The sequence below is a fragment of the Nicotiana tabacum genome, chromosome 22 (assembly GCF_000715075.1).
Source record: "Nicotiana tabacum cultivar K326 chromosome 22, ASM71507v2, whole genome shotgun sequence".
In the NCBI taxonomy this organism is placed as follows: domain Eukaryota; kingdom Viridiplantae; phylum Streptophyta; class Magnoliopsida; order Solanales; family Solanaceae; genus Nicotiana; species Nicotiana tabacum.
In genome coordinates this window covers 232,974,850-233,046,938 of record NC_134101.1, presented here as the reverse complement: position 1 = coordinate 233,046,938, position 72,089 = coordinate 232,974,850, and the positions used below count along the sequence as shown (strand labels likewise).

At 36.6% G+C, this 72,089-nt stretch overlaps 4 protein-coding genes across 11 annotated transcripts in view; 2 read left to right on the top strand and 2 right to left on the bottom strand.

Moving 5' to 3' along the window:
* The window catches only part of LOC107831582 (sulfite exporter TauE/SafE family protein 3), a 4,932-nt gene extending 1,038 nt beyond the window's left edge, over positions 1-3,894 (top strand). Inside the window, exons 2-10 of the mRNA XM_016659366.2 lie at positions 1,143-1,302; positions 1,522-1,787; positions 2,027-2,140; positions 2,220-2,306; positions 2,415-2,465; positions 2,567-2,788; positions 2,907-3,000; positions 3,246-3,386; positions 3,470-3,894. Coding sequence (XP_016514852.1) covers positions 1,143-1,302; positions 1,522-1,787; positions 2,027-2,140; positions 2,220-2,306; positions 2,415-2,465; positions 2,567-2,788; positions 2,907-3,000; positions 3,246-3,386; positions 3,470-3,555 — 1,221 coding nt within the window. The 3' untranslated portion in view covers positions 3,556-3,894. The remainder of the gene's footprint in view (positions 1-1,142; positions 1,303-1,521; positions 1,788-2,026; positions 2,141-2,219; positions 2,307-2,414; positions 2,466-2,566; positions 2,789-2,906; positions 3,001-3,245; positions 3,387-3,469) is intronic.
* Positions 3,895-5,824: 1,930 nt separating this feature from the next.
* On the bottom strand, positions 5,825-6,412 carry LOC107831581 (serine/threonine-protein kinase-like protein CCR1). The gene has a single exon (XM_016659365.2). The coding sequence runs from the start codon at positions 6,410-6,412 to the stop codon at positions 5,825-5,827; it is 588 nt and encodes a 195-aa protein (XP_016514851.2).
* Positions 6,413-15,120: 8,708 nt separating this feature from the next.
* Positions 15,121-22,684, top strand: LOC107795210 (8-hydroxygeraniol oxidoreductase). Of its 4 annotated transcripts, XM_075243845.1 has the most exons (8): positions 15,128-15,317; positions 15,671-15,813; positions 16,075-16,112; positions 18,029-18,431; positions 19,570-19,809; positions 21,003-21,161; positions 21,673-21,765; positions 22,280-22,684. In XM_075243845.1, exons 1-8 carry the CDS (start codon positions 15,281-15,283, stop codon positions 22,415-22,417), a joined length of 1,251 nt encoding a protein of 416 aa, XP_075099946.1. In that variant the 5' UTR covers positions 15,128-15,280; the 3' UTR covers positions 22,418-22,684. The 4 variants fall into 4 exon arrangements, with proteins under 4 accessions (XP_075099948.1, XP_075099949.1, XP_075099946.1 ...); XM_075243847.1 differs by lacking the exon at positions 21,003-21,161 and having other exon boundaries at positions 15,121-15,317; XM_075243846.1 differs by lacking the exon at positions 22,280-22,684 and having other exon boundaries at positions 15,131-15,317; positions 21,673-22,016.
* A 154-nt stretch (positions 22,685-22,838) lies between these two features.
* Positions 22,839-35,421, bottom strand: LOC107795213 (myb-related protein 3R-1-like). 5 transcript variants are annotated; one of them, XM_016617809.2, is made up of 13 exons: positions 35,237-35,384; positions 32,454-32,645; positions 31,825-31,873; positions 30,830-30,887; positions 30,129-30,223; positions 29,690-29,793; positions 27,407-27,535; positions 25,543-27,280; positions 24,519-24,835; positions 24,289-24,403; positions 23,929-24,132; positions 23,136-23,279; positions 22,839-22,970 (listed from the first exon to the last, which is right to left on the bottom strand). In XM_016617809.2, exons 2-12 carry the CDS (start codon positions 32,561-32,563, stop codon positions 23,151-23,153), a joined length of 3,048 nt encoding a protein of 1,015 aa, XP_016473295.1. In that variant the 5' UTR covers positions 32,564-32,645; positions 35,237-35,384; the 3' UTR covers positions 22,839-22,970; positions 23,136-23,150.
* Positions 35,422-72,089: the final 36,668 nt, after the last annotated feature.

The window sequence follows — 72,089 nt, the reverse complement described above, 5'->3', positions numbered from 1 at the left end:
CTATGCGGTTTGCTTCCGTTGTCTTATTACCCAGGGGTGGATGCAGTGTACTACCTATGGGTTCAATGTTAAAAATATTAAAATTGAACCCATAAAATTTAAATTCCGGATCCGCCTCTGTTATTACCTTGTTGTTGCTATTGGCTGTTTATTGCATCCTTTTCACCGTTCTCGATACCTTCATAAAGTAGGTAAGTTCTGTGTACACATTACCTTCCCCAAGCCCCACTTGTGAAATTTCACGGGGTTTATTGTTGTATAGGCTCCTGAAGTTGAGCTAGATATTCTGACAAGGGGATTCAAGAAAATCCCAAAATGTAGTTCTCTTATGTTAATGGGATTCAGAATTTAGTATATGTATAAAAAAATTGTTTTTACCCTATATATGCAGTAACTTGGCGACGAATCATAGCATGTGGCTCCGCCACGGATAAACTATAGACAAATTATTGAGTATTGGAATGAAACTGGTTACAAATGAATTGGAACGGATATTGAATATTCATATAGACGATCTCAACTAGTTTGTGTTGAAAGGGTAGTTGTTGTTATGTTTTTAAAAATTTGGTAGCATGAGCTACGAGAGAGCCATAACCAAACATGCCGAACTGCTTACATGGCGGCATTCATTTCCCTTTTTCTTCAGCAAGCATGGAACATGCATGTCACCTTACTCAACATCAAAAAGAAAGAAAAGAAATAGAGAGTATAACTAGGATGTTCAAATAGAAATGAACAAAATTAGGAGAAGGCACATAAGGAATGAACGTAACTACAATGTCCATGCCACCGCACCCAAGGGTGTGGCCTAGTGGTCAATGAAGTGGCTTTGAGAACTTTGAGGTTTCAGGTTCAAATCACAGCGGCGGCAAAAAATACTAAGTGATTTCTTCCCATTTTGTCCAAGCCTTGGTGGTCAGAGTTACTTGGTACGTATCGCTGGTGGGAGGTAGCACGTATCTCGTGGAATTAGTCGAGGTTCGCGCAAACTAGTCCGAACATCATCGGACTAATGTCACTTTACGTTTATAAACTCCTCGAGTTCTGTTAATATTTACGGTACTGACATTTTTTGCTTTTATGCATTTGACTATGTCGTGAAATGGACATTTTTGAATATGTACTGTGTGGTGTCATTGCAGGATATGAAATTTGGATGGCAAATTGTTGTTGGTACCATTATTGGATTCTTGGGCGCAGCATTTGGTAGTGTAGGTGGTGTTGGCGGCGGCGGCATATTCGTACCCATGCTTAGTCTTATCGTCGGATTTGATCCAAAATCGTCTACAGCAATTTCAAAATGTAAGATTAGTGGCTAATTTAGACGACCTTTAGGAAATTTGTTTTCCTGACTTAAATGGATTACTGAATTGCTATACTAACCTATTACCAAATAAAGGAACTCACACAATAGCAGTAAACTGTAGTAGCAAGTCTTAATTTATGAATGTTCACTTCTGTTATGTTATGAACTGTCTTCTCCTGGTTAAGGGACTCATCAATTCTTTTCTGGTTTTTCAGGTATGATTATGGGAGCTGCGGTCTCTACTGTTTACTATAACTTAAAGCTGAGGCATCCCACAATTGACATGCCTATTATCGATTATGACTTGGCTGTTCTCATCCAGCCAATGCTTATGCTCGGCATTAGTATCGGAGTTGCTTTCAATGTGGTATTTGCTGATTGGATGGTTACAGTTCTGCTAATTGTTCTGTTCCTTCTCACATCAACCAAGGCCTTTCTAAGAGGGGTTGAGACGTGGAAGAAAGAGACTATTATTAAAAAGGTATCACCTTTATATTGTTGGAAATTTCCTTTTTTTTCTATACACTACTTTGTGTTCTTTTCTAACATGAAGAAAAAGACTTTTCCTTCATTGTTTCTTTCTTTTTCTCTCCATTCTAACACGTGGATGCAAGTATCGGAAGATGATTTATCCGGTCGGATTTCTAGCAAGACAATGTTAATTAAGTCATGTATGTGAATCGTTGGGTTTTGCTAATCATTTGTTATTTCTTACTTCAGGAGGCCGAGGCTGCGAAAAACTCAGAGACTGGTGATGAAGCAGAATACAAGCTCCTTCCCAGCGGTCCCGCCAATGGCACTGAAAAAGACGCCAAAGTTACTTCCGAACGAGAGGTGACTTTTCCTAACTGTGAAAGGATAATATTATGCTTCTCCTGATTTCATAACTCTAAAAAAAGCCATGTCATTTTAGGTTCCTTTCATGGAGAATGTTTGCTGGAAGGAATTCGGACTCCTCTGTTTTGTTTGGATTGCATTTCTAGCGCTGCAAATTGGGAAGGTTTTCATTTCTTATCTTTTTGGTGATGCTGTAATTTTGTCATTTTTTTGGTTAGTGTTAATCTATGCCGTAATATGTTAACTCACTGACCTTGTGTGTTTGAAATAGATTTACACAGCTACTTGTTCGGTGTGGTATTGGGGGGTGAATTTATTGCAGGTTTGTATTTGGTTATGTCAAAATTATGTTTGAAGCAAACTTCAAAAGATCACGAAGTGGTTCTACCAATCCCGTTATGAACTCTTGTATTTGTTCTGCAGATCCCGGTTTCTGTAGGGGTATCTTCATTTGAAGCTATTAGTCTGTACAAAGGTTGGAGAAAGATTCAATCCAAGGGAGAAGACGGCACCAATTTCCGTGTGATGCAACTGATTGTTTATTGCTTATTCGGTATACTAGCTGGTCTGGTTGGCGGACTTCTTGGTCTTGGCGGAGGATTTATCATGGGTCCGCTCTTTTTGGAGCTCGGTGTCCCTCCTCAGGTCAGTTTGTGTGCTGTTGTGCGTGACCACCTATACATCTTCCTTTTTTATTCACACCTTAACATGCAAAAATGCTACTGACCCTTCGTCGTTTTCATACTTGTGTTTCTGTTATTAGGTCTCAAGTGCCACTGCCACTTTTGCGATGATGTTCTCCTCATCAATGTCCGTGGTGGAGTATTACCTTCTAAAACGTTTCCCAGTTCCTTATGGTATGTGGCCATTCCCTTAAGTTAGCGAACTTAAAAAATAATAGATTGTTCGGTTTCATTCTTTCTTTGAGCTGAGGGTCTATCGCAAACAACTTTTCTACCTTCTCAAGGTAGGGGTAAGGTCTGCGTACACACTACCCTCCCCAGACCCCACAAGTGGAATTACTCTGGGATTATTTTTTTTTTGTTGTTGTTCGGTTTCATTCTTGTCTATGTCAAAACTGACAATTGTATGCTTCTTACAGCGCTCTACTTTGTTGCTGTGGCAACTGTTGCTGCTTTCGTTGGGCAACACGTTGTGAGGAGGTTGATTGTTGTATTAGGACGAGCGTCTCTTATCATTTTCATCCTCGCCTTCACAATTTTTGTGAGCGCAATATCGCTAGGTGACCATCTAGTTTCCCTCATTGGCCGCATTATGTCTTCTCGTTTGAATAGCTACATTACATTTGTCTCTTCGTTTTGACAGGTGGGGTCGGAATCTCAAATATGATTGGGAAGATCCAGCGCCACGAGTATATGGGATTCGAGAACCTATGCAAATACGAGGTTTAATGGTGTGAAGCAAACTGGTCCTAATACATTACTGCTTCTCTAATTTGAAGTCTTGGCCTCAAGTTTGAGGCAAATTCTTGGTTTGGTGAATGGAAACTAACAGTCACCTCAAGTTAGTTCCATTCTACATTAGCTATAGACCAACAGTAATTTTTTACTGTTAGAGATTTTGCTCTGTAGCAAAGTATGGGAGTTAAAAATAGAATTCTTTTCGTTTAGGTTTTTTTCGTCGTTTTTTCGCTCTGTAATTCTATTTTGACTTCCTCTATTTTCATGCTTGCATCAATTGAAATTCTGGAAAATCTGAACACCAGGAATAATGGAGAAGAGATTGGAATAGGTTGGTTTTTTGTTTTGGTTATAATATTGTTTTGTTCACTCTGACTTCTCAGGATCTAGTGTCAACGCGGAATACTTCGTGCATGAGCATGTAAAAAAAACTACTAAAATGGCGCGTCAACAACAATCCAGTATAATCCCACTTAGTGGGGTCTGGGGAGGATCTTATCCCTACCCTGGGTAGAGAGGCTGTTTCCAAATAGAAACCTGCCATCCTTCCTTCCAAGAACTTCTCACCTTGTTCTTGGGGAGACTCGAACTCACAACCTCTTGGTTGGAAGTGAATGTTGCTTACCATCAGAGCAACCCCTCTTGTCTAAAATGGCGAGTCACCATCTAGTAATTAGGTATGGAGGCGATAGTTGGGTAGTAACAGCCAAGAACTAAATGTCTCGCGCACATGGGATAAATCGACAAGTTTTGCCTTCAAGCTTGATTTTTCACGTGCGCGAAATTATTCCTTTTTACTAGCTATTTATAAGCCCAATAAAAGATAATTTAATGTAAAGAGAAAAAGAGATCTATTCCTAATCCATATGTACGATCAAGAAGTAAAAAGGAAAAGGGACATATGAAAAAATCTTTGACTTTGCATTATCAAACATCGATAATAATATCAACATTTTGAAAGTTTGAGGGTATATAAAAGGACCTAGATTTTCATGATTGTTAAATTTGTTCAAATATTCAACAAATTTTAGTGAGGTGCAACTTTTGCAGTTATTTCTACTCTTGGTTTATCTCTGAATCTGATGTCTTGGTTCAGTTTTTTTAAGGTGTAGTCTTTATTATTTTGGGTCTATTTCTGATGTTTCGTACATTTTTTAATGTTGCAATTTTTAAAATTTGACGGGACTTTTTTAAATAATTCTTTTTACAATACTAGTCTCAGGGTACGCGCTTTGCGCGTGTACCTATATCAATAAATACACAAATTTTAAAAATTACATACATATTATTAGATAATTTATTTTATAAAATAAAAATTTAAGAATTTTTTTAAAATAATAAATATTATTCCCATTAGTTAGCTTAACAAATGAAGGAATTTTATTTAGAGCCTTATTGTGATTTACCCAGATTTATGGCGAAACTTATAAAAATTATTGTTTTTATGTGACCTAATACTGAAAATAAAATATAAAAATATTTTTTATCACAATTTCTTTGAAGATTTGACAAATAACACAAATTAAAAATAAATAAATAAAAGTTGGCATTATATCTTCTTAAAATTTGATAATGACAATGTTAAGTTTAAAGAATGACTAATATTAAACTAATATTTTACGAGCAAAAACTTAGTATAAATATTTAGCGAGATGCTTTTATTTGTTGGACTGAATGCAAGAAAGAAACAAATGACAATTTATCTATAATCTGGTTGTCTTCTAAAATTTTATCTTATTGCTAATTTGTACTTTTATCGATTTGAATCTTAATTTTATACGATAATTGATTTTGCTATATTTTATGATTTTTTTCACCATCGATACTCTTCTTATAAAAATAAGGCGAAATTGTTTCCTGGCCACTTAAACTTGACGGGGTTTTAAAAGCCGATACATAAACTTATAACTTTCCCATTGGAACACTCGAACTTATTTTTTCCATAACTAATAAATATATTTGACCATTGGCCATGCCCATGTGGCGTCAGTTGGTCCTAATCAACAGCCCACGTGAGGAACACGACCCACAAGAGCGTGAAAATCCCCCTTCCCAACGCCCAACAGTACAAAATGGGGTGTGTTCTTATTTGTTCCTTCTAAAATACCCCTCTCCATTTTTAAAAATCTGAAGCTCCATTTTCATTTTTTTTTCATTTTTTCAGACCGTGAAAATGGTGGAAAGTTGTATATTTTATCATTGTAGAGTTGAAGCTAAGTTTTGCATCACTTGGACCAAACGAAGCTCGATCAGAACAAGATTAACAGATAATAATACTTGAAGGTGTACAATCCCGGTTATAAGCTTTTCTTCCACTAAGAATCTCTAGCAGCACGATCCCAAAGTTATAGACATCAGTTGTCACATCTCCGTTAAGATCCTTCTTATTAGGTGTAAGCAATCCAAAATCTACAATACGAGCTCCCCAATCAGCGTCCAACAGAATGTTCGAACACTTCACATCACGGTGCACAATAGGAGGAGAAACTTCCTTGTGAAGGTACTCGAGCCCCTTTGCAGCCTGCATCGCAATCTTCAGCCTAAGGTTCCATCTCAGACAAGAAAGACCGCCGTGGAGATGGTCGTAAAGCGTTCTGTGAGGCATGAGTTCGTAAACAAGAATCTGCTCCCCCATTTCTGCACAATAACCTAACAAATTAACTATACTGCTGTGGCGAACACTGCAGAGGATCTCTAGCTCCATCTCAAATTCTCGGCTGTTGGTGTGTATAATCGTAGCAGCATTGACTCTCTTTACCAAATCAGGCTCATTCAAAAGGCTTGTATTAAAGAGGGGACCAGGGTTAGGGTTTTCGCTCCCTTGACGTGTAAGACATCTATTGGTCATTTGCTGACTGGATGGATACGTATGTGTATGTGTAATACACGCGCACATGGTCTCTTGTCAGATGCGTTTATTAGTTATGAAAAAAATGAGTTCGAGTGTTCAAATGGAAAAATAGAAAGTTTATGTATCGGCTTTAAAAAATCCGACAAGTTTAAGTGGCCAGGAAGCCATTTCGCCTAAAAATAAATTAAGTGTTTTGTCAATTTATCAAATAACTTTTCTTATATGATAAATTTGTAAAATAATTGAATTGGATTTGCTAATTAGTTAATTCAATAAATTAATTATTTGTTCTCAACGTTAAAAGAAATAAGTTAGTTTTTATTAATTTAAATTCTAAACATTAGCTTATTCTAATTTTTAAATATTTGACAATAATTATATTTTTTTCCAATAAGAATTTGATTTTCATATGTTTGAATCTTTATATGTTTTGAGAGTTCGTAACTGTTTAGTCAATTGTAAACACTTTAGTCACTTGTTTTAAATAAAGTGTAACTTCGATGGCATGGAATTAGAGGAATGTAATTTACTTTTAATTCTATGTTTAGTCAATTGTTTTCTTAATAAAATAAAGTATTCTAAAATTTCTTAAAATAAAAAAGGTAAAAAAGAAAACATTCCTAGATTTCTTAACATAAATAATAAAAGAAAATACGCATCTAATAACGAATCATTAGTTATTTTGGGTTTGACATCTAATATTTAAAGGTTTTATTATATTGCCTAACGAAGAGAAATTTCAATTTAAGGAAAGTCCTAAATTTTAGGCCAAGTATATTAATGAGAATTAAATTTAAAATTCTAAATAGTAGGAAAGTAACTTAAATTACAATTTTGTCCAATATAAACTCTATTTTTAAAGAGTAAAAAAGACGAACGACATTTCGCTAAGGGTTTTCGTACTTTTAATATAGTATAGATAAGTCAATTCTAAGATTTACACATGGACCAAATTTAAACATATCAGACATATAAGTCAATTCTAAGATCTACGATAAAGCAGGAGTAGGTTCTTGCCCTTCTTCACGTGTTTATTGTTAGTTGCAATTTTATTGCCCACAAAAGATACACAATCATTTTCACCATCTACTCAGCTTTCCCCCTTTCTCTTAAAAGACAACACCCTACAACATAACCCCATGCAAATCCCAAACCTAGTATATGCAACACAACCACAACACCCGGACCACCAACCAACTTCATGGATCGAGCAAAGGCTCCAAATATTGAATGGCTCACTACAATATCAGAAGAAGAATCTATGACATTTATGGATGGAAAGGTTTTCAACATCTTGAAAGAAAGTTGCTAAAGTCGTAGCGAAGATCTATTATTTTGTGGAAGGAAGATACTATATGGAAGAGATACTACAAGATCAAGGAAGAATATATTTTTTATGGAAAGAAAATATATTATGGGTATAGTATATTCTATATTATGGAAAGAACTTTGGACAACTAAAGAGAATATTAGTTAGCAAGGAAAGTAAATTCAAAAAGGATATTCACCACAATTTGTAGAAGAAAAAGAAGCCGCTGAAGATTTCAGAGAAGGAAACAAATCAAGGAATATCTATTTGCCATCTGTCAAGATACAAGGAGCCTTGCCAATCTATCTAAGACTATCAGAAGCTATTAAGCAAAGATTCTTACCTACAATTATTAAGGAAAGTCTAGCAGGTGCACAAAAGAATATCAATATTCAAAGACTTAGTGGCCATGTTTGGAAAGATCAGAAAAGAAAGATTATCATGTCCTACAATTAAGGAGAGACCCGCAAGGAAATGATTTCAAGCAAGACAAAGATTATATTCTGTCCAAGTTAATAAGAAGCAATCTAACCTTGGACAAAAAGCCACAAATCATATTGGTTCGAAGGAGGATCTCATGGCGTGACCAAATTTATATCAAGGCTAGATATGGAAACAGATATTACTCCAAGATTCAAGGAAGTAATGGATGCAAAAAAGATCGCGAGAATATTCAAAATTCCCTTGGGTCATGAAATAGCCAGAACAAGTTGAAAAGGACATAAATAGGCGCTTCTAGGAAAGAAGAAAATCACGCAGCCTTCTATACAATTTTCTATCCAACTAGAAGTTCTTTATTCTACTCTTAACAAGCATTGTAATTCACTTTAGTAGATTTACTGTGTACACAAAAGAGAGAAGAGAGATAGAAAAATATTGGAGAGGCAGTGTGTCCTAGAGGTTGTGTCATTGTTCGTTTCTTTGATGAGCGAGTAAAAACCAAACGGTCGTTATTGGTGAGCGAGTGAAAACCAAACCTGTCAGCATTGGTGGTGATCGCTTAAAATCACAAAGGCTGTACTCAATTCAATTTACAAAGAGCTCTAAAAGACAACACTCTTGCAACCTAAGAGGACTGGATTAGGATACCACATTGGTTCCAAACCAATATAAAATTCCTGGTGTCATTTACGTTATTGCTTTCGTATTATATTCTGTTTCCTTTATTTTCTATTGTGATTAACACTTATTTAAATCAAAAGAACTAACAGTTCTGTGTAGGCTGTCTCCGCATAAGTCGACTAGGTCTGAAGAGTAGTCGACTAGAAATTTCAAAAGGGTACAATTCACCCCCCTCTTGTACTTTCACTATCTTTCTCTAATTACAAATTGACCCCCACAATTAACCCTATATCACAACACTCCCCCTCAAGATGAAGGGCGGAATACATCGAGCACTCCTAACTTGTCGAAGAGTAACTTGCGTTGGGTTGCTCCAAGTCCTTTTGTCATTAGATCTGCCATCTGTTGCTTTGTGGGAATGTAGTTAGTTGTGACCATTCCTTCTTTGATCTTTTCCCTTACAAAATGACAGTCGATTTCTATTTGCTTTATTTTTTCGTGAAAAATTGGATTTGCTGCAATTTGTAATGCTGCCTTGCTATCATAATGTAGATGTATATGTTCCTTCACTTTGTTTCTCAATTCTTCCAATAGACCCTTCATCCACATGAGCTCTGCTACAACTGTTGCCATGTTTCTGTATTCTGCTTCTACAGAGCTTCTACTAACAGTTTGCTGCTTCTTGGATTTCCAGGATAGTAGAAAATCATCCAGTTTCACCACATAACCTGTCGCTGACCTCCTAGTGTTTCGGCAAGCTACCCAATCTGACTCACAGTATGTGTGAGCTCATCAGTGGCTCCAACCTTTAGTAGAATTCCCAGACCTGGACTCCCTTTAACATATTTGACAATCCTTAGAGCTACTTCCATATGTGACTCTTTAGGATGTTGCATGAACTGACTCAACACTTGGACTGCAAAGGATATATCTGGCCTTGTGATTGTTAAATAAAATAGCTTGCCAATTAATTTTTGATAGCTGCCTGCTTCCTGCAACTCTGCATCATTGACATTGCCAACATGCTTGTCATACTCAAATGTGGTAAGCTTGTGGTTTTGTTCCATTGGTGTGGATACTGGATTGCAAGCACTTAGTCCAATTTCTGAGATCAGTTGCAAGGTATATTTTCTCTGATTGAGTAAAATGCTTTTGTTGGATATTATCACTTTAATTCCTAGGTAGTATCTAAGTTCCCCAAGGTCTTTCATCTTAAAGTTACTGTGTAGAGTCTGCTTTGCCTCCTGAATCAAACTACTATTACTTCCTGATATTAGAAGATCATCCACATATACCAATATAATGACAATATCTGCCTTATCCATTTTGGTGATTAATGAATGATCATAAGAGCTCTGAGTGAAACTAGCTTGTAATAGTGCATGTATCAACTTGATGTTCCATTGCCTCGAAGCTTGCTTTAGGCCATAGAGGGATTTAAGCAGTTGACATACTTTAGACTCCCCCTGACTGTGAAATCCCTGAGGTAGCTGCATGTAGACTTCCTCACATAAGTCCCCTTATAGGAAGGCATTGTTGACATCCATTTGAAAAAGAGGCCATCCTTTAGATCCTGCAACAGCAATGATAGTTCTAATAGTCACCATCTTAGCAACAGGAGAAAAAGATTTATGATAATCTAAGCCTTCCTGTTGTTTGTAGCCTTTGGCTATCAATCGAGCTTTAAATCTTTCAATCTCACCATTGGCTTATATTTGATTTTGTACACCCATTTGGATCCAATAGCCTGTTTATCAGGTGAAAGATTTACAATCTCCCATGTATGATTGCCTTCTAAGGTTTTGATTTCCTGTTGCATAGCAAGTGCCCAGTATGGATCTGCTGCTGCTTCTTTGTATGATGTAGGCTCCACTGAAGAAGAAAAAACTTGAAGATATGTCTGAGATGCAGTTGAAAGTTGAGTGTAAGATAGATGATTGGACATAGGATATGTATGTTTGCCGGGTAGTTTAGTGGTGACAAAGTCCTTGAGCCAGAGTGGTTGCTTGATTTGTCTGTGAGTTCTAGTATTTTCAACAATTGTAGTAGGAGCTGGTTCCTCCACTTGGGAAAGAGCATTTTGGCCTTCATTAATAGCAACAGTTTCAGAAGCATCTGATGTTATTTCAGGATCTGTCAAGATAGTTTTAAAGTTGGCTTCCTCATCTTGTGAGGTAGATGGTATATATTGTGGAGGTGGATTGAGATCAAAACAAGCTCAACAGATTTTGAAAACAATGCTTCTTCATCATGGTTGTTAGAAGTCTGTTTGAAGGGGAAACATACTACTGAAATTTGACATCCCTGCTAACAAAGATTGTATGAGTATCAAGATCATATAGTCTATAACCTTTTTGTGTCTCATAATATCCAATGAACACTGCTCTCCCAGGGAGCAAATTTGTCTCCTTTAGGAAGATTACAAGCAAAACTTTGACATCCAAACACTCTCAAATGATCTAAGATAGCTGACTTCCCATAGAGCATTGCATATGGTGTCCTGCCTTGCAACACTAGTGTTGGGAGTCTATTAATTAAGTATACAACAGTCCTAACACATTCACCCCAGAACTTCAAAGGTATTCCACTATGAAACTTCAGTGCCTAAGCAACATCTAGAATATGCCTATGTTTTCTCTCAACTAGGACATTTTGTTGAGGAGTATATGGGCAACTACTTTCATGTATGATCCCATTTTCAGGTAGTAATTCATTACACTTGGCATTAAAGAATTCTGTGCCATTATCTGATCTTAGGGTCTTGATTCCAGTGTCAAACTGTGTCTTTATTATTGTAATAAAATTCTTCAATACAACACACACTTCACATTTAGATTGTATCAAACATGACCATATGTATCTAGTAAAATCATCAACTATAGTCACAAAGTAATATTTTCTATCATATATAGGTGTCTTGTAAGGTCCACACACATCTAAATGAACCAGCTGAAAAACTACTTTAGACTTGCTTACACTGTTAGAAAACTGCAATCTACTCTGTTTAGCTAGAGATGATATATGTTGTATAGAATTCCAGGATACATGTCCTAGTATGTAGTGCCAAAGTTGTGTTTGCTCTTCTTTTATTACTGCTCCCACTGTTATGCCTGTTGCTTGTGCATATTCCCTTAATATGTATAGACCATCAGACTCTCTACCAATCCTCAATACCTTGCCACTGTAGAGTCCCTGAAACACACAAAAATCAGGGAAGAACTTCACTATGCAAGTGAGGTCTCTGGTGAGTTTTGCTACTGACAACAAATTAACCTTGAAATCTGGCACATGTAATACATCCTTTATACATTTGCCTCCTAAAATAGTAGCTTTTCCGGTATACATTATCTCTGCCTTATTCCCTGTTGGCAATTGAACGCCCTGTCCTCCAACTTGTTTTATATCACTCATTATATTCTTATCATGAGCGATATGATGAGATTCCTCAGAGTCTACTATCCAACTAGTTAAAGAAATATTGGATAGTAAAGTCATAATACCTGCCATGTTTGTGGAGCATTCTTCACCTCCTTGTTTGTTCAGAAGCCCTATAAGCTGTTGATATTGTTCTTCAGTGAGGAAATGGCCTTGTGGTTGAGTGCTTGTCCCTCATGTTTCTTTAGTTCTTACATCATTGGCAAAAGATCTGTTTCCTCCTGGATGAGATTTCTTTTTGCTTTTAAAGTCAGCTTGATAGCCAACAACTTTGTAATAATTTTCCTTCAAATGTCCCTTGTAGCCACAATATTCACAAATCAGCTCAAACTTCTTAGACTAAAAAACCTGTCCTTTTCCTGCAAACATAGTCAATGGATATTTATTTGTGTCAACTATACCTAGTGTTCGTTGACTCTCTTCCTGTGTCACTATAGCATATGCTTCGTTTACAGTCACAACTGATCTTTTGAGAAGAACATTGCTTCTTACATTGTTGTAGCTCTCATTTAGGCCCATGAGAAATGTCAAAAGTCTTTGATTTCTCAGATGTTCTACTGAAGGCCTCGATTCTTCACAATCACATGAAGGTAGAGGTACCAATACATCTAATTCACTCCATAGATCTGACATCTTTGTATAGTAAGTAGTCAAAGAATCAGTGCATTATTTAAGACTAGCAAATCTTTGACCAGAGGTGATATATTCTAGTCAAACTACATCTATCAAAATTCTCCTTAAATCACTCCATACTTTCCTAGCACTAGGTGCAAAAACTATACACGACATCAATTCATTAGAGACTGTGCTTCCAATCCACGAAGTACAATCGCATCATATTTTCCCACTGTGCTATTAATTCTCCTCTATACGAATTTTTGACACACATCCCATCTACAAATCCAAGCTTGCCTTTCCCCATAAGTGCTAGTTTCATTGTCCTACTCCACATGGCATAATTTTCTTGCCCTGTGAGTTTAATTAAACTAAAACTAGACCTGGTGCATCTGTTGCTTGAAGAAATAGAGGATGATTGTGTTCGAGTGAGGTTACTTCGTTTCCTGCCACGGTGATCTAAAATTCTGTTTCGTCTCCGGTGAATTTCTCCAAACTTTAGCTGACTTGCCGAAACTTCTCGTCGGAGCTAACGTCCTCAATCTCGCTGCTCTAATACCATGTCAATTTACATAAATTCTATATAGATCTCTAGTAATTGAAACATGCAATGAAATGGATTTACAATGGAGGAAAGTTCTAGAGAGAAGAAAGGAAGAAGATTTTCTTATTTCTGTTGTAGCTAACACATGAGTACACTGTTCTTATATAGAACAGTGTTAACCACCTCTTAACCGACTAATTTTGTTATCATCTGACTTTCTCTAATTACAAATTGACCTCCACAATTAACCCTATATCACAATATTGTGCACGCTTATTTTTTAAAATAATTAATTTTTGCCACGTCAGCATTTAGGGCGACATTTAGGGTGGAATCTAAGCACACCATAATCCACATTATGTGGGGCAAAATAATGTCCATTCTGCACAAAATGATAAATTATTTCACATTAGTAAACTGCATAGAAATTAAGCATTAATATAAATAATATCTACATATAACTACATAATCACTACACTTATTGCTAAAAAAAATCAGGGAGAAAAAATACATACAAATCTGCTTCAAAAAAATACAGCCAACCCACACATATAACTACAAAAACATACAAGACATCTACACATATAAACATTATCTACAAAAATGCAGGAAGCAAAAAGTAGCTACAGCTCTGTTTCAAAATTTAAAAGCTAAGGACAATATAACTACAACACGACTACAAAATAACTACAATTATATCCGTGTTTTAAATCACAACTACAAAAAATCTAGAAAATTAAGACAACTAATCTACAATTTACCAAAACATTTAAAACAGAGATTTTTACATCCAAAACAAAACTAAAAAAATGGAAACGAAAATACTAAATGTTTACCTTCACCAAATTTTTTTCTGAACCAATTTTGGGAGCTCTTTGGACTGTTTCTTCGTTTTTTATTTTGTGGAAGCAGGAGGCAACTTGGGTTTTTTAACTGTTGGAATTTTAGGGACATCTTCAACAAAGTCGTCATCTACACATACCTCTTTCCCCTTTCTTTTGAGTTGTTTGCCGCCTGGTGTAGCACTTCCTCCAACATCTACATCGTGCATTTTCTTTGTTCGCATTTCGGCACGGATTTGTCTAGGAGATGAACTGTGAGTAGTAGGTTCCATTGCATGTGTAGATTTTACTTGTTTTTGTGGTGATTTTGGTGTTAAAACAACCAAATCGAAAGCGGGGATATCACATACTGTAGATTTTTATGTATTTTTTGGGAGATTTGATGTTCTTCATGGTTTAACTTCAATATTTGGTGAAATTAAACTGAGAAAAATGAAGAACGTGGGTAGCTTTTGTTCTGTATAGAAGAAAACTGAAGAAAACGTGGGGGAGTGAAGGGTAAAGGTAAAAGGTGGGTGGGGGGGGGGGAGTTACGGTAAAGGTAAAAGGTGGGGAGGAGGGGTTGAGCTGAAAGGAAAGAGAAACGTGGGAATATACGGTCCTATAATTATGCCTAAAATTAATGCCCCATTAATTATATCCCTCTTTTAAATTATGATATATAAATGGTAATTTAGTATACTAAATGTAATTATCTCTAACCTTAAACATGGATGGTAATAAGGTTTGATATGTGTCATAAGAAGGTAAAAATTCCATTATTTTTTTGCTAACCGGCCTAATATGTAACTTGTCCATTTTTTTTTTCTTTATTTCACAGATAGACCAAGTGAGTACGAGCTTAGTTGCCAACTTTCATTTGTAACCACAAAACACTTTACACAATCTTTTCTTACAAAAAAACATGTTTTTTTCATGCCAAAACACAAAATTCCCAACTTTAGCTCTATTAAATTCTCAGTTCCTTCACCAAGTCATTTGAACTAATTATTTCAACTAGTCTTTCTTCTTTCTTCTACTTCTTCTCAAATTCTCTTCATTTCTAGTTCACCATAATAATGAATTCAAGTGGTCACAGGGTCATTTCTTGTAAAGGTGAGATTTTCTCTCTACTTAATTATTAGGAAATAAAAAAAGAAAATATTTTTCTCTTCTAACGAGTGACAAAATCAGAAATTTTACTAAGGAATGTTCATAATTTATAATATATATAATTTGACCTATATACAACGGTATAATTTTCTGACGAAGCATGTTTTACTAACCATCCTTGGCCGACCATAGCTTCGCTCATAAATGGTTCCCTACTTAGCGAGTAAATAACATTTTTTATTTTTATATTGATGATATATATATATATATATATATATATATATATATATATATTAATTAAACAAAGAATATAATTTAATTAATGGATTTAATTTAATTTGCACCTAAAAATGCAGCTGCAGTAGTATGGAAATCAGGAGAGGAATTGAAATTGGAAGAGATAGAAGTAGATCCACCAAATTCCACAGAAGTTAGAATTAAGATGATTTATGCAAGTCTGTGTGGAACTGATATTCTATGCTGCAATGGCTTTCCCAAGGTGAGTTTGTTTGCTCTTGAATCAACGTCCGACCTATGTTGTTCGGATTCTTCAAAAATACTGTTGAGTGTGTGTTCGATCCTTCAAAAATTATGCATTTTTGAAGGACCTGATACAGGTGTAACAACATATTTGGAGAGTCCAACCTATATTTTTATAAGTAATCTTTGTCATATTACACACATATATTAATTTCTAACCATCTCTCTTTTATTTTTTTTAATTTCCTTTTTGGTTCTTTTTTGTTGTCTCAATTCCCAGCCTTTGTTTCCTCGCATTCCTGGGCATGAAGGAGTTGGGTAAACCTCTCTCTCTCTCACTCAATACATGCAAAGACTTTTTTTAAATTTTTTATTTTTCCATTAGGTGTTCGGATCTCGCATTTGGTCTCAATTAATCTGGATTCATGTCGCGTAATAAGGCCCATTGTTAGAGAGAGAAGCTTTTTCTACCAGAATTTTTTTCCATTCGTGGGATAGAACCCAAGAACTATGGACTATGATTAAGAGTGGAGGGTCCTATCCATCCCACCACAATCCTTAACGATAAAACAAACAAACACATTTAATTTGCTTCATAAAATAATATTGTATATACAATTAAATGATTTATATTACAATATAATTAGGGACATTTGTAGTAGTCTTAGGGTGTGTTTGATATAACGGAAAATGTTTTCCGTGGAAAATATTTTTCAAGAAAATATTTTTTTGAAAGACAAGTAGTAATCTTATTTATTTTCCGGTGTTTGGTACGCAAATTAAGGAAAATGACTTCTCAAGAGTATTCATAAATAATTTGGATATAATAAACATGAAGCCATAAACTTTCAAACCAACTCATAAACTTTCGAACCGCTAAACTTCGAAACCGCGAAATTTCTAACCCGTAAACTTTATAATTTCTAAACAACTTCTAAACTCAACTTTGGAACTTGTAAAATTTTGAACCTTTAAACAGATAAATAAAAAAATTAAAACTGAAAAATATATTTAAAAAATAATTTTTTTTAGGGGGGGGGGGCAGGGGGTGGAGGCAGGGGCGAGAGGCGGGGGAGGGTAGGGTAGGGGTGGGTGGTGCAGAAAAACGTAAAAATAAAAATTTGAAATTGCAAAAAAAAAAAAATTAAGTTGAAAAAAATAATTTTTTTTTTGCGGTGGGGGGTGGGGGTGGGGGTACTAGGATGGATGGTAACGGAAAAACTGAAATTTGAAAAAAGGAAAAAGCTTTTTTGGAGAGGGGGTGGGGTGGGTTGGTGAGAGTGGAGAAGGTTGAGAAGGAGTTTTGAAAAATGTTTTCCCTTCTCTTGATAAGGAAAACATTTTGAATTCATAAAGAAAAATATTTTTCAAAATATTTAAGTCAACCAAATATGAGAAAATTGAGAAATATTTTCCGAAAAATATTTTCCTCCGTACCAAACACTCTTAGTCTCATTTTGGTCTTGTACCTATCTATTTTAAGTTGTTTCATTGGACTTTGTTGATAAAGATGGGTTCTTTTTGTGAATCAAAATCAATGTTCATTTATTCTACAAAGATCAAATTTTCTTATAACTAACTGTTATTAATATGAAACTTTTTCTTAAATAACTGAATAACAATAGCTTATCTAGATAATTACAAGCCTACTCATGCATGCTCTTAAATTATTGTAATATGTTATTTTTCAAAAATGACCCTTTTGGACAAATCTTGCAAAACAATATAACATGTATTTAAGGGTATGACCTAGTGGTCAATAAAGTGCGTTAAGAATCTTGAAGTTTTGGATTCAAAATCCCAGCAGAGACAAAAGTTTGGTGATTTCTTCCCGTTTGTCCAAGGGATCTTTACACAAATAGCCGATCGAATTCACTATTTATTTTTTTAGCCAGTATACATAGATTACATAATGATTATACACAAGTATATACATATTATATGTGGATTATCCATTTCTTTACATCCGTTAGTTATTTTAAAATTTAAGTGTTTGGGTAGGCAGCTATTTAAGTTAATTCTTCTGTGTTGAAATTTAGGTGAATAGAGTTACTCGGTATTTATGCTGGTGGAAGATAACAATTACTCTTTGAAAATAATCTAAATGCACGCAAGCTGGTCGGACACCACAATTACAATAAAGATGTACTTAACAAAATAGAAATTTCTTCCAAGTTAATATTGTGTATTTCTTTTATGAAATTCCTTTTTTTTTTTTTTTTTTTTTTTTGCAGTGTGATAGAAAGTGTGGGTGAAAAGGTAAAAAATTTGAAAGAAGGAGACATAGTGATACCACATTTTTTGGGAGAATGTGGAGAATGTCCCAATTGCAAGTCTAAAAAGTCCAATTTATGCCACAAATACCCTTTAAATTTCAGTGGATTATTGTTGGATGGAACATCAAGAATGTCAATTAAAGGTCAAAGGATTTATCACCATGTTAGCTGCTCAACATTATCAGAATACTTAGTTCTTGATCAAAATTATGTTATTAAGGTTGATCCTAGGATCCCTATTGAACATGTTGCTTTCCTTTGTTGTGCATTTACAACTGGATTTGGAGCAACATTTAAGGATGTTAACATTGAAAAAGGATCAACTGTTGCTGTTCTTGGTCTTGGAGGTGTTGGACTTGGTGTAAGTATATTCACTAAATAATTTCGTTACTATTTAATGACTCTATCATTATAATCTCGAGATAATTAACACTTTCAAGGATAGTTCGGTACACAAAGTATTTTGCGTTCATGCAGGGTCGGGGGAAGGGTCACACCCCAAGGGGTGTGATGTAGGCAGTCTACCCTGATATAAGCATCAGTGGCTGATTTTACGGTTCGAACATATGGCCTATAAGTCACACGAAGACAACTTGACCGTTGCTCCACGATTTCCTGTGAAATGACCCCCAAATGTTCTCAACCTACACTATACCCTTAAACTTTTGAATAATTGTAAACACATTTTATATCCTTGAGTTTCTTGAATTCGAAGTAATTAATTTTCCAAAAGGTAATAGTTTGTATTTAAAGTGAAATTCACATTCCCCATCCTAACTAATAGCAAAAAAGGGGGAAATATTGACTAAAGAGTAAAATTTGTGAGGAATTATTTTAAATAATATTATTGCTTTGTTAACAAAACCTACTGAGAGGGGAGATCAAGACACTAGTATTAGTTATTTGGTAGTTTATTTATAAGCTTTTAAATATACACGGATACTGTCAAAAAAATTTATACTACCAATATAATTTAACATATTATAACAGGTTACTTACCAATTACGCTATCAACTGCTAATAGTATATACTTATCATAGAGATGTACCTAGGGAAAAATTCAAAAATAGCTAGATTTACAAGTGGTCATTTAAAAATAGCTACCGTTTCAAAAGTAATCGAAATTTAGCTACTCAAGTAAAGATAAATCTGAATGAAAACACTGTTTAAAATCCGAAAAATACTCCAGCATAATATACTGGAATTCCAGCATAAGTATACTGCACCTCCAGTATATTATACTGGAGTTCCAGTATAATATACCGATTCAGCATAATATGCTAAAAGTTCATACACAGGTGCTCCAATCTCCAGTATATTATGCTGGAACTTTCCGAGTGTTGGAGTTCCAGCATAATATGTTGGAAGTTCATATACAAGTGTACCGATCTCCCGTTATTGCGTATCTTTTCTTAAAGAACATGGAATAATTCATTTCTCCTTTGTCATTTTTTCTTTTCTCAGTATTTCTAAAGGAAATTTTGCTCTTGAAAATACAGGTAGTAGAAGGAGCTAAACAAAAAGAAGCAGCCAAAATCATTGGGATTGATATACATGAAATGAAAAGTGAAAAAGCAAAAAAATTTGGGGTTACTGATTTTATAAATATTAAAATCAGTGAAAAATCAATTTCAGAATTAGTTAAAGAAGCCACTGGTGGACTTGGTGTTGATTACTTCTTTGAGTGTACAAATGTGCCTGACCTTATGATCAATGAAGCCATTCAATCCACAAGAATGGTATGTATAAAACCCTCAAAAATATTATCAAATTTTACAATATTTAGAGAGGAAATATAATTTTTGTTAAAGAAATTAAGTATATATGTTCTAGAATAGTAAAATGATTCGGCCGATCATATACTTTACGCTAGAATTTCAGAGGCTTTTTAGTAGGCGTTTGAACATAAAAATTGTAATTTTTAAAATAAAAAAAATAATATTTGGAGTTACGTTGAAAAATCGTATTTGAAATTTGAAATTATGTTTTGGACATCCATTTCACTTGAAAAAATATTGTAGTTTTGTGAGTGGGGGAAAAAATTCTAAATTTTTTGAAAAAAGTGGTTTGAAAAACTCATTTTCGAAATTTTTTCAAAATCTTGCAAAATCTTATAGACAAACACTTTTTTTTTAAATAATTTTTTTTATGGACAAACGGGGCTTTAAGAGAAAAATGGCTGTAGATTTTTATTTTTTTGGCTCTGATATCATATAAAAGTATTAATATGGTGCTTATGCTTTTCTGAGCCGAGGGTCTATTGGAAACAACCTTTCTATCCTCACAAAGTAGGGATAAGGTCTACGTACACACTACCCTCGCCAGATCCCACGGTGTAGGATAGTACTGGGTATATTGTTATTGTTGATCATATAAAAGCATGTACATATATTTGTCTAAAAATCTGATTATATGATAGCTAGGCATTGCTTAAAACCTTTAATTAATTAAAGCCTCTTTGAATGCACTTATGTACCAAATATATTAGTAGTATGTTACATTGTATAACTTTATTTTTTAAAATTTAAAAGCACTGTTTTAATTTTCCATTTTGTTACTGGGATTGTTGCTCCCTGATTGTTACCGTTTATGCAACCTTTTCTTCCCTTTTACTAGATATTGTTGCTCCCTGATGGTTACTATTGGATGCTACTTTTTCTCCTCTTTGCTTATCGCCTTTCTCCCCCCTCCCCCCCCCCTCTTTCCTCTTCTTCTTCTCCGTTATTCTTCCTTTCTACCTTTTCTTGAGCCGACAGTCTTTCGGAAACAGCCTTTCTACCTCTCCAGGTAGGGGTAAGTTCCGCATACTCACTACCTTCCCTAGACCCCACCTGGTGGATTATACTAGGTATGCTGTTGTTAGTTAGTTAATTTTATTATTAAATAACTATGTTTGTATGACTTGAAAAATATTGGAACAACCAATTATTAGGGTTATGGGACAGTGATACTGCTTGGGGCTGGACTTGAGTTAGATTGGCAAATGAATTATGTTCCTCTCATGCTTGGTCGAACACTTAAAGGATCCATTTATGGTGGCATTAGAACTCGCACAGACCTTCCATTTGTATTTGACAAATGTATTAACAAGGTATGAATTACTAGAAAATATTTGCTATATTTGAGAACAAGGGTCAAATTATCTAATTTTTAGTGTGAACTTAAACATCATTTCATTCAAAAAAATTTAAAAATTAAAACTTATATATTTCAAAAATTACATAGTATTAGAGATGTTTGGAAATGCTAAACCATGTAGCCAAACAAAAGTTGCTTAACTTCTCAAATATTAATGATGTCATGTAAAATGGAACATAAAATAGTTTAAGAAGGCGAAAAAAATCATTGTTTTTATATAAACTAGCAATATATCATGTTTAATTTCTCAAAAAATTAATAATGTGATATGAAAAAGTACATGCAAACATGTCCAATGGCTGCATAATCTAATTTTATATCTATAGAATTTGTAAAATAGACCATATAATGTATTGAATTTTTCTGCCAAATGTTTAGTAGTTTGAAATAACACACAAGCCATTTTTAATTAAATCTTGATTTATATATGCATATTGAATATAAGTTTTTAACACTTTCTGCAGGAGATCAAACTAGATGAATTATTGACTCATGAAGTTTCACTAAATGATATAAACAAGGCATTTGAGTACTTGAAAGAACCAAATTGCGTGAAGGTTCTTATCAAGTTTTAATCTCTCCAAATATTCCTATATTTGGTCTTTATTTTTCTCCTTCTACAACAATAGTGTAATGTAGACTATGATCAAGCTTGTAATGTTCTTTGCCTTCTTTTTTTTTTCCCTTAAGATGTTTCTAGTTAGGATTTGATTAACGGATCATTTGACTCCGAAACATAAAGTAACAAGGCAATACCCTACTTGCGCCCTACTTTAATAAGATCAGAATGAGCAGTGAACTTTTACTGTACCTCGAGGATCGACTTAATCTTGAAATGGCTTCTATTTTTTGTGATGGATAATGAACTTACTATGTTAAGGTGTGTGTACTAGTACTAAAGATTTAGTTTAAGGGATTGTAATGAAATTTGTGCTCTAAACTACGTTGGTTCTTTTGGGAAATAACAAAAGAATTTGGTAACGTTTAAGATAGATACTAGCTTATCAATATGCAAATTGGATTGACCTCTTTCGTAGTACAGTAGCTAATCATTTATCCCCTTCATATTAGGTTGGGCAGCCCGGGCACATAGCATCCCGCATTCATGCAGGGTTCGGGGCCGCACCCAAGGGATATAATGTAGACAGCCTACCCTACTGCAAACATCAGTGCGTATCTGATTCCACTGCTTCAACCCGTGACATGTAGGTCACATGGAGATAAATTTACCGTCACTCCAAGACTCTTCTTCATTAGATTGATATATGAAAAAGGATAATCACAGTTAAGTATTTCCAAGTTCCTTAAATTTTGAACCAAGTTCCTCTTTCAATTTAACCATGCTTGGTCTGAAAACATTTGAGGTGAATCTGTGGGTTCTACTTCAAAAGCTCATGACCTTATCAAAGAGTTTAGTTTACAACAACAACAACAAACGCAGGAAATCACACTGGTGCAAACGCAGTGAAATCCCACAAGTGGGGTCCCGAAAGGGTAGTGTGTATGCAGACCTTACCCCTACCTTGTGTTTCCGATAGACCCTTGGTTCAGTATAGTCGCAGCAACAAAGAGTTTAGTTTGTGTAGGAAAAAGTTATTGGAACTGAAAGATGATCATATCTAGCAGAGTATCAACAGCAATGATTAAGATCCACATTATAGGAGTAACTTCAATTGGTACCCTCAAATATATCGTCAGACAAATGTCTTGCATTCATTTGTTCGCGAACCAGTTTTTTCCTTGTTGCAGTTGTCTCAACTTACTGTTGACAAAAAAGCCAATCTTAAATGGCCAACTCGGGAGAAAATTGACAGCCAAACATTTCCACAATAACATTAGCAACAAGCACAGAAGTTGCCACTTCCGTGTATACTATATATACGCACACACATGTAAATCTTAAAAATGTTACTGCTGAAAGTTCTACCTTAAAAAGACTTGTTTATCTGCAATATTTCAACAGGTAGGAGGAAGGACTTGAAAAGCTGTTGTTGTTGCTGCCAAATTTGGTAGTTTCCTTTCCCTTTCCTGGAATTCCACATTCATTAAAATCGAGTGTTCGTCTCTCACTCTGCAGAGGAAAGATATATAATCAGATACACAGATCCTAGTTTGTCATTCTGCTGCTATAAATGCGAGACAGGGACATAGCTATGTTCCGCGTGACATTTGAGAGAAAAGATTTTACTATATTAAAGACTATATGAAGCTACAAGAAAGCTGTGTTCCTAATAAGTCATAACTTACAGTAGAATGATAATGATGGTCAAGTGTTTTAAGTAAAAAACTGCAAGGTTACTGTTTAAAACATGCCAATAAATTAGTATAGGATATAAAAGACGAGAGAAAAAATGGAGAGGAGAAATGTTTTAAATAGATTACTGTAAACATAACGATTATGCAAAAATAACAATATGTATGGGATATGAAATGTTTTCAGATCAAAAGGAAGCCCGATGCACTAAGCTCCTGCTATGCGCGGGTCCGGGGAAGGGCCGGACCACAAGGGTCTATTGTGCGCAACCTTACCCTGCATTTCTTCAAGAGACTGTTTCCACGGCTTGAACCCGTGATAAGGAAGATAAAGGTTTTAAATAGATTACTGTAGTTAAACATAACGATTTTGTAAAAATAACAATATGTATGGGATATGAAAGACGCGTTTTCAGATCATTTGTATAAAAAATTCGTAATATGCTTGAATTTGGGACCAGACGTACCGTAGCATTTGAAGCCAGAAGGGTACAATTTTCATCTGCTTTCGGTTTTTTGGAATTCCTTTTCGACAAGTTTGTTTCTGGAGTTTCACTTCCCAAGATCTGATGGGCATCTGCAATTGAAGGTGCTGTCTGCTCACTTAATTGCTTCATTAACCCAATAGCATCATAGCTTCTGTCACCCGGGCTCATAAAAAGGGCAAGATCCTATCCAAGTAAAGAAAACAAACAAACAAATCAAAGCACTAAAACATGAGCATAGAAACGCACCGTTATCACAAAAAGGGCATGAACACATAAATATGAAAAGAACTGACAAACACTATGATATTAGTAACAGAGTAGAACAAATAATGTATATACCTCAAATTCAAGTTCTGTATCATATCTTGTGCTTGGCGGAAAAGAACTCATGAACCATGGAGATTTCCATGCTGAAGGAGATTCAAAACTCCTTTTAAAAGGTGTCTCTCCAAATCTGTAAACCAATCATTAGGTAAATGGACCGATAGGAAAAGGTTTGTAGACAATAAATGCTATGTGGAAAGAGAAGTGACAGAAAGCAACGGAACAAAACATTTCAGTAATCTTACATGCTTAAAGTCTCAGCACCAAATCCATTTTCAGAATCTTCAGCTGTATTCTCCAAAGCAGTTGATGTAGCTATGACAACACTGCCTCTATGCTTCCCACATATGTCAGGAGAGCATACAACAGACAAGCATGAAGTTTCAAAAGAGGACGAAACAGTAACTTGATTTGATGCAGCTTCAAGTCGTCTAGCATACTGCCTACCCAGAGCTTTATTACTTAGACTTGTAGCTCTATCACACTTGATTAAGAAACGATCAGGAGAAAAGAACAAGTCATTTGAGCTAAGCTCAACCAGCACTCCAGGATGCTGTTTTACCTGATACCAGGAATCAGAACTCAAAAGCTGTAACTAAGTTAAAAAGAGGATACAACAACAACTATGCCTCAATCCCAAATAAGTTGAGGTCGGCTATATGAATCCTCACTTTTTCAGTTAAACTCAACTCATCTCATCATCATACTAAATAAAATAAAAGTAAAGAAAAAGGTTAATTATAATTTTATATATATATATACACACACACACAATAGTAACAATAATAGTATTAGAAGTTCTAACATAATAACAAGTCTAAAATCTATTCCCAACTAGTAGATGTCACCTATTTCTTCCATCCTCTAAGTTAAAAACGAGGATGCTTAGGTAAGCTGAATGGGTTTTATAAACCACATGGTTCAATCAGCCAAGAGCAAATTTGCCTGAATCACATTAAAAACTTAAAAATTGACTTTGAAAGAAATGCAAATAGCTGAAACAGAAGTGATGAATATCGAACTATTCAGCATCCCAAGACTATCTGTAACCAAGAAAATGTAGCCAGTGGAGAGCTCTGAATAGTAAATAGAGACTTCATTCACTAAGTGAGATTTAGTAGTCTGACTGTGAAATCGCCGGGATATACTTCTTTACAGAAAAATACTATCTTGAATGGAGGTCCTAAACTGTCATGCCATCAACCCCATTCCCAAAAACAAAAAGAGTGATGCCAGAGAAGAAAAATGTAATGACAAATTTTAACTCACCATTCCCGTTGCATCATTGGCTCCAGAAATTTCGCCCTCCTCTTTTCTTCCATCTTCTGAGGATGGATGTAGATTTTCTTTGTCTTCCATAGATGCTTTTTCATTTGCTGACTCATCAAACATATCGTCTGGTCGGGAAAAGTTTGTAGACATATTATAGAATGATTCCTGATTGAGATTGCTTTCAAGCTTTTTCTCACATCTCTTTTCTGACAAAGGCGACAGTAAATGACGATGTCGCTTCTTTAGTATAGAAGGTGTCCCTGTAAAAGTTTTGGCAGCACTTTTCAAGATAGCATCTGGACTATCATCTCTTGATGGTGAATCCCACAACCTTAATGGAGTAAGGCAGTTCGCCGAAGTCATCATCAACTGCCGGATGCCAAAAGGGCTATACTCTTCCTGTGTATCTGAACCAGATTGTATAAGATCACAACAAAAGAAAGGAACATCCGAGCTTGGAAAACGAGGAGGGTCATAGCATAAAGCTCCTCCATCTTTCTGCTCTTCTTGTACAAATGAATTTTCATTCAGCAGACATGTTTGAACAGTGTTTGATGTAGTTGAGCCAATATCATTCACGGGAACTATCCTTGAGGAATCTTTCATATGATCTGGGCCTTCAAGCGGAGGATTATGGAACTGATTTAAAACAATGTCAAACACAGACGATCTATCCTCTGAAGAAAATTGTGAAGGAACAGAAAATGGCTGATGGAATGAAGCTTCAAAATCATCAAAATTTAAAGCATTGCAGTTTTGTGGAACCATATCTCCTGCTTCAGGGATCTGATAGTTTGATGATTGGTAAAATAAAGAATATGAAGGTTGACCACAGCCATTAACCCCAGTTTCAGACGGAGAGCATTGAGGAATTCCTTCCTCGGGGTATACCATCATGGAACCGTCCACAGAAACAAACATTTCGTTGGGCTTATATGGATCCTCAACCACGTTTCCTACATTAGCAGTTGCTACCATGTCATGGTTGTCGTTGCCAGTTAAACAGTGCACGGAAATCCCTGAAGATTCCTGAATAAACTCCGGAGGAGAAATATTAGGTATGTCATCCCTATTAAACTGCCAATCTTCTTCCATGGAATTGCCCCAGTCATGTGATAAATTATGCTCAAGGAACTTGGAATCCGCAAGTTCACTAGGAACTTTTAACATTGAACAAGAAACATCTTGAAAAACTGGGCTATAGTTCCTACAACATGGAGCAGTGCTGGAGGTTGCATCCTTTTTACAAATTGATTCCTCCGACATCCCACCGTTCTCTCTTATATGCACAAATGTGTTGCCCAAGTCACTTGTAGACTGAGAACAGCCAGCAAAATTCGAGCCTTGACTGCATTCAGGCACTTCCTCCGCTTCCATTCCTTCTTTGTGAACGCTTTCATCTTCACTATTTTGTTGCAACGTCATAGAAGAAGAAGGGACTGATTGGTTCTGATGGTTGACATTAGGCAGAGCAGAGAACTGTCCAAGTAGACCTGATGCCGAATATGAGTCCAGTTTCTTTTTAACAGAACTATCCTCCGCTTCTGTTCCTTCTTTGTGAACGCTTTCATCTTCACTATTTTGTTGCAACGTCATAGAAGAAGAAGGGACTGATTGGTTCTGATGGTTGACATTAGGTAGAGCAGGGAACTGTGCAAGTAAACCTGATGCCAAATATGAGTCCAGTTTCTTTTTAACAGAACTATGCCAATGATTCTTTATTGCATTGTCACTCCTGAAATTGACCATAAGATTTTTCATGTTATAAGGAGCTTTGAAAGAACTCTCTGAACAAGAACTCAAAAGAAAATCAAGACGGAAACAAACTCTTGTTGGCATAAAAGTAACACCTCAAAAATACCTTCCATGCAAAACTTTTGCTAACTCTGCCCACTTGTTTCCATAAACTTGGTGGGCACGAATTAGAGTCAATTCCTCCTCTTGTGTCCAAGGTTCTTTGTTTATTGCAGGATTCAGATGATTGTGCCACCTGAAAAGATCATTCATTAAAGTTATTATAACATTCTTAATCATATAAGCAGATGAATTAAAAGCTTATTTTTTCAGGGAGTGACTTGCAACCTCTATGTCAATAAATCAAAGGAAGTAGAAAAAATGTGACCCCTACAGAAGTCCTATGAAGTCAAAGGATACACATTATAAGTTATATTTCCAAAATAAGAAGTAACAAATATTCTTGGACAGCAAGTGGCAGTAGTTATCTGCCTTCAGCTTATCATGCCATCAGCATTCATATATTTAAGGTTTTAGGAGGTTTGTTGAGTCATTAGCCGAGGAACAGTGATGGTAGGCTAGAAACCCGTATTTTAGTCATAGTTTGCACTCTAATCACTGCATTTTACTTGGAGTTGAGCTTAAATAATCGTGATTTGCGCTTATTACGTGTTTTATGCCTTGCAGGAAATGATTCCGATCTATTAAGATAATTTGGAGTTAATTTAAACAAGTTGGAGCTTTGAAGTCCGAGTAAAAGCCCAAGAAATTAAGCCGGGATCATGTTCGAGGGTCGAGGACAAAGTTTGGATGTCAAAAAGTGAGAAAACAAAAATTACTCTAAGAAAACTGCACTACCATGCCGCGCCATGCGTAGCGGGGCACGGGGCGCTAGTGCAAAATTCCTGCAGAGTGTAAAAATCAACTCTCTGAACTTCTCCACAGGCGCACCGTGTGGGGCGGCGTGCCATGCGCTGCGCATGTGCAAATTTTATAGAGTATTTTTCCTACTTCGGCTTGGAAAGGATAGTTTTGCCCGGGACCATTCCTACATGGTATAAATACATCAAAAACACAATTTTTAAAGGATTTTTGACCTTGGAAGCTTTGGGAGAGCATTGGAGGCTAGAAAACACAAGATTTCATCATCTTTCCATCAATTCATTACGGGAGTTTGGATTATAACTTTATATTGATGTTTTCTTACTCGTTAATTATATTTGTGATGACTTCCTCCATGATTATGGAGTAGTTTACCTTAGAGTTTGACGGATATGGTAGTTTGATTAATATTTGTGGATTTCAACTCTAGCTCTTGCTTGAATTCGTTTATGAAGTTTTGAATTGTTGCAACTTTATTCACCGGTTTATTTAATCGAAAGAGGAATATTTTGGTGATTATCTTTGCATTATTTTGTTTGATTTAATTTTGTGATTCTCTTAAGTAATCGAAAGAGCTTGTTGAATTGTTGATTAAACCAAGTTAGGAAAATATTCGAGAGACGTTTTCCTAAAGACTAATCCATTAACGCATGCTTGCATACCTTCACAGTGCTTATATTCTATGTTGCGCGGACTCTCCAAAATGTAGCCGCACTCGTGTCGGATCCTTCAAAAATGCACTACTTTTGGAGGATCCGACACGTATCCGGCCACATTTTCGGAGAGTCCGAGCAACATAGCTTATATTAGTTTACCTCGTAGAGTTAAGACTTAATCGAGAGAGGAGTCTTGACTACACGTTTGAACTAATTATCGAGTGAATTCGCGAGAATCATTAGGACATTAGGTGAATTAAACTAGAGTTAGATCCCAAATAGCTATCTTGCACATATCCTGTCAACACCCTTATTTCTCACATTGATAAAAAACTAACTCTGCTAATCTCTAGTTCTTTGCAGTCAATTGTCAGTTGCTTTATTTTTAATAATTACTTGTAGTTCGTAATCAATTCAAATCAAGTTTTGATCATCCTGAATAGCAGCTAAACTAGAAACTACTAGAGCATTATTTAAATCCAATCCATGTGGAGACGATAATTATACTATACTATCTTTGGCTAGCGAGCATCAATTTTGTGTTGTGTTTTGTGCTCGTCAAACAACATCTAACTAGTTAGTGAAAAGGGTTCGGGTAGGAAGATATCAGTCACATACGCTTGAAAAATGAATGTTCTTTGCAGGAAGAATGCATAAAAGTGCGCTTGTGATGTCAAAAGAGCAGCTAGGAATGCAAAATTCTCATTGAATTGAGTGAGACCATAATGTCAAATTAGCAAGCAGAAACTCCACAAGCTACACCTCTTGACATTTCACTTGCCGAACATATTCTGAAAACTTTGGAATTTTATCATAGAAGAAAAAAAAAGATACATTGAATCATTAGATAAACAGAAAATTGCCGTGCTTACCTTTCCCGGCATTGCTTTCCAATACGTCCTGCTAACTCTTGTGCAATGGTGGACCATTTTTTGGGGCCATATCTGTTCACTAATTCGATTAGTTTATCATCCTCCTGCATATAATTCAAAAGAGTTAAATTAGCATACATAAGGACATGGATTACAGGTTCTCAAGAATTGTACTTCCTCTGCCCCAAAAATAAAACGCTGGTCAAAACATCTAATTTTCATTCTCAATTCTGTCAATGGTTTCCGAATTCTTTTTTAAAATATAAAACTTAGGTATTAAAAATAATACAAGTCATAAATTGTATAATTATAAAATTTAGAAACTGTTTGAATAAAATCATAGTTTGACTCCCAAAATAGTATAGTGTCATATAAAATGAGACCAAAGGAGTACTAACATATCATTCAAATAGGCTAATAGGAATACACAGTGTTTTACCTCCTTAGTCCATGAGCCTTTGACAAGTTCAGGATCAAGAACTTTCTGCCACCTGTGCAAGCATTGCACATCTGTCCGGTCCTTAAAACATTCCGCTGCAAGTTAAATCTTAGATTTTGTAAGCATTCAATGTTTATCATTTTTCATGAAAAATATAACTAGCTAAATGAGTAGAACAAATAGGGCAAGTTAGCAATGAATAGTTGTTGCAGAAGCTGATAACAACCCAAGTCTTAAGCTATCAGATGTTCATGATTCTGGCCTGAGTTGGAGTTGGTTTCCTACCTGCAACTGTCAGTTTTAACAAGTAACACTTACTAAGAAAGGATAGAAAGTGCGTTATCGCATGTCAAATGGAGAAAAAAATGTGGATACTACAAGTTACTTTATGTTTTGAAGTATTGTTATAGGAAAAGATCGAAGAATTGTCCAAAGCAAAGATGGAATTTCCCTTCCAGTAAAGGAGGCATTGTTTTTTAAATGATCCTTACAGAAAAGAAAGAGACATTCAATTTGGGAAAGGAGAAAAAGAAACACAGAAAAATCAAAAGAACTAAACAAACATAAAATGAAACCCCTAAGTTTAATCCCTCTATCACTCATTTGAGAGAACTCTAGATCTTGCTGAAAATATGAGCAGTACACGCCCATAGTGCGTAAGACGTAGTAGGTTAAAGAGAAGAAAAGAACAATGTTTTTACCAATCCTTTTCCAGCTTTTCCCCTTAAACTGTTGGACAGCTTGGCGCAAGATTTCATCCTGAAATGGATAAAGAAATTTGCACTGTAATACAACATAATTGAGATAAATGTAAACTCACCACATTAATACATAAGAATAATGTATGGTCTTTGACAAGTAATTCACCACATTAAAAGTTTAAAGAAACACTACCTTCATAAGAAGGAAGAGTTCAGCTTAGGGTTTTAGAAGTGAACCATAAAAGTCCAGAACTAATATATTCAGAAAAAGTTACTAAGATGAGCTTGTACAAGCTTTTGACTGTTTTTGGCTTCTCCTTTATACTAAAACCATGACTTTGCAGTTGCTAGCCAAAGCATTTTCCAGCATTTATTTTTGGGCCTTGATCTACATTCATTGAGATCATTAGTGGAAGGCAAAAGAGAACTAGAATTACTCAATCCCCCTTGACCAAGAAACAATTCTGGTACAAATTTAAATACTATAACAAATATAAAACAAACAGAATTAAGTAGCAATAATTTTGAACTTTGGTTTGAAGCATCATTGTTTTCTCCTCAAAGGCTAAGCTGCTCGGACTCTCCCAAAATGTCTCCAGGTGCGTGTCGGATCCTCCAAAAGTAGTGCATTTTTGGAGGATCCGACACGGTGCGGTAGCATTTTGGAGCGTCCATGAAACATAGCTCAAAGGCAATAGACAAGCAATTTTAATCGGCTACCAGCATTATGCCATGTTCATATGTCATGGTGTTCTGAATTTCCATACTAGGAACAGATCACCACCCTCCTACCCCCTAAAAACAGATAGAGCTAAACTATTTGAATCCTTAACACAGCATATTACATTATATATACACGAAAAGTGGGGGAAAAAAAAGAAGAAAAGAACCCGAGTTTTAACCCCAAAAGCAAAAGAACATAAAACTAAAAAGAAAAACACTGAACAAATGCATATGTTTGCTAATTCATTAGGAAAAGCCTGCTTAGAGCTTACCTCCTCGGGAGTCCACTGACTGGAACGTCTCTTAGGACCACTCGTCCTCCTGCAACATTAGAAAGAAATAATAAAAAATTCCGCAAACTTTTTGAAGTGAACTTTTCTGAAGTTCAAAATAACAACAGAAAGGGTGTGAATATAATAATCCTCCCAAAGCTCACAATCAAGTATAAATTTCAAAACAGTTCAAATTATTTCATGGTAAGTATAGAACAAAGTAAACTGAACTGACTAGTAATATTCAAGCAAATAGACAGATCATCTAATGTCCCCAAACATCCAAACTAGACAGCCAATTTATGAGAAGAACTATCAACCTTTAACGGATCTCATGAAGCACCAGAATTCCTAGTGTACTTTGTCAAAGATTAGCAAAGTGTATTATAGCAGAGCAAAAAGGCTGTGTTACCTTGACCCTTAAATTGAACATTAGGAAGTCATTTTTGACATTGAAAATTATAGATAATAGTGAAAATTATATCTTGTCTGAACATATGTTACAGAGGTAACACAACAAACTTATTCTGGCTTCTTCTCCTACATCTCCATCTACTTTTTTTAAGCATCTCTGATTTCTAACTACTTAGGAAAAAGTCAAAGAAAGTCAATGTGACTTGGTGAATTACCCGTGCGAAGGCTGAACTCTTTGCAGACTACTGATATCATCTGAAGGCGTCGTGCTGGTTTTATCACTTTCCATGGTCAAAGACAAAGGCAAATCTGGATAATCCAACATCCAAAGGTCGAAAACTCTCTCCAAAATGTCTTCCCAAATTCATTATGTGTCACACCTTAAGATGTAAGAGATCCTACCTGATCTAATGACAAAATAAGATGAACTGTTAAAGCACAACAGATAACGTGATAGTTGCTATGAAGCTGATCTAGCAAAGCATGAAATAAGAACATTTGTAGAATTTCCTTGGAGGAAAAATGAGAGAAGAAAGTAATTTATTATCCCATCAATTAATATGCCAGAACTGCTTTGTCATGAATCAACCAGATATGGTAAATTCAAGCATTACGATGGTTTCATATGAAGCTAAATTGTCAGAGTCAGTAGCCTGGATTACCACAAAAAAACTTAAACAAAACAAGGAAAGTCCTTATTCCTAGCACCAGAAAGTAGTCTATGCAATGAATTTTTTTCTCAAAATTCAGAACTAAAGCCAAAAGATACTTTTAGCCTCTGATTATGCATATGTGTAAACATTTTCAATTTAACAGAAACACGAATCACTATTTATCCATCCCTTTCCTGCTCATCTATTGATCAGAAAACCTCAAGTTTGTGTACTGAAAAACTACAAGGCAGAATCAAGCAAGCAGAATATATCAAATACAAGAACATTCTGGAGCAAATTAGCGTCCTCTAAATACTAGCTAAATATTTAAAATGAACTCTCATAAATTACAACAAAAGGTCAAAAGAAAACCAGGAAAGCTACTTAATCATTGGTCTCTACATCCAAATGCAAGCTACACAAAGGCTCCTTTTTCCAATAATCAAGAGCTAGCACCAAACAACTAATCGTTGGTCTCTACATCTAAATGCAAGCTACACAAAGGCTCCTTTTTCCAATAATCAAGAGCTAGCACCAAACAAGAAACTATTCATCCCCTATCACAGAACATTGTGGATAAAATTTGCATGAAAAAAAATCACAAGGCACAAGTCAGCTGTACAGAATTTTGCAAATATTCTGAGTCATCTGAACACTAGCATGTGAAAACCCCAATTGAGCGGACATATTTGATCTAAGACACAAGAAAAAGAATCTCATGGGTGCACCAAAAACTAACTAACAATAATAGATCATCCCTTACATGTACAAAAGTTAATTTTTCATCACTCAAAAACACTGCTATTTCTCTTCTTTCACAGGATTCACATGTTGGCAATGGAGCAATGTCTCGTCCCAGCATCTTCTCTTCCTTCTTCTAAAGACCCAACTATGTAGGATGTCCTTTCACTACACTAGCTAACATATGTAATCTTTCTCTTCCTCAAGTTCTCAATGTCTGAGTCGGTCCCCTTACTACCATGCAAACGAAGAAGTTCACCTGCGCGCACTAGGAATTCAAACTGAAATATGCGGGAAGCCCAACTCCTCCCTCACAAAAAGCCTATGGTAATAAAATTTAGTTAGAATGTGTAATCACTTCTCAACCCCCTAGTGAGTATCTTTTTTTGTTTGTAGAGGGTTTTCACCAATCTCACAAAATGTCTATGATGAGATAAAGATTAGGACTTGGGATCAATAAAATATTCAAAATTGAAGTTTAATGAACTAAGTAAAAATGATAATTTTAAATCTATAAATTTCCCCATTAACTAGGTAACTCTCTTTCTGCGTCCCAACTAATATTGACATTTCATCCTTTTTTTTTCCTCTTCTGATAATAAACTTATAATCTTACCTTCATATGCCACTACTACACCAAAGTAAAGCCAAAGCTTTCTTAAAAAGTTAATATTGCTGCATTCTTCTTAGCTCAAAGCTGAAAAAGCTGAACAACTTATATTGTCATCATCAGAACCACCAATGTTCCAAAACATTTGTATCCATTTTTTGTTTTATAGGACGATTGCACTAAAGCTTTCTGTTGATGATACTGATATATTGTCTCTTTTCTCTCTTCGTCTTCTTGAGCCAAGGGTCTTTCGGAAACAACCTCTCTACTCTCTCGGGTAGGGGTAAGGTTTGCCTATACACTACCCTCCTCAGACCCCACTAGTAGAATTTTACTGGGTCGTTGTTGTTGTAGTTGACAATTGCACTAAGCCAAAGACTAACGTAAAAATAGTTTGATCATAAATGAATCCACTGAATGGTGAATTTGTCGGAATATGAAATGGACATGAATAGAGTGGAATTGATAAAGGAATTTAAGCTCTATGAATTGACGTTGTAAAAAATATTTACACAATTAGGTCACATAAAAGATAATTGCAATGATTAGTAAGCTACACATATATTTACACAATCAGGTAAAAGTTTGCGATGGAGGCTTAAGTTGATCGATCGATCTGATCTGATGGGTAAGTAAAATTAGAAAATTCAAATTTGAGACAGAAAAGAAATTACATATATGAGACACTAAGCTAAATGAACAAAAAGCACAAAAATTTAATCCATCAAAAGAAAACCCATACACAGAAAAGTAAAACACTTAATCAAACTAAAATCAGATCACTTCACTAGGTATTCATTAATTCAATCACAAACCCAAATTAGGATTCAAGAGGCAAATTTTATATGAAAACTATTGCAAAGATTTGACCTTTTTTTTCAAGAATGCAAGAAATCATCAATAATAATTCGAACTACAATAATAAAGCAATTAAATTTCAATCAAAAACACCAATCAGATATGCTGCGAGGAACATTTAAAAAGGTGTACTCACCAATGGTACGATGAACTCGGTGCACATTAGAGAGAGAATGTGTGTGTGTGTGAGAGAGAGAGAGAAATGGTTATAGGAATTCAAATTGTTAGGACTTAGGACCGGTTGACGGTAAATTTTTTGTAGACGAGATAATCTCAGCCGTTGATTGTTTCTATTTTTGGTAACTTTTTTCAAAAATTTCAAGTGCAACGGTAAGTTCTACTTGCTACCGCTTTTATGGGTCTTCTTTTCTCTTTTTCTTTTGAAGGAGTATTAAATAATACTTCTGTATATTATTTACTAACTTTATAATTGCATCTTGATTAATTTTTTTGTGTGTTTAAAATTTTTTCACGAATAATTGTAAAATTTATCAAATTTAAATTAGACTTTTCTTCTATGTTTAAATTCAAATTCAAAAACCGTAACAAATTATTAATAACACATAGTGCATAATTTATTTAATTTAAAAATTAATTATTGCCTAACATAACTAATTTTGTCCTAAAATTATCAAATGACTTTTTATTATGTTGTCATTTGACTCATCACCTCCGATGCATCTGTCTCTATTTCTATTGAAAATAGGTTGTGATCCAATATCGCATGTAAACCTTGCTGGAGGGCTTGGAGCTCCACCTGAGTAAAAGATAATGTTGACATCTTTTTGGTGAATGCCATAATCTAGGAGCCTGCACTGTTTCTTATTACGCCTGCATTGGTATAAATACGAATATTGATTTCTTAATTGTTTAAAGAAATCAGAAATTTTCTATTGTTTAAAGCAATTATTGCAAAATATTTGGAAAAAAATCTTATTCAACGGACAATACTTAGAGCCTGTTTGACCAAGCTTGTGGGTGGCCGAAAGCACTATAAAGCACTTTCATATTGCAAAAGGCATTTTTCAAATAAACTGGCTAAACGCAAATTATTATTTTTCAAAAGTATTTTTTTCTTTTCGAAAGCATTTCCTTAAATAAGTCATTTTTTGCAGCTTGACCAAACAGGTTGTTAGTGATAGTCAATTTCCATTGACAAGTAACAAAAATTCATTGTTAATCTTATTTAGTGGGGCATTATCAAAACATCTTATTTTTTACGAGCTACTTAGCGACAAATTGGATTGGCAAATAAATCGTAGATAAGTTCAATTTTTTTTTTTTTTTTTTTTTTTGCAATGAAATGAATTGGCACCAAATAGAGGAGAATGGTTACATGGAATTGATATAAACAATGTACCTAGATATAAAAAGATGTACCAAATAGCCTATTTTGGCTAAAAGTAGCCAAAATTTCCTTCGAGAGTTCACCATTCTAACAATACTTTCGGGTAAAGCTCAATATTTTTAGCATACAGTTTAGCTCCCACAGAAGAATAACGTTGCTTGATGCGCAATACATGACTTAGGAATTAAGTTTAGATTCAGCTGAGCGAGGACATGACCCTTGATTGGAAGGTACGTAGGCCGAGGATTAGGGTAGTAGAGTAGTTAGTCTAGAATGTTCATAATAATAGTAGGGGTGTCAATGGTTCGGTTCGGAATATAAAATTTGTACCCTGCCATTTTTTCAGTTATTCTATTATGTATAACCAAAATTAGACTTTTCGAAACCGTCCCAGTCATATCGGTTTTTCTTCGGTATCGGTACGGTTCAATTAATTTTCGGTATTTTTCTAAATATCATGTAAAATTCACCAGTAGAAATAAAATGCAATAACATACGTTCTTTTATAGGATTTAGCAAAACTCTCTAGACATTTTTACTGCATAAAGGATGATGAATTAAAAAAAATGGCTAGAGTATAGATCCATCAATTATTCTACAATGACGTAAAAGAAATCAAACAAAGACAAAGAAAATATAAATCACACGAGTTGAAAGATATATCAAGATGGGCCTCAAGAATAAAATCTATAGAAGATAAAATATTCAAAAAGAAATATAAATTATATGAAAGGAAACATATTCAATACATTGTAGTTTGCTGCTCATAATCGCTAGAATACTTTGTGTCTTGCTAATACGAATACTTGAAATAACTTAGTTTAAGTAGAAGTAACATATTATGTTTTAGGAATTAGTATTTTGAGTTTAATTACTTGTTGGCTTGTAATAGTTTTCATAATTCCAAGGCCCAAAGAAAATTAAATGCATTATTATTTTTAAACTTACCAAATAAATATATTTTCCACATGTAAAATTTATTCAATACGGTTCGGTATTTTTTTGATTTATTTTTATAAAATAAAAAACCTACCCTAATTATCGGTGCGATTATAGATTTATATAAAAACCTACGGTTTCTTAAAAAGAAACCTAAAAATCGGTTCGGTATGATACGATTCAGTCGGCTTAGTCGGTTTTCGAATATCCATTGATACCCCTAAATAATAGTATCGGCACTCAGTCTCGCTTTCTGTTAGTAGTAGGTTTTTATGACTAACCGTTATTTCTTTCATTGTTGATCACCTTACTATTTGTGCTTATGCTTTCCTGAGCCGATGGTCTATTAGAAACAGTCTCCCATTCCTCTCAAGGTATACTGTGCCACCTCTAAACATCCAATAATTTTCTCTCTGTACACGACACTGGCGATATGGCCACTGTTCCATCGTCCTCCGGTGAAAAACCACCGGACCACCGCCAAGATGAGTGCCTTATAAATGCGCACCCACCCCAACAAACCCCATTCCAAAACAATATCTCAGTCGCAACAGATTTCAAAAATGGCGCTGCAATCACTGTTCATCAAAATCGCCTAGGAGCTTCTGAAATTTCCCAAGTGATTTTTGGGTCAATTTTGAAAATTCCAAGTCGTGGAGATTGTACTTCATCATCAGGTACACCTCTCCACCAAGCTTCAGCCAATTCCACCGTGGGAATCGTCTTCTTCGATGAGCTGCAAATCGCGGGTGAAGCATAAATGGCCGGAAATGGAGTTCCAATAGTCCAAATGGAAAAAGCTCGATACCAATCTGTTCGCCTTGATAAGGAGAATATGTTTGCATCATCAATTGCACATGGGTATCAACCAATTGCATCAATTTTGCAATCAATGACCACTGGCGGTCGAAGCTCACCCGGTGTTCGACGAAATGCAAATTCCACTTCCGGGCTGAATTGTGCTCAACCACCAATTGAAAATCCTTCTACGACACCTAAGGAACATGTATTCAAAGATTCAAGTCAATCTAACATGGCAATTGATCACGAAAAGCCCAGAATTGCTCCAGTTGACCGGGCATGGTGTTTCGGTATATCAATTGTCACAAAACCAATGCCAAACGACTCTTGATGTTCAGGAGATTGTTTCCTACCCCTCAAACCCAATTTCTATCGAGCCAATCTCCACAACATTACAAAAAGGTGTTTCTGCATAATTGAGTTCATCAGGTGTTTGACGAAATGCCATAGCCACTTCTGCCACTCAATTAGATGATCCAAGCATTGCTCAAGTCACTCATGATCCCCAGGAAATTACTCATCAAAAGAATTTGCAAGAAATAACTCAAAAAATTGATAGTCAAACCTTACATTCTCCTTCAGTGCACCAAGTAGTCAACACTGGTGATCAAGTTTCCCATCAATCCCAAAACCACTCCCAGGTAATTCAAACAACCCTTGTTACCCCCCTTCCCCACCAAAGCTTCCATTATAGAAGTTGCGTTAGCAACAAACCAAAACCATAAAGACCAAGCTAATCCTTCAGCACCAACTGTCCAAATGGTCGACAATAGTAACAACTCCACCCCTGTTGCTCAACACCAAACCCAGATACATCCACCCTATCTCCCACAGTTCCTATTAAAGTCTCGTCCAACTTTGAGAAGGCAAAACACCGCAAGAAAAACTACAAACCTCCAGCTAAAATTGCATAAGCCCCGTCACCTGCACAACCAGCAATGCAATCCCTTCCAACCACTAATAGCACCATTCAACATATTAACCCTAACATGAAAACCAAAGCTTTGGCAAATTCACTTCCCCCCTCCTTCAATTATTACTCAATCTTATGTCACCAGATTAAGACCTAAACATGAAGCTGAGATTACTCCAATCCAGTTCACTCCACCAATCATTACAACAAAACAAGGTAAGCCTGATGTCATCTTCAAAAGGGAGGATTACATGGTTAAATTTGTTGTGGTGGGTAAGTTCCTCAACACCATGCCTAAAATGGAAGCAATTAGAAAAAGTTTCATTGCTCAAACTGAACTCGGGGTGGAGTCAAGATTGCCCACATCAATGCTAGGACTGTGTACATAGACCTAGATAATGAGTATGATCACTCAACAATGTGGACCAAACAATACATGTATATACAAGGACAAAAAATGATGGAATCCTGACTTTAAGCCCAATGAAGACTCACCTATTGTTCCTATTTGGATTGTCATCCCTGAGTTGCCTTGGCATCTTTACTACATATAAATACTCACTCATTTACTGTCTCTAGTTGGTAAAGCCATGTTCCTGTACTTGACTTCATTTCAAAAATAAGAGGCAGTGTTGTCAAGGTAAAAATACAGATAGACCTCACCAAAGAAAGGACTTCCTATGCATGGCTTGGATATGATGAAGATGTCAATGGAGATGGTCAATGGCTTGAGATCCAGTATGACAATGTCCCTGACTACTGCACATATTATAGACACCAGAGACATTCTATTCATGCTTGTCCAATGAAGAAAACAGATGATGAAGTACAGAGAAAAAAGGAAGAAGTTGCAGTTGCTCCTAGTGATACACAACCTTCAAGGAGCATCAATGAATAAAGGCACACCAAAAATCCAAGGGAAAGACCAAAGCAAAAACCAAAATTCTAATGAATCACAAAACAATGAAGAATACCAAAGTTCAAGAGTTGCTCATTCAAAAGATGAATGGCTAACACAAAAAAGGAAAAACTTCAAGGGCAACTCACAAACAAACAAAAAGCAATAACAAGTCTACATGCCAAAACAAAATGCAGTTTAGCCTAACAATGCATCCACACAATTGGATACTACAACTCTCCAGCCAGGTATCACCCATGTTCCCTCTCCACTGATCTCTAATGATCTGGAGAAAGTTAATACTTCAGATGCTCAGCATCATGTTCCCAATATTCTCAACCCCCATGTTGGTTCTTCTATTTCTGAAGTTAATGGAGGAAAGGAGGTTTGTCAGGAGAAACCTACAGATAGATATGAAGAGGACAAATGCAGTGCAGAAGCTGATTCTTGACACTCTGCCCATCATCATATGCTGGAACCTCTAAAAAATAGATGTAGTTCCAAGTATGGTGGAAGAAAATCATCCTTAATCAGGGCATGCTACTCAATTGATTCAGATATCAATCTCCTCCTCAAAGCTTCTCATGAGAATAAGACTGGCCAATGAAATGGCCAGAACTCTTCCAGCTTATTGACAGTATCAGCCACATTACGAAGGTGCAGAAAGTTTGATGGACAAAACCAGAATTTGGTTTTGTCAAAACAAATAGTGATGGCAATGCTTTGGTCAATCCTAGGAAAATTGGAGCAGGAGTGATCATCGGGGGTTACCAAGGTGAATTTCATGACATATCATGCCCTCTAGGGGAAGGACCCAATAATCAGGCAGAAACACAGGCTGCAGTCATTGGCATCAAATGGTGTATGGAGAATGGATACACCAAAGTCCATATAGAGGCAGATTCTAGCCTACTTATCCATTGGTTAACCAAAAACTCAACCACACCATGTAACCTTTCAATTGATATCCAAAAGCTCAGAGAAAAGTGTCAACAATGTGAAATAATCATCTATTCCCATGTCTACAGAGAAGGTAACTGTCCAGTAGACTCCCTATCCAAACTCGGTCACACCCACCTCTCTGAAACACTACCACAACCAATTGGATCTACCTACCCAGATTAGAGGTCAGATCCTACTAGGCCAAAATGGTACACCAGCTTTCAGGCACAAACAGATCAACAAGGTTCAGCTACCACCACATCTAGCCCACTATTACTCCAATGGATATGGTTGACTTCATAGGTATAAAGAGTGTTGATACCCAATTTTTTTCTATGTATTTCTATACAAAATACTTTCAAAATAGCATGTACATGCATATATAAGCATGTCCCAAGAATTTTGGTATTTTTCCTAATTCTTAAAGATTTTTAAAATCAATTTATTGTCTATTTTAGCAGTACAAAATTCATAATTATTCCCAAAATCATCATTTTTGGTGAATAACTTATTTTATCCTCATACTTACACCAAAATACAATTAAGGTGATTTTTGCACATTTTTACAAATTCGTTTGGCATTTTTAAAAGCTAAATTGCATATAATTGCAATTATAGCCTATTTTGTAATTGATAGCATCTTATAATTATAAAATTAACCCCAACATTTTTTAATTAATATTTATATGATATTTGTTTACCCGGTACTTTTAATTTGTTTTTAAATTCGTTATTGCTATTTTTTATAAAACAAAATGGGAAAAGTGGCTATTTACAATCTAGCCTCAATTGTATTTCAATTTCAGCCAATTTGGCACCCCTAATTAACCCAACTCAGCCCCAAATTCGAGCCCAAACTATCCATCCCAATTACCTTTAACCCGACCCAACACCTACTCAACCGACCCAGCCCATAACCCCGTTCAATCTCGACCGTTGATCACTTAGATCAACGACCACCATTGATTCTTTCCTTTTTTAATTTCAAACGACCCGTAAACCTACCCCATTCCTTCAGAGACGCCGCCTTTGAATCCCTTATTTCTCTCAACTCTCTCTCAACCCACCTCAAACCCTACCCGCCGCCTCTCACTGAAACCCTAATCCATGGCTTCCCAGGCTCATCGGAGACCTGTACCAGCTCTCATGGCCTCTACGTGCCCGTCTTTGAGGTCCTATGACCAGATCTTGAAGGGGTTTCGACCAAGCCTTTGCTTGATGACTGTTCTCCGGTCGTCTTCAACCTTTGTCCAGGCCAGCCATGGCTATTCGAGTTCGATCTTCGACTTTCCTGCTTAGATCGATGGTTTTTAAAGCCTTTCTCATCGCCTGGGTTTCTTACGAAATCCTAATCTCTAAGGTTCCTTCGATTTTATTTCAGATCTGCCCCGGATCTATATGTGTTTGAACTTTCTAAGCATCTTTCTCAAAGTTTCTTTAATTTTTTACTTTCAAAACTCTTTATTCTTTAATTAGGGTTTTATGTTAAGGTATTTCGAATCTCTTTTCTGATTCTCGACATGTTTTACTGTATTTTGCTTGTGTTGTTTTCTATCTGAGTTAGCATGTTTAAAACCTTAATTCTTGAGATTTTGTTTGAGTTTCTTAGTCAGTTTGTTAACATTCATTTACCTTGCTTTTCTATCTGAGTTAGCATGTTGAAAACCCTAATTTTTGGGGTTTATTCGAGATTCTGAATTTGTTTGCTTGTTTCACTTGTTTATCGCCTCTAAACCTGACTGATTTTGAAAACCCTAGTTCTTTAGGGGTCTATTTGAGTTCCTGAAGTTCTTCGTCTGTTGAAATTGCTCAATGTGATTCCTTTACTTCAACTCTCTTTTTTCTTTAGTTGACTCTTTTGGTTCTGAGTTCATGCTACCTGTCAAACTCGACTATGATTTTCACTCGACTCTTTGCATGCCTCTGATCCTTTTCTCTATTACTAAACCACTGAAACTTGACTATCATGCTTCGAATGCTTGCTCTATGCTACTACTGTATGTTGTTTCTTTTGCCATAGCTTGGCCTCACATGTCTATTACTTGTGCATTCCTTTATATGTTGAGTCCCTTCTGTGATAGATTTTCAAACTCATAACTGATTTCAAAACTTTTCCCTCTTACTCGCTTGTTAAGGGTTAATTGATTCTCTTTCTTGGTTTGGCCTTACTAAACCCTTTCCAAAAATAAGTACAATCATGTACTTGGACTTAAATATCTATTGTATAATTTTACTGCTCCTTTTATGGCAACAACCATTCTGCTTACAGACTGATTTTCTTTCCTTATTTTTGATCATGTTAGTATCCATTTGAACAATAATCCATTGATTAAAGGGAAGTCTTGTGTTAATTAATTCTGATTGTGATCATGCCCATATTTGTGTTAAAGCTATACTTGTTACCTTATTCTTTACTCGTTTTCGAAACTATAAATACCTATACTCTTCTCTTTCAAAGACGAACACACACATCATAAGTCACTACTTCTTCTCTCAAATACTCTTAGTTTTTCTTAAAAGCATTCGAGTTTTTCTCTGAACTCATAAGCTAGAGTCCTCTTCTCTGATTGTGCTTTGGCTGCAAGTATTCTGCTTTTCTTCCTGCTTACTTTTTGCAACTGGTATGTCTCTTCTTGTTTAAATTCTGCCTCTCTTTTATGTGTTTATGCTTCAGTATTCTCTTTGTTTATTTTACTGCTTTTTGCAGGTTTGTTTATTCCTGCTCGTATATGAATCCCCATCGCTAAACCCTTTGTATGTTGAGTTATGATTCAGAAAACATGACAACACTTGATATTGTTGTTCATGTATATGGACTGGACTCCCTGAGTCCTAAACTCTTTCAATTCCAATTCCCATTCCCCTTTATGTGTATTCTGAGCCTGAGACTTTGGTCTGGCAGTGTCCTAATCACTGTCCAGACCATAGTCTGACCTTCAATAGGTCTGTGCCCTTCTTTGTTGACTGAACAGGCCTGGTCAGGGGTGTGCCAGCCTATCCTATGGCTAGGCATGACCACCAGCCTGCCATGGCACTCCCTAACCCCCTCTTGCACTTACACTCATTCTTAGAAACTAAGTTCTGCCCCTCTCTTGTGAGCCTTGCCGTGGGACCCCCTGAGCTCCCTTTGAACTTGGACACCTGAAGGCTGGCCCTTCCACATTGCACTATAACTCTTTCTAATTAATATCTTGGGTGTAAGCACTGCCTGGAGTTCTTGAAACTCCCTGGATCTCTGAAACACCCTAGATAAGAGAAGACTTTGGAAATCTGGATCTCGGAAGTGGTTCAATCTCATATTGTTAGATACTAAGTCTAAATTAGGCTGCTCGGATGTAGTTGTAATTTCTGATGTATTTTTATTTCTGTCTTATTTTTCTGGTCTGTAATAATTTGTATAAACTCGGGGATCTAGTGAAAAGGTGAGGGGATTTACTTTTATGCATAAAAGGGTAGAAACCATGCCTATATGACTTTTACTGTTAATCTATGCAACCTCACAAGTAGAAACCATGCCTATAGGATCTAACTTTCTGATTTCTGCAACTATGCATATAGATACCATGCCTATAGGGATTTGCATTTATAATGACATTAGGCAAACAGTTAGGTTTAATGATAAATCAGCATATAGATATCATGTTTATAAGACTGTTAACGTTTGAAAGGTATTAAAATGAGTAACTCGTAGAGATCATGCCTAAAAGAACTTCAAATCAGAATTATTTCACTCGTCTAGAGCAGTACTGACCCTTTTTGCTAAAACAAGCGACTTTCTGCACGTTTTCTGAACCCTTAAAGCTTTTCTTGCAACCAAATCAGTGCATCTTTTTCCTTCTTGATAAATATTCTTAAATCAGTGCATATTTTCTGAAAACTTACTGCTTTCTTGATAATTTGACAAACATTTTTTTCAAATCAATCTGAATTCACTTCTTTATACTTATCTGATAAACCTTTCGAATCAGTCTGCAATTCAGTTCTTTTGTTAAAACTCGACAACTCTTTTTTTTAAACAAGTATGTTTTCTGAAACTCGTTTTAAACCATTTTCTTTGTATTAAGTCTGCAATCTTTTCTAAAACTTATCTTATTCTGCAACCTTTACAATCAGTAGTTCTGTCCCACACTTAAGGTAAAGTTGACTAATTAAAGTGGCTCAGTCTTTGACAACTACATTCGAGTGGGCCTAATGCGGACTTGCTGTCTAAAAGTATGTGTTGAATCAGTCCGCTTATCGCTTTAATTTTTAAAGACCAAACCAGTACATGCAAGACATGCTAAATTCTATGGCTTATCTAATTTAAGGAGGTTTACTTGAGCCTTACTTGCTTATCTGCCTCCACTTTTACTTATATTATGTGTTTTGATTGACGCCTTAGTATTTTGTCCTTTGAAACTCTCAAAAGGCCCCAAATCCCTTTTCCTTTAGGATTAGTAGTCCTAAATGCCTCCGAGGCTGATAGGATTGGGACGGGTACTAGTATGCAATAAGTAACGATACCATTTCGCGCTTTAATACCTTAACTGAGTGGGAAGGGTAGAATATGGATATGATGACCGGTGCGCTAATATCACGTGTGACCCTTCTTCTGAGGAGTGATTGCTGGATATTGCATTGAAGTGATCCATATTAATCATAAACCTAGGACCCCTTCCCTTTATTTGCTTTCATCTCTTTTTGTAAAACTATTCAAATCCTTTTTCATAAATTTTTGTCCTCTCTACTTGCCTTCAAAAGTTTTCAACCTAATTGCAATGTTATATGCGAGTCCTTATTTGAGCCTTGATTGTTTACTTGTAAAGTTACAATTGTAACATGGCCGAGACCACACTAGTAGATCTTGAGGGGTGTCTAACACCTCCCCCTTGAGATAATTTCTAGCCCTTACCCGAACTCTGGTTTTCCAACTCAAACCTTTCTTAAAAGTGTCCTAATGCACTATAATCATTAGGTGACGACTCTTCAACTTCTAAGACCCAATTCTCGAAAGGGAATAGAGTTGTCCTCCCAATGTCGTATACCCGATTTCGATCCACGTAGAAAAAGGGGGCGTCAACAGCATGGCGACTCTGCTGGGGACTCTTTAGGCTTTTACCATTGCATGTTGCTTGTGACTTTACCATCTCATTAATTGCTTTATTTACTGTCTTTTATTCTTTCACTACGAAACTGACTTGGCTCTTCATGTATTTTCTTTCCTTTAACTGCTTTCCTTTACTGCTTTATTTCAATAATGTTGTAATTATTGCAATTACTGTAATCATTTATCTTATGAATGTGGAAATACATATCAATTTGTTTCATTCTTGTAAACTGCATCTTCAACATCATATTCCACTCGTGCCAAACAAATACCATAGCAATGCTTATAATGAGTGGTTGCGCTCTTCCAATATTATTACCCTTTAAATTCGGCAAAGGCGTATTTGCAGTAAAACCAGTCGATCAGCGGTGCAGTCGATGGTTCCGTGCCTTTCCCTCTTGAGTTGTCCGCTCAAGGGTACCTCTCTAATACCCCAATAAAAACCTTACTCTATTTAACTGTGCATGCATCATGGTCAAACCTAGCCGAGTCAGTTATGTTGTCCACATAATGACTCATTAAGATAGCCTTGTCCAAAGTCCACTGGGTTTCCTTGAAACCCAAACAGACACCACCATATTCTGTACATTTATTTGGAGAACTAAATGCTTTTTATGCTGATTATTGGTATTAAATAGTCGAGTCCGGTGGGGGTGAGGTCTTAACCCTTTTGTTTTGCAGAAAATGAATGACAAAGTTCCTGACTTCGGTATGGTAAACATACCTTCACTCTTGCAGACTTGGTGGAGAAACCTCCCATCGAGCAACCAAATCAACGAATGGAAAGAGAGAGTCACCAAGGCTAGTGAGAAGCTAGAATACCTGGAGTACAACTTGCTGGAATTGGAAGGGAAAGTGAGGAAAAGAGTCATCGACTGTCAAAATGCTGAGGAAGGCAAAGGAGAACGTCTGGCGATATCATTTTTAGTGGAAAATCTGCGCGAGTTGGAGGACTTGATCAACGAGAACATTCAACCTAAAGAAGGTCCTTCTGGGACCAATTAGTTAGGAGTCTTTCATTTTGCTTTAATGATGTAATAAGGCCAATGGCCATTAGTGACATTTTTACTTTCCGCTATTTTAGTGTCGTTTTGGGATTTGTCTTATTTTTGTCAATAAAATGAGGCATTTAGCATTATAAGTTCTCCAAATTAATTTGTCTCTAGGCCTACCTCGGGCACGCACCCAAATTAGGACGCGGTTTATATTCTTGCATAATGTGTTTAAATACTGCAACATTTTTCCTCATAATTCGCGCTAACTTGTTACCTTTTTTGTTTTTCTTTTATTTTTATTCCCCTCCCCAAAGGTTAGTTCGTGCATTCTGGCACCATCATCATACAATACGAGATCCAAGGGCCCGGAAAGCTTCGGGGTAGCAAGGCTAAACAAAAGCACCTTGCATCACATTTTTACTTTTTACTAGCTGATTTTATTTCTGCATTATCTTTAATTTTGAAAAGAGCTCTGATATTCAAAACAATTATGAATTCAATCGAAGCATTTTAGTTTATTATATATCTCTCTCTTATTATTTTTTCTATCATTCACTTTATTTTACACAGCATTACTATTACTTGCCTTGACGATGAACCAATGATTGTGACTTGCAATGAGACAACGCAATAAACGGATATGGATTCAGAAGAGGATGATATACCAGAAGAGGTCGTCAGAGGGGTTGAGAATAGGCCTAAGTCTAACTTGGACAAAACTGAGGCCGTCAAAGAAACGCGCATCAGTGTTCACCTGTCACCATCAGAAAAGAAAGAGTACACGGAATTCCTAAAGGAATATGAAAACATATTCGCCTGGTCATATGATGATATGACTGGTCTCAGTACGTCCATTGTAGCTCACAAACTGCCAACAGATCCAACATGTCTGCCGGTAAAGCAGAAGCTCAGGAAATTCAAACCCAACATGAGTTTGAAAATCAAAGAAGAGGTTACCAAGCAAGTCAAAGCCAAGGTTATCAGGGTAGTAGAGTATCCGACATAGTTAGCCAACATTGTGCCAGTGCCAAAAAAGGATGGGAAAGTTAGAGTTTGTGTTGACTACCGGGATCTTAACCGGGCTAGTCCTAAGGACGACTTCCCCTTACCGAACATAAACATTCTAATTGACAACTGTGCCAAGCATGAGTTGCAGCCTTTTGTTGATTGTTTCGCTGGGTATCATCAGATATGGATGGATGAGGAAAATGCAGAGAAAACGGCTTTCATCACGCCATGGGGAATGTACTGTTACAAAATGATGTCATTCGGTTTGAAGAATGTTGGTGCCACCTACATGAGAGCCATGACTACCATCTTTCATGACATGATACACAAGGAGATCGAGGTATATGTGGATGATGTCATCATCAAACCCAAGAAAGCCAGGGATCACATGGAAGACCTAAGAAAGTTCTTTAACAGACTGAGGAGGTACAATCTGAAACTGAATCCCGCCAAGTGTGCATTCGGGGTTTATGCTGGAAAATTATTGGGTTTCATCGTGAGTCGTCGAGAAATAGAATTGGATCCATCAAAGGTCAAAGCTATCCAAGAATTGCCACCGCTAAAGAACAAGAAGGACTTGATGAGTTTCCTGGGGAGACTCAACTATATCAGCCGGTTCATAGCTAGTCCACGGTCATTTGTGAACCTATATTTAAAATGTTGAAAAAGGACGCTGCCACCAAGTGGACTGATGATTGTCAGAAAGCTTTTGACAGAATTAAGGAATACCTGTCAACGCCACTGGTCTTGGTTCCGCCTGAGCTAGGAAGACCCCGATTGCTTTACCTTGCGGTATTGGATGGAGCATTCGGTTGTGTTTTGGGATAACATGATGAAACAGGGAGAAAGGAGCAAGCCATCTACTATCTCAGTAAGAAGTTCACACCGTACGAGGCCCGATATTCTCTTTTAGAACGCACTTGTTGTGCTCTAACTTGGGTCGCGCAGAAGTTGAGGCATTACTTTTGTGCTTACACTACTTATCTCATATCCAGAATGGACCCTCTGAAGTATATCTTCCAGAAACCCATGCCCACTGGCAAGCTCGCCAAGTGGCAAATCCTGCTAAGTGAATTCGACATTGTTTACGTGACCCAGAAATCAATCAAAGGGCAAGCCTTGGCGGATCATCTCGCCGAGAATCCCGTGGACGGAGAATACGAGCCCCTAAAAATGTATTTTTCCGATGAAGAGGTATCTTTCATAGGAGAAGATATTGCAGAATCCTATGATGGTTGGAGGTTGTTGTTCGACGGAGCTGCGAATTTCAAAGGAGTTGGCATAGGAGCAGTCCTAGTATTAGAAACCAGCCAGCACTACCCGGTATCCGCCAAGCTCAGGTTCCCTTGCACCAATAATATGGCCAAATATGAAGCCTGCATCTTGGGGCTCAAAATGGCCATTGACATGAACGTTCAGGAGTTGCTAGTGATCGGGGACTCAGACTTGCTCATACATCAGGTTCGAGAAGAGTGGGCAACCAAGAACTCTAAGATACTTCCCTACTTGCATCATATACAGGAGTTGAGGAAAAGGTTCACAAAGACAGAATTTCAGCACGTCCCTAGAGTCCAGAACGAGTTTGCTGATGCATTAACTACTTTATCATCCATGATCCAGCATCCAGATACAAATTTCATTGATCCCATCCTAGTAAAGATTCATGATAAACCAGCTTATTGCGCCCATATTGAGGAAGAAGCAGATGGAAAGCCATGGTTCCATGACATCAAGGAGTACTTGACAACAGGGGAATATCCAGAACTTGCCAACGCTACTCAGAAGCGCACACTTCGTAGGTTATCTAGCAACTTCTTTCACAGTAGAGGAATCCTGTACAGGAGGACTCTCGATTTGGGTTTACTAAGGTGTGTCGAAGCAAAAGAAGCATCCAGGCTATTAGACGAAGTGCATGCAGGGACCTGCGGGCCGCACATGAATGGCTTTGTCTTAGCAAAGAAGATACTTCGAGCAGGGTATTTTTGGATGACTATGGAAACAGACTATATTCGGTATGTTCGCAAATGCCATCGCTGTCAGATATATGCAGATATGATAAAGGTGCCTCCAAACAAGCTTACTGCAACAAGCTCACCATGGCCATTCGCCGCTTGGGGAATGGATGTTATCGGACCTAGCGAGCCTGCCGCATCAAATAGGCACAGGTTCATCTTAGTGGCAATCGATAATTTTACCAAATGGGTCGAAGCAACATCATACAAGGCGATCACTAAGAAGGTTGTGACAGATTTTGTCTGCGACCGCATTGTTTGCCGGTTCGAAATTTCGGAATTAATCATCACCGATAATGGTTCCAATCTTAACAACGACTTGATTAAAGCAATGTGTGAAGCATTCAAGATCAAGCGCAAGAACTCTACATCCTACAGGCCTCAGATGAATGGAGCTGTGGAGGCAGCCAACAAGAATATCAAGAAGATACTAAGGAAGATGGTCGAAAGGCATAAACAATGGCATGAGAAATTATCATTCGCCTTATTAGGATACCGCACCACCGTCCGCACATCGATCGGAGCAACTACCTACATGCTGGTTTATGGTACAGAGGCGGTCATCCCCGCCGAGGTAGAAATTCCCTCCTTAAGAATCATACAAAAAGTAGAGTTGGATGATGCAGAATGGGTAAAAGGTCGCTACGAGCAGTTAGCCCTTATAGATGGGAAAAGGATGAATGCAGTTTACCACGGTCAGTTGTATCAGAACAGAATGTCCAGAGCCTTCAACAAAAGAGTTAAGCCAAGTAAGTTTACACCAGGGCAGCTGGTGTTGAAGAAAATATTCCCGTATCAAGATGAAGCCAAGGGGAAGTTCTCTCCCAATTGGTAGGGTCCGTACATGGTTCATTGGGTTCTAACTAGAGGAGCCTTTATTCTTGCAGAGATGGATGGAGAAGTCTGGCCGAAGCAAATCAATTCAGATGCAGTGAAACGATACAATGTGTAACCACTTATGATTCCCTTTATGATGTAATTTGAACTACGCCTGACCTGATTCCCATTTAAGAGGGGATACGTAGGCAGCCATATGGGTTCAGTCACAATTTAATAAAAATTCCATTTTTCCCTGCTATTGGAACTAGGGCAGAATTTTGAGGAGGACCCTCAAAATTCCAGAGCGAAAGAGGTTGCAATGTCTTGAACCACGTCGCAGTCGTTGGTTCATCTAAAGAAAACTATTTTCGATTATATACTTACGTTATATTTACTAAATCATGCATAACTATTATCTGGATTGCTGTTGTTTAGCGATGCTACCCCAATGACACACAACGTCAAGAGCCTGGGGAAGACGAACTAACCTTTTCCCCTTATAGAACTCACGATTTTTCTTTGGATGCATGCACTCAATTCACAATATCATTAGGTATATTTATGCACTCACACTTTCCCAAGAATGCAACTTCTCAGAACCATCACGTGCCCGCAATTGCTATCCGTACACAATCTCCCCAGCAATCATATTGTCATAATCGGCTATCAGCTAAGAGATCTTACTACTAATCGTCCTTTTATATTCTTGCACTGCATAAGACTACTTTTCTGCCTTCCGAGGTTAAGCTCTACCTCCATCTGCATATCTTTGCATTGCATAAGGATACTTTTCTACCTTTCGAAGTTAAGCTCTACCTCCATCATCATTTGCATAAGGCTACCTTTCTGCCTTTCGAGACTAAGCTCTGTCTCCATCTGCATTTTGCATAAGGCTACTTTTCTGCCTTCCGAGGTTAAGCTCTACCTCCATCATCATCTGCATAAGGCTATTTTTCTGCCTTTCGAGACTAAGCCCTGTCTCCATCTGCATTTTGCATAAGGCTACTTTTCTGCCTTCCGAGGTTAAGCTCTACCTCCATCATCATTTGCATAAGGCTACTTTTCTGCCTTTCGAGACTAAGCTTTGTCTCCATCTGCATTTTGCATAAGGCTACCTTTCTGCCTTCCGAGGTTAAGCTCTACCTCCATCTGCATTTCCTGCATTGCATAAGGCTACCTTTCTGCCTTCCGAGACTAAGCTCTGTCTCCATCCTGCATGGCTGAAATATCACCACTTTATTTTCTTGCATCGGCTGAAAGATCGCCACCTTATCTCTCTCGCATGGCTGAAATATCGCCACCTTTTATTTACGTCTTGCATCATTTGAAATATCGCCAAATCCTACATTTCATGGGTTGAAAGATCACCTCTATATTTCATGGGCTGAAAGATCGCCAAATTGTCCAAAGGCGTCGCATAGCCCGAGAACGCCATGCCATGGCCTGAGGACCCCATTTTATCTTTTGCATATCATTATTCAAAGGCATCATAGTTCGGAGGCATCATTTACATGGCCCGAGAACATCATTTCATGGCCTGCGAATTTTTATTTACGCTCTTCATAGCCCGGGACATCATGGTCCAAGGACGTCATCCTAACCGTCCAAAGACATCATTCATGGTCCAATGGGAATTTGCATCATGTTTAAATTTGTGCACAATATATGTTCGTATTGCTCATTTGCAGGTAAACCGTCTAGCAACGGCCGTCTCAATAGGAGCGATCTCATTCCGGTTCCTGCAACCTATCGATTTTCAGAAACCTCTCTCAATCTAAACATCGCGTTCGTCCGTTTCAAATCTCCATCGGCATATTCCGTCAATGGTTCCTGAACTACATATGGCCTGATTCCTGTAAGACTAGGGATATGTAGGCGGCTCAAAAACTAGAGTTCGGTCAAAACTCCTTTCAAATCGCCACTTCCGGTCAAAATTGGTCATCATATCTTTACCCGACAACTCTTTCATCCTCCTCGGGTAAAGAGGGGCAGCTGTTGATACCCAATTTTTTTCTATGTATTTCTATACAAAATACTTTCAAAATAGCATGTACATGCATATATAAGCATGCCCCAAGAATTTTGGTATTTTTCCTAATTCTTAAAGATTTTTAAAATCAATTTATTGTCTATTTTAGCAGTACAAAATCCATAATTATTTCCAAAATCATCAATTTTGGTGAATAACTTATTTTATCCTCATATTTACACCAAAATACAATTAAGGTCATTTTTGCACATTTTTACAAATTTGTTTGGCATTTTTAAAAGATAAATTGCATATAATTGCAAGTATAGCCTATTTTGTAATTGATAGCATCTTATAATTATAAAATTAACCCCAACATTTTTTAATTAATAGCTATATGATATTTGTTTACTCGATACTTTTAATTTGTTCTTAAAATCGTTATTGCTATTTTTTATAAAACAAAATGGGAAAAGTGGCTATTTACAATCTAGCCTTAATTGTATTTCAATTTCAGTCAATTTGGCACCCCTAATTAACCCAACTCAACCCCAAATTCGAGCCCAAACTACCCAGCCCAATTACCTTTAACCCGACCCAGCACCTACTCAACCGACCCAGCCCATAACCCCGTTCAATCTCGGCCGTTGATCAGTTAGATCAACGACCACCATTGATTCTTTCCTTTTTTAATTTCAAACGACCCCTAAACCTACCCCATTCCTTCAGAAACGCCACCTTTAAATCCCTTCTTTCTCTCAACTCTCTCTCAACCCACCTCAAACCCTAGCCACCGCCTCTCACTGAAACCCTAATCCATGGCTTCCCAGGCTCATCGGAGACCTGTACCAGCCTCTCATGGCCTCTACGTGCCCGTCTTTGAGGTCCTATGACTAGATCTTGAAGGGGTTTCGACCAAGCCTTTGCTTGATGGCTGTTCTCCGGTCATCTTCAACCTTTTTCCAGGCCAGCCATGGCTATTCGAGTTCGATCTTCGACTTTCCTGCTTAGATCGATGGTTTTCAAAGCCTTTCTCATCGCCTGGGTTTCTTACGAAATCCTAATCTCTAAGGTTCCTTCGATTTTATTTCAGATCTGCCCCGGATCTATATGTGTTTGAACTTTCTAAGCATCTTTCTCAAAGTTTCTTTAATTTTTTGCTTTCAAAACTCTTTATTATTTAATTAGGGTTTTATGTTAAGGTATTTCGAATCTCTTCTCTGATTCTCGACATGTTTTACTGTGTTTTGCTTGTGTTGTTTTCTATCTGAGTTAGCATGTTTAAAACCCTAATTCTTGAGATTTTGTTTGAGTTTCTTAGTCTGTTTGTTAACATTCGTTTACCTTGTTTTTCTATCTGAGTTAGCATGTTGAAAACCCTAATTTTTGGGGTTTATTCGAGATTCTGAATTTGTTTGCTTGTTTCACTTGTTTATTGCCTCTAAACCTGACTGATTTTGAAAACCCTAGTTCTTTGGGGTCTATTTGAGTTCCTGAAGTTCTTCGTCTGTTGAAATTGCTCAATGTGATTCCTTTACTTCAACTCTCTTTTTTCTTTAGGTGACTCTTTTGGTTCTGAGTTTTTGCTACCTGTCAAACTCGACTATGATTTTCACTCAACTCTTTGCATGCCTCTGATCCTTTTCTCTATTACTAAACGACTGAAACCTGACTATCATGCTTCGAATGCTTGCTCTATGCTACTACTGTATGTTGTTTCTTTTGCCATAGCTTGGCCTCACATGTCTATTACTTGTGCATTCCTTTATATGTTGAGTCCCTTCTGTGATTGATTTTAAAACTCATAACTGATTTCAAAACTTTTCCCTCTTACTCGCCTATTAAGGGTTAATTGATTCTCTTTCTTGGTTTGGCCTTACTAAACCCTTTACAAAAATAAGTACAATCATGTACTTGAACTTAAATACCTATTGTATGATTTTACTACTCCTTTTATGGCAACAACCATTCTGCTTACAGACCGATTTTCTTTTCTTATTTTTGATCCTGTTAGTATCCGTTTGAACAATAATCCCTTGATTAAAGGGAAGTCTTGTGTTAATTAATTCTGATTGTGATCATGCCCATATTTGTGTTAAAGCTATACTTGTTACCTTATTCTTTACTCATTTTCAAAACTATAAATACCTATACTCTTCTCTTTCAAAGACGAACACACACAGCATAAGTCACTACTTCTTCTCTCAAATACTCTTAGTTTTTCTTAAAAGTATTCGAGTTTTTCTCTGAACTCATAAGCTAGAGTACTCTTCTCTGATTGTGCTTTGGCCGCAAGTATTCTGCTTTTCTTCCTGCTTACTTTTCTGCAACTAGTATGTCTCTTCTTGTTTAAATTTTGCCTCTCTCTTATGTGTTTATGCTTCAGTCTTCTCTTTGTTTATTTTACTGCTTTTTACAGGTTTGTTTATTCCTGCTCCTATATGAATCCCCATCCCTAAACCCTTTGTATGTTGAGTTATGGTTCAGAAAACATGACAACACTTGATATTGTTGTTCATGTATATGGACTGGACTCCCTGAGTCCTAAACTCTTTCAATTCCCATTCCCCTTTCCCTTTATGTGTATTCTGAGCCTGAGACTTTGGTCTGGCAGTGTCCTAATCACTGTCCAGACCATAGTCTGACCTTCAATAGGTCTGTGCTCTTCTTTGTTGGCTGAACAGGCCTGGTCACGGGTGTGCCAGCCTATCCTATGGCTAGGCATGACCACCAGCCTGCCATGGCACTCCCTAACCCCCTCTTGCACTTATACTCATTCTTAGAAACTAAGTTTTACCCCTCTCTTATGAGCCTTGCCTTGGGACCCCCTGAGCTCCCTTTGAACTTGGACACCTGAAGGCTGGCCCTTTCACACTGCACTATAACTCTTTCTAATTAATATCTTGGGTGTAAGCACTGCCTGGAGTTCTTGAAACTCCTTGGATATCTGAAACACCCTAGATAAGAGAAGGCTTTGGAAATCTGGATCTCGGAAGTGGTTCAATCTCATATTGTTAGATACTAAGTCTGAATTAGGCTGCTCGGATGTAGCTGAAATTTCTGATGTATTTTTATTTCTGTCTTATTTTTCTGGTCTGTAATAATTTGTATAAACTCGGGGATCTAGTGAAAAGGTGAGGGGATTTACTTTTATGCACAAAAGGGTAGAAACCATGCCTATAGGACTTTTACTGTTAATCTATGCAATCTCACAAGTAGAAACCATGCCTATAGGATCTAACTTTCTGATTTCTGCAACTATGCATATAGATACCATGCCTATAGGGATTTGCATTTATAATGACATTAGGCAAACCGTTAGGTTTAATGATAAATCAGCATATAGATATCATGTTTATAAGACTGTTAACGTTTGAAAGGTATTAAAATCAGTAACTCGTAGAGATCATGCCTAAAGGAACTTCAAATCAGAATTGTTTCACTCGTCTAAAGCAGTACTGACCCTTTTTGCTAAAACAAGCAACTTTCTGCACGTTTTCTGAACCCTTAAAACTTTTCTTGCAACCAAATCAGTGCATCTTCTTCCTTCTTGATAAATATTCTCAAATCAGTGCATATTTTCTAAAAACTTACTGCTTTCCTGATAATTTGACAAATATTTTTTTCAAATCAATCTGAATTTACTTCTTTATACTTATCTGATAAACCTTTCGAATCAGTCTGCAATTCAGTTCTTTTGTTAAAACTCGGCAACTCTTTTTCTTAAACAAGTATGTTTTCTGAAACTCATTTTAAACCATTTTCTTTGTATTAAGTCTGTAATCTTTTCTAAAACTTATCTTTTTCTGCAACTCCTTTACAATCAGTAGTTCTGTCCCACACTTAAGGTAAAGTTGACTAATTAAAGTGGCTCAGTCTTTGACAACTGCATTCGAGTGAGCCTAATGCGGACTTCCTGTCTAAAAGTATGTGTTGAATCAGTCCGCTTATCGCTTTAATTTTTAAAGACCAAACCAGTACATGCAAGACATGCTAAACTCTATGGTTTATCTAATTTAAGGAGGTTTACTTGAGCCTTACTTGCTTATCTGCCTCCACTTTTACTTGTATTATGTGTTTTGATTTACGCCTTAGTATTTTGTCCTTTGAAACTCTTAAAAGGCCCTAAATCCCTTTCCCTTTAGGATTAGTAGTCCTAAATGCCTCCGAGACTGATAGGATTGGGGTGGGTAATAGCATGCAATAAGTAACGATACCATTCCGCGCTTTAATACCTTAACGGGGTGGGACGGGTAGAATATGGATATGATGACCGGTGCGCTAATATCACGTGTGACCCCTCTTCTGAGGAGTGATTGCTGGATATTGCATTGAAGTGATCCATATTAATCATAAACCTAGGACCCCCTTCCCTTTATTTGCTTTCATCTCTTATTGTAAAACTATTCAAATCCTTTTTCATAAATTTTTGCCCTCTCTACTTGCCTTCAAAAGTTTTCAACCTAATTGCAATGTTAAATGCGAGTCCTTATTTGAGCCTTGATTGTTTACTTGTAAAGTCACAATTGTAACATGGCCGGGACCACACTAGTGGATCTTGAGGGGTGCCTAACACCTTCCCCTCGAGATAATTTCTAGCCCTTACCCGAACTCTGGTTTTCCAACTCAAACCTTTCTTAAAAGTGTCCTAATGCACTATAATCATTAGGTGGCGACTCTTCAACTTCTAAGACCCAATTCTCGAAAGGTAATAGAGTTGTCCTCCCAATGTCGTATACCCGATTTCGACCCATGTAGAAAAAGGGGGCGTCGACAAAGAGATCGAATGTAATAATCCAAATGTCTACCACGTACATCAAACCAACCTGGAGCAGAGCCAAGACAATCACCTCACTAACCTTTTCTTCTTTTTTGCAGGTACTAATTCCCAGTAAACTCCCCTTTCTACTGTTAGTGATCCAGTGTGTGGTATCAACACTTATGATGCTCAACCTACTGAAAACTCAACAAAAAAATAGAGTAGGTCACTAGGATCTCATCTACCAACTCCACATCATCACACATCAAACATAGTGTCGCGCCCAATTTTCTCTCGAAAGCGGTTTTCGATGTCGTGACAACTCCTTTTGGAATGGGAGATAGAGCTCTAAAGGAGAAGAGTCTCCACCTAATGATTTTTAAGGTGTGTTAGGACACCTATTTGCAAATAACTCTGTTTGACTAGTTTACGCCACCAAAGATAGAGTAAGGGCTCAAATTACCTCAAAAAAAAGTATTAGGCATTCTTCGATGTTCACAACTGTGGGTCCCGACCGAACTTAAGATTATGTGGATTACTATTAAACTAGGTGATCAAATAAACAAAGGAAATTTAGAAGTCAAAGGATTCTATTATAACACAATTAGTACAAGTCTTACACGAATGCAGAGATACAATTATTTATAACCATGCATAAAGAGGAAGGGGGTCCTAAGATTTTTAACCTAAAGGATAATCCCGTACAACATAAATAATATTTTACAACTCCCTTAGAATAGGGAGTTACTCATATTATTCAGTGGCACAGACAATCATCCCATGCTACCTGATTACTATGTTAAAATTGTTACCTAAAAGCATTCTAATTCAATTCTAAGTCGTACCCTATGCGTGCACTACCCATCCCATACCTATGGTCCATGAGGTATTGGAATTTGGACCTCTATTTGAGGTGGTTCTAGACCTCAGTTAGGCAACTCAAAAAATGTCTAAACTAGGCGACATACAAAAAATACATTGGACTTCACATATAAACAGTTAAGTCTCGAGTTTTGCTCCACACTTAAGCAGCAAATGCACGCAAGACAAATCCCCAAATTACGCAATTCAGAATTGGAAACTTAAATCCCTATAGACATGATTTCTATGTGACAAGATAGCAAGGCTTGCAAGCAATTTTAGAGGCCAAGCGTTGCTTATGGACAAGATTATATGATTGCATGCTGATTAATGAAATTGCAGATTTTTGGTTCTAGTTATTAAGCCTGTTGTGTCTAGGTGACTCATGAAGTAAGGAATAATGAAAGTACTATTGGGAAGATCCCAAAAGTGCATAATAAATCATATTGAGATGTGAAATATTGACTCTTATTAAAACAAACAGTGATGTACGATAGACAATATCTCTAATGTTTAACACCTGCAACTGATTTTGTTAATATACTCAATCCTATAGACATGTTTTCAGGATGAATAGTGCGATGCAGTAACGAATGAGATGATTTCTAATTGATGTGCTACAACAAATTAAAGAAAGGTTTAGTGACATTTGTTCATATAGGCCGATTTTCTAGTGGCACGTAGCAATAATAATGATTGCAGCATTTGGATTCATGTTTGCTAGCAAATACTGTGTGTGTGTGTGCGCGCGCACTTACCCTAATGACATGGTTTCTATAGTGCACATATAAACTGACCGACACATATAGCAAATCAACGAGTCTTATAGCCTGTTTGGCCAAGCTTCTCAAGAGGAAAAAACTGATTTTTTCCCCAAAAGCACTTTTTTCCTAATTTGAGGTGTTTGGCCAAGCTTATTTGGGGAAAAAAGTACTTTTGGGAAGAAGCAGAAGCAGTTTCAGAGAAGCAGAAAAAAGTAGCTTCTTTCCAAAAGCAGAAACATAAGCAGTTTTGGCTTTTCTTCTTATCTAAAATACCCTTAACAAAATATAGTATATACCAAAATAACCCTTAAACCTAATACTTAGGATATTAATTTATAAATATTTCTTCTTATTTTTAGGAAAACTTTCTAATATATAGTGTCTTTAGGGGTGAATGCTTTTATATTTGTTGAAGGAATTTTAATATATTTAACTTATATTAAAAGAATTAAGTACTTTTAAATTTTATTTTCATATTTTACTTAAATAAAATGAATTTTTTTTAATTATTGCATGTAATAACAAAATTTTGATATTATTTATTTACTTATAATAATAATTATTAAGTAAATCTATTCATGTCCTTATTCGTAATTTGACACTTAAAAGCACTTTCTAAAAAGCTTGGCCAAACACAAATTATTTCTCAAAAGTGCTTTTCAGACTGATTAGCCAAACACAAATTGCTTCTCTCCAAAAGTACTTTTTTCAAAAGCACTTTTGAAAAAAGCACTTCTCAAAATAAGCTGATTTCTCCAGCTTGGCCAAACAGGCTATTATAGGCATGTTGTCTACTCCTTTTATATAGACATTAAGAATCTAACCCTTCCCCATTTTACCGATTCCCCAATTTCTTATTACAAAAGTTATTACAAAACCATAATAAAGTAGTTACAAATGTGGTACACATAACGACAGTAAACCCGTATCGGGCCCAAAGAATACCCAGCACTGTCTGGGCCTTCAGCAGCATACCCAGACTTTCAACAAAGAGCCATGTTCATAAATACTACCCAGAATCCATAGAAGATCTCGGAGCCAAATCACACAATCATATTTCTAAGGATTGAATTACTTAAACCAACCAGCTTACATGTTCATGGGACAATAAGAAGAGGGAATTGGGATAATTCATGTTCTAGCATTAAAGGGAGTGATTAGGGGCCCACATCCTAGTGTATCAGAGTTCACAAGGGCCTCAGATGGACCCCGAGCAGTGCTCACACTAGGAAGATCAGTAGTAAAAGCCTTGGTAGCCTTGGCTTTCAGCCGGCTAAGAATAAGGAGTTCAGAATTGCATAAGTAGCAAATGAGGGAAAATGGGCAATGGCTAAGGAACAGAACTGGGAGTACACATGTAACATAAAGTAGACATAGCCAAGTTGAGCACATAGAGCAACTAATTAAGCAGGCCAGTAGGTTTAGCAGGATTTCTACACACAACAAAGTACCACATAGACAACCTCATATTGAAAGAATTGGAGAAGAAACAGGTTTGCAAGATATACATAGATTATCATGCATGACACTAAACCAGTTGAGACCTAAGAGGTACAAATTAAGCTAAGTATGCATCCTAGGGTCATTCTAATCAGTATTTAGAAATGATGAAGGACACACATTGTGATAATCACTGGAAGAACAGGGTATCAATTGAACGAAAGACAAATTGGGAAACATACCATAGAAAATTGTTTTAATACAAATTGAAACACATGGTACATGCAAGACAAACATTGCAGAGATTCAGAGCAGTGTGAGATAGCGATCACATGGGATTGTCACCATAGACTAATTAACTAAATAAAGTCTAAGTTATGCCATGAAACAAAATGATTCAAATGGGGCATGGAAAATAGGTTGAGGTAACTGTTAAGATCTCAATCAATCACTAATGGGGTAGGGGGAATCATATTGAGTGACACAATAGCAGGGGGACATGTCATAATTAACATAGGAAGTTCTAGCACAAGTATGAAACATTCACTATAGATATTAAGGACAAAGCAAGTAAGTATATTTTAGGGAATATCCAAACACCAATACACTGGTTAATCGAACTTAAGAGGATCAGAGTATCCAAGTTAGGCTTAGGCAAACTCAGAACTAGCAGCATTCGAAAAAAGTTAGATGCTAAAAGACTTAGAACAAGATAGAATTAACAGAATCACATACAAAAGTAATCCAGAAAACATATTAAGCCAAGAATTTAAGAGGTTAGAACACATGCAAATCAAATACATATAGGGATGAAATTACAAATTCAAGTAGCTCACCAGTTAAACAGACAACAAATAAGAGCAAAAGATCCAAAAAACCAGAAACCTCGATGCGTCAAAGTTCCCAAGAGATTCAAAAGAACCTCGGGCAATGCTTGCACCCAGAAGAGTTTGAACAATAGATTCTCAGTGGCATTATCTTTCAGCCAGCCACCACAAAACAAAGAACAAGGTAATAAATGAATTCACAGAGCAAAGCCTCAAGTTTTAGTAAGATTATATTGATTCAAGTCTTGTCTTAAAGGGGAATGGGGAAGGGTTTATATAGCAGTAAAAATTGAACGAACACACAAGGAAACGAAGTAAATCAAACAACACATAAGGAAATAAAGCATGCAAAACCATTTCAAAATCAGTTTAAGAGTGAAATCGGGTAAACCCTAGTTTTTTTAGAGAAAGTGTAAATCAACAGAGATCTTAATGAAATCGGACTCACATAATATGGTATTGAACATATATAGACAAAATAATGCTCAAAATCAAAGATTCGAACCACATTTGGTTCGATTTCAGAAGGTATTGCTTGCCATGTTTAGGCAAGCACCTAGGTAACACCACAAACGAACAACTAGTACCAAAAGATTTCAAATATGACAAGAGAATAGTAGTCGAATCCCATTATTAGTGGGATTTGGAGAGGGATTAAGGGGAGGCAGATAGGGTTTGTGAAAGAGAAGAGAAGAAAGGATACATGGGCGATGTCTTAGACGAAATGGTAGGGGTTTGGGGCTGGTTAGGTTAATTAAAACGGGGCAAACATAAGGGTTGTTGATCTTGAAAGATCAACAGCTGGGATTTAAAAAGGAACGAGGCAGGTTAAATAAAACGGGTACCGACCGGGTATTAGACAAGGGTCCTTTGGCTTTGGGCTGGGTTTCTAGGCTAAGGTGTTGGGCCAATTTGGTCCGAAAATCACTCAAAATTTGGTATGCCCTTTTAACCACATACAATTTAGCAAAATAATTTATAAAAGGCGAAATACATAAAGCGCCCCTTTAAGTTATCCACAACAATGATTTGAACACCTCAACTGAGACCTTTTTCACTTAAACATAACACGTGACTAAAAACTGAACTCAATAAACACCCGACCTTACCAGCCCCCGTCACGTGTGTTACACCTCCGGTGTCTATTATAAGAATGAATTATAAGCTGACACATGGACAGACAATAAGAAATAAAGAATTAAAAACATAAAACATAAGGTTAATTTCATCGTTTCTTCCGTCTACACACTCTCTCTCTCTCACCGAATTCCACCCACCTTCATCTCTTCGATTAAGATTGGTTCAATCGCCATTTTTGTTGCAAAATTAAACCTTTCTTTCAATTACTAAGTATTATCAGTTGTGGTTTGTTCGAATTGTAGCTTGGTTCAAGATTTATCGCCTGAAGGAAGGTCGTCCTAGGGTTTTGACAGTGGAGTTTTTATGAAAAGGGGAGTCAGTTGTAAAGTGGCTTCGATTGAATAAAGGTATATTTAGATCATGCATTTTTGTATTTTATGTCTATATGTCTGTCATGGTGCTATTAGATTAGGTTTTTTTTTCTTCTGGAAAATTGAAAATGTTAGGGAATATTAACTAGTTTTATTTTGTTATTTTTAGTATCGAGTTACATGGACGAATATATTTGTGTTATTTTTCATCATGGGGGTCACTTTACTGATGGAAAGTATGTGGGCCAAGGGTGTGAAAAAACAGGGCATATGGTGGACAAAGACCACTTCTCTTTGCCCGAGCTTGTGTCCTACACAAAAGAAACCCCTGAAATGTGCTACAACTCAGTTGGTAGGTTATTTGTTCAATGTCCTAAAACTCAGAAGTTCTTTCCAATTGAAAATGACTATCAACTACTAAATTTGATTAAAGACCTGAAGGATGGGGATCTCTTTTATGTCTATGTGAGTCATGTAATAGATAATTTAGAGGTTGTGGAGGAAGATGTACCTGTGGGATATTTACCTTCCTCACAGATTGGGGATAGTGACCAAGCTACAACTAATACATAAAATAGGGGTGGTCCAGGGGTTAGTGTACATGTTGGTGAGGGAATTGGTGTAAATGTTGATGAGGGAATTGGTGTAAATTGTGATGAGGATATTAATGTAACTGTTGATGAGGGTATTAATGTAACTGTTGATGAAGGTATTAATGTAACTATTGATGAGGGTATTGGAGTAAATGTTGATGAGAGTATTGGAGTAAGTATGATTGAGGATATAAAAGTAAATACTGCTGAGGGTAGTGCTGTAAACACAGAACAAACTAGGGCTATATTTTCAGATGAGGATATAAATGTTGAAGAGAGTGCAGCTACAGAGCATGAAACCATGAAACAGATACAAATCTTGAAGATGACCTTACAGATTTTGGTGAAGATGACCTTGAAGATATTCCAGAAGAAGATGACAGTGAGATAGATGATGAGTTAAGATCTGTGAGGAATGCTGTCAGGGAAGTAAAGAGAAACAAGCTGAAAAAAAAGGTAAATAATTCTAGATCACAGAGTAAGAGGAAACAGAGGAAAAAACCTATTTTATAGAAGAGGTAATTCTTGGTGAGGCTGGAATTGATAAGGGGTTTGAAGATATATGAATAAATAAGAAGGATAAATATGTTGGAAAGCTAGGTGGGGATGAAGAGTATTTGGACAGCTCAGATGGTGGGAGTGTAGACAATGATAAAGAGTTAGACCCACTTGCTAAGCCTGGTGTTGATCTTCCTCCTAGAAGAAGAAGTCAAAAGATCAAGTATGATTTTGATGCTAAAATTCCTCTGTTTGAGTTGGGCATGATCTTTGATAATGCTGAAGATTTTAGGAAAGCTATTGCTGACTATGCTATTCAATATAAAGTGTCTGTAAAGCTTAAACCTAATGAGAAAGATAGAGATAGAGCTACGTGTAGGCATGAAAAGTGTAAGTGGCAAATATTTTCTAGTAAGGATAAGGATTCAAGGAACTTTACTCTGAAGACTTATATACCTGTCCTTAAATGCCCAACAAAGAACAAGAACAAACTTTGCACAACCAAGTACATTGCAAGAAAGCTCCAAGATAGAATTATCTCAACTCCAAATATCACAGTGCATGAGTTGCAAGAGGTTATAAGGGTTAAATGGGGTTTGTATGTAGGAAGATCACTTTTATATAGAGCCAAGATAAAGGCAATTAGTCATTTTATGGGTGACTGGAACCTTGAATTTTCTAGGTTGTTGGACTATGCCGACATAATTAAGTCCACCAATCCTGGAAGTTCATGTTGGGTGAGAACAGATAGAGAAACAGTTCTTGGGAAACATCTATTTAAATATTTTTGTGTATGCTTTGAGGCTATGAAGAAGGGATGGATGACAGGCTGTCGAAGAATCATAGGTTTTGATGGTTGTTTCCTAAAGGAAGCTTGCAAAGGTGAATTGTTAGTGGCTGTTGGGAAAAATGAAAATAATCAGATGTATCCTATTGCTTGGGCTTTGGTAGATAAAGAGACTGCACATTCATGGAGTTGATTCATCAACTATCTCAAAACATATTTAGAGTTAAGGAATGGTAAAGATTTAACAGTGTCTGACATGCAAAAGGTACTGCAATCCATTTATTATGTTGGTTGTTTGTTACCATTATTATTCTTGTTGCTATTGTATCTCACTAATATTGCATGTTGCTGTTGTTGTTATTAGGGACTATCATCTGTTGTTGTTGATTTGCTACATCTTACTGAAACAGGAATGTGTGCAAGACACAATTGGGAAAACTGGCAGAAATCTTGGCAGGGAGAGAAGAGAAGGAAGCAATTTTGGAGATGTGTTAAGGCTCCTTTTCAGGTAAAGTTAAGAGAAGAAATGAAGAAATTGGATGAATTAGGAAATGGTATTTGTGAAAGTTTATTATCCTATGATAAAGAATACTGTTGTAGGGCATATTTCAATGAGAAGGTTAGATGTGATATTGTAGAAAACAACATGTGTGAAACATTTAATTCCTGAATATTAAGTCCTAGGCATAAATCTGTCATCACTATGCTTGAAGAAATTAGGAACAAAATGATGAGTATGCAAGTTGATATGATCAAGTTTATCATTGAAAAGTTCATCATACACATTGTAAATTTCAACTACATTGAATAGGCAATATTGGCAATAAATCAAAAATAATATTGCAGTAAAATAAATGGGGTTACATGCCCATATACATATACCATACACCTAAATAATAGAAGATTCCCTCAAAAACCAAGTCACAATTACAATTACAAGCAGCCAAACCAAAATCCTCTATTTCTTCATCAACTTCGACTTCTCTTCTTCATGATTTTTTACCCTCTTTAATAATCCATACATGACTTTGGTATAGTGTTCGGACAATTGAACATCATACCAACGGAAAAAATCGCATCCAGCATTGGCAGCTTTCCCAAATCTACAGCAATAGAATCTTCTACCCGGATTAAATGGTAACCATGAAAGTTTTAAAGGAGCAATTTGGCCACATTCAATTAACAACAGGTTCCATTGAAATAGAAGAAGTAGAGAGAGAAGAAAAGAAATTTTGCTGTTTTGCTAAAGGGGAAGAAGATATACGTGGCTGGAGAGGTGAGAGAAGTGAAATAAATTTTTAGGGTTGGGTTTGGGTATTTATATTAGGGAGTTCATTAAGGGTTTTTTTGGAATTTCACAAAAAAACGGTTACATTACCGTTGGGATTACTTACACATGTGCGAATCCGGAGGTGTAACACATGCGACGGGGGCTGTTCGGGTGAGGTCGTGTGTTTATTGAGTTCAGTTTTTAGTCACGTGATATATTTAAGTGAAAAAGTTCTCAGTTGAGGTGTTCAAATGACCGTCGTGGATAACTTAAAGGGGCGCTTTATGTATTATAAAATAATTAGTAAATGAGTAAAAATACTTTTTATGTACTAAAATAATTATAAATAATAATTTAGCACTGTGAAAATATAGAAGGTTATTTTGACACAAATAATATAGATAAAAAGCAATTATATATGAATATAGACTATTATTACAAAATTAGGTAAATAGCTTAAAAATGCAAAAATAATTATACGAAATAAAGTAAAAAATATTATGAAAATGCAAAGTAATTTGAAGGAGTAATTAATAATTATTCAAGTAATTTAAATGCGGAAAAATCAATTTAAAAGCTCTAAAAATTATGAAAAATTATTGAAACTGCTTGTATAGATTTGAAAACTAAATAATGATGCAAAAATGATATTTTGAAAGTGTATATATATATTTTAAAAAATATATGAGGGCAAAATTGGGTATCAACAACTGCCTCTCTTTACCCAGGAATGATGAAAGAGTTGTCGGGTAAAGAAAATAATGACCAATTTTGGCCGAATTGAGTGAGGGATGATGTGATTTGGAAAAAATGGGGGGGGGGAGTCTAGGTTCTTGAGTTGCCTACATATACCTGGTGTTATGGGAATCAGGTCGTGTGTAGTTCTGGATCCAACGGTGAACGAAATCGATGGAGTTGTTATAGAAATGGTCATATGTTTTGGAAAGGGTTCTTTTGGGGTAGGAAAGTATCAGATGAATTTATGCGAAGTCATAAATGTGAGTTTGAAACGCTATGGGTGTATCACAGACCCAATATCTGAACAGTCATAGAGTAAAAGGAGGGTGATTGATGGTGGTCGGTTATGCTTGATACAATTGATGGATGTGAATGCTATGAACGGAAACCAGAGCAAAGTTTGCTCCCCTTTGGAGAACGATTACTTCCTGACTTACCTGCAAAACTTAAAACACGATGCATGCAGATATATATGGGTTATTGCGAGACTTTAAACATGATGAAAATTCCCTTTGGACCATGAAGGTTGGCTTCAGACGGTGGGGATGATGTCCTTAGACCATGACGTCCTGGGCCATGAATCATGCGATAAGGGATTCGTAGGCCATGAAATGATGTCCTCAAGCCATGAAGATGGTGCTTCCGGACGATGATGCCTTTGCATAATGATGTGCAATATTGAGATATCCTCAGGCCATGGAATGGTATCTTATGGAGATGAGGATGATGCCTTTGGACTATGACGCCTTTGGACAAAAATGGCGATGTTTCAACCCATGATATGCAAGGAAATGATGCTTGGTCATATGCGAAATAAAACAAGATAAAGCTTAGTCCTGTATAAGATTAGGGCAGAGCTTAGCCCCTGGTGAATAGAGCATAATGTTAGGTGTTAAATAGCGTAATGGAGATAGCATTTGGTCTTATTAAAGGACAAGGCAATGTTTAGCCTTAGGCAATTGAGAAGGCAGTGCTTAGCCTCATACAAGAAGAGGAGACAATGCTTAGTCTCAATGCAAGAAAAGACAGTGCTTAGCCTTAGGGAGGCAATGCTTAGCCTCATGCAGAGGAGAAGACAATCTTTACTCTCATGCAAGGAAAAACAATGCTTAGCCTTAGGGAGACAATGTTTAGCCTTATGCAATTAGGGAGGCAATGCTTAGCCTCATGCAAAGAGAAAGGCAGTGCTTAGCCTTATGCAATTGGGGAGGCAATGCTTAGCCTCCTGGAAAGAGGAGACAATGCTTAGTCTCATGCAGAGAAAGGTAGTGCTTAGCCTTATGCATTGGGGAGGCAATGCTTAGCCTTATGCAATTAAGGAGGCAATGCGTAATCTCATGCAAAGAGGAGACTTAGTCTCATGCAGAGAAAGGTTGTGCTTAGCCTTATGCAATTGGGGAGGCAATGCTTAGCCTCATGTAAAAATGAGACAATGCTTAGTCTCATGCAGAGAAAGGCATTGCTTAGCCTTATGTAATTGGGGAGACAATGTTTAGCCTCATGCAAAGAGGAGACAATGCTTAGTCTCATATAGAGAAAGGCAGTGCTTAACCTTATCCAATTGAGGAGTCAATGCTTAGCGACAATGCTTAGTCTCATGCAAGGAAAGCCGGTGCTCAGCCTTATGCCATTAGGGAGGCAATGCTTAGCCTCATGCAAAGAATAGGAGGCAAATGGGAAAGTAAAGTATTTCTTAGTTAAAGATGTTTGTGCTAGATAATTTGTTGTCTTGAAAGCAGTGTCTTGATGTATCTACGAGTATATTTGTCTTATTGTGCCTGCATTCAAAGAAAAATTGTGAGTTCTGTGGGGAGAAGGTTGGTTCGCGCTCCTGTCTTCTGCTTTGCCTGTGCTCCTGTCTTGAGATCCTGTTTGAGTTACCTTGGGCAACATCTAGCTGCTATAGAAATAAAGTTTTTGAAAAATATGCATGCATTTGATAAATATAATTGTTTAAAAATGTAGTAGTATGCGATATCAAATAATTTAGATGAACCGCTGACTGTGACACATATTGTGGATATTGCAACCTCCTTGACTTAGAATTTTGAGGGTTCCTACAAGTATTAGTGCTCCTCCTGTTAATACTCGATAAACAATGTAGGGACCTTGCCAATTGGGTGAAAACTTTCCTTTAGCTTCATCTTGATACGAGAAAATTTGTTTTAGCACTATTTGCCCCAGTGTGAATTGCCTTGGTCTGACCTTTTTGTTGAAAGCTCTTGTCATTCTCTTCTGGTAGAGTTGAATGTGACATACTGCATTCATTTTCTTTCCATCAATGAGATCTAGTTGTTCGTATCGGCTTTGTATCTATTCTGCATCGCTGAGCACGGCTTCTTGTATGATTCTTAGAGAAGGGATTTCTACTTTGGCCGGGATAACTGCTTCAGTACCGTAAACCAATAAATAAGGAGTTGCTCCAGTCGATGTGCGAACTATGGTACGATATCCAAGAAGAGCAAATGGTAGCTTCTCGTGCCATTGTTTGTAATTATCTACCCTTTTCCTCGGTATCTTCTTGATATTTTTGTTGGCGGCTTCTACGGCTCCCTTCATTTACGGCCTATATGATTTGGAGTTCTTATGCTTGATATTGAAAGTTTCGCACATAGCCTTTATCAGATCACTGTTGAGATTGGCGGCATTGTTGGAGATGATTGACTCTGGCACTCCGAATCGACAAACAATGCGATCCCGAACAAAGTTTGTGACGACCTTCTTAGTTACAACTTTGTAATATGCAACTTCAACCCATTTTGTGAAATAGTCTATGGCCACCAGAATAAATTTATATCTATTTGAAGCAGCAGGTTCGATCGCACCGATGACATCCATGCCCCAAGCGGAGGATAAAATGTGGATAAAATGGATTCATCTCTACTATATCAAAGGACAAAACATCTTTGAAATGAGCATACCAAACCAGGCAAGTTGGATGGTAAAGAAGATATTAGGGGCAAGGGATGATATCAAGCAAATAAGGCCTACTGTACAGAAGAAAACTATTATCAGATACATCTACAATCAACTATTATCAGATACATCTACAATCAGCTGCTAGGGGATCATCCTAAAGTTGAATGGAGGAAGTTGATGTACCATAACAGAGTCAGACCCAAAGCTACTTTCTCTGTATGGTTGCACTGTCATGGGAAGCTTGCTACTACAGACAGACTTCACAATGAGGTATCACAGTGCAATCAATTTGTGTGTTGTATCAAGTCTCAAATAAAAGCATGAATCGCCTCTTTGGGAAATGCAATTTTTCAAGAGGATTGTGGAGCAGACTACTACAATGGTTGCATATGCAAAGTTCAATAGGACAAACATGGAATGCTCTCTTCACATGGATAATGTAGAAAGCTAAAGGGAGAACAACTACAACAAAGATTATCAAAATAACATATGCAGAGTTCATACATGCAATATGGAAGGAAAGAAACAACAGAATTTTCAAAGGAGAAACTAGAGATCAAGAGAGCATAGCTAGAGAGATAGCATGTGTATGTAACATTAGAGGCACGAGTGACATGAGGAACCAACTACAGAAGTTGATCTTTTAAATATGCAATCCATAGCCTAGCTTTACATGTATAGAATTAGACTGCTGGATAGAAGAACTAATAGGAGGTAGGAGATAGATTGTCTTGTTTTACTTGTCACACCTCCTTTTTTCTATCCCCTCCGGAAGGGTATAAGGGAGTTTTTTCCAATTTAAGTGACAATTGAAACGGGATTATTTATTTAAAAATCAGAGTCGCAACTTGGGATAATTTTTAGTGTCCTAAATCACCAGTTAAAATCCCGAATCGGGGAAGTTAACTCTATTTACGGTCTGCGAACACAGAAATCCAGGTAAGAAATTTTGTTAACCCGGGAGAAGGTGTTAGGCATTCTCGAGTTCCGTGGTTTTAGCACGGTCTCTTTGATCATACTTGGCTTGTTAAATTATCTAATTACTCATTTTAGAACCTATGTGTATGTGCCTTTTTTAATTAAGAAACTATACTAAAATAAGTCACGCGTACGTGTACTCATTTCGTTTGGTGCGTCAAAAAATTATGTTACGCGAACATGTCCACACTCGATAACGCTTTATTATTATTAAGACCGTTTAGTCGAAGCTACGCGAATGCATACCCCGATTTTGTTTTTAAGATCGTAATTATGTCACGCGAATGTGTACACAATCACAATTTATATTAAATCGCGTCTAAAGCAAGCCACGAATGTTCATGGATTATTTATTCTAAAAACTAGTTTAAGATTGTTGTGAGGCCAAATTTATGAATAAGATATTATTGGGGCAAAAAGGCTAGCTAACATGATCTATTACTTGGTAGATTCCTCATGGTCCGAAATCCACCTTATGGTGCATTCTTATTCCTTGCCAAGAAAGAAACAACTCCGATTTTTCCATCTACCCAAGTAAAAGCATGTATTCAAGAAACAAGACTACATACATCACGATCGAAATAAACTAATTAAAACAATTTAAATGAAAATTAAAACATGCTACTCAAACAACGTAGAATCACAAATCAGCCAACACGCGCACCGAGCTATCATAACACAATAAAAATGAGAATGAAAATTGAGAAATAGACCTTTTATTGATGAATAAAGCTGAAAATTACAAATCAATCGGGCTATGTCGATAGCAAACTCGAACAACCACTTCAAAATATATGTTGGACCTTGGACCAGAAAAACCTCGATAGAGGATATGATGCTTGTTCCCAAAAGATTGACACACAAGTGAATGCTCAATGTTTCAAAAAGGAAATGTTCCTGGAAATCAGCATCCATATAACGTGATGGTAACGAGTAGCCACCATTATTTTCCAACGCCAAAGTTTCTTGATTGTGCACCAATAGTAGACAAATGAGATTTAGGAAAAAGGAAGTCAGATTTTCATTCCTAGATTTTCGCCCCTAACAATCAGGAAAAAGGAAGTCAGATTGGGGTGGGCTAGCTGAAATCGGAAAATGAGAGGGAAGCCCGCTGTTCTTAGTTTAGAGTCTAGGTCTAGCAATTGAAAACTTGGGGTAGGGTTTCTATAATTGGGTATTTTATATAGAGGTAGGAAGGAATGATGGTCATTAGATTAGAAGGAAATAGATGGCTAGGATTAAATCTTGCACTTAAATGAGCTAATGGGTTGGGAAGAATGAGCTAAGGGTAATTGGATTGGAATGAGCTAATGGGTTGGGAAGAATGAGCTAAGGGTAATTGGATTGGACCATGTCTTTTGGGTTTGAACTTAG

What these genes read in the sequence shown, in the direction of transcription:
- LOC107831581 (XM_016659365.2), bottom strand. Translation starts at nt 6,412, where the DNA reads ATGACCAATAGATGTCTTACACGTCAAGGGAGCGAAAACCCTAACCCT.
- LOC107795210 (XM_075243845.1), top strand. Translation starts at nt 15,281, where the DNA reads ATGAATTCAAGTGGTCACAGGGTCATTTCTTGTAAAG. An exon ending in GCTGCAATGGCTTTCCCAAG is followed by an intron (nt 15,814 to 16,074) that starts GTGAGTTTGTTT and finishes CTCAATTCCCAG; the next exon opens with CCTTTGTTTCCTCGCATTCC. An exon ending in TTGACAAATGTATTAACAAG is followed by an intron (nt 21,162 to 21,672) that starts GTATGAATTACT and finishes CACTTTCTGCAG; the next exon opens with GAGATCAAACTAGATGAATT.
- LOC107795213 (XM_016617808.2), bottom strand. Translation starts at nt 32,563, where the DNA reads ATGTTGGATTATCCAGATTTGCCTTTGTCTTTGACCATGGAAAGTGAT. An exon ending in GAAAAGCTGGAAAAGGATTG is followed by an intron (nt 30,224 to 30,829) that starts GTAAAAACATTG and finishes TTTAACTTGCAG; the next exon opens with CGGAATGTTTTAAGGACCGG. An exon ending in GCAAAAGTTTTGCATGGAAG is followed by an intron (nt 27,281 to 27,406) that starts GTATTTTTGAGG and finishes GGTCAATTTCAG; the next exon opens with GAGTGACAATGCAATAAAGA.